General features: G+C 35.0%; 1 protein-coding gene across 1 annotated transcript; it reads left to right on the forward strand.

The window, feature by feature from the left end:
- Positions 1-5,720: 5,720 nt before the first annotated feature.
- Positions 5,721-56,608, forward strand: LOC111507731 (equilibrative nucleoside transporter 3). Its single transcript, XM_074173890.1, has 8 exons — positions 5,721-5,875; positions 20,206-20,369; positions 32,143-32,386; positions 34,402-34,452; positions 38,931-39,368; positions 42,645-42,730; positions 43,994-44,193; positions 56,463-56,608. The coding sequence occupies exons 1-8, from the start codon at positions 5,845-5,847 to the stop codon at positions 56,569-56,571; spliced, it is 1,323 nt and encodes a 440-aa protein (XP_074029991.1). The 5' UTR covers positions 5,721-5,844; the 3' UTR covers positions 56,572-56,608.
- The last annotated feature ends 15,481 nt before the right edge of the window (positions 56,609-72,089 follow it).

The following is a 72,089-nucleotide window of genomic DNA, read 5'->3' on the forward strand; positions in this document are numbered from 1 at the left end:
GATGTTTTTCCACGAAGATTGGCAATTCGTCTTGTTTATTATTGTGTTCAACGTAACCTCAGGATATTCTCGGAACGTCTGTTTTCCCAGCGTGTGTGGGTAAGTATCAAAATTATATATAAATACTCTATCTAATCTTGGGTACCGGTTATCAGAAAATTGAATTTTATACTTCGTGCACACTTTCCTCAGTTTTTATCTTCACATGTTTGAAAATTTTTTTCAAGTACAAAACACAAGCACTACAGCAAAATCCTTAAGGCGCTCTCAGAGCGTTGCCTGTGTGAAAATAGCAATTCACATTGAATTTGAATCGCTGGAGATTGACTCCATTTGGAAAAACTTCTCAGAAAGTTTATTCCACATAAACGCAGTTCTCCAGATGAAAGAAATCGCAAACAATAATAGAAATAGAGTGATAATTAGATGTTGTTCTTCCCGACAATCGAAGTAAGGACATATTCGATGTCAAAAACTTTTCTTAGAACTCTTTCTATAATTTCCAACATTTCTCCATGTTGAGGCATTGTAACCCTTCATCGAAAAGGTATAAGTAAGTAGACCAAAAATAAGCCTAACGCAATGATTCGGTACTACCTGAGTTGTATATTTGGAAGATACAACTAAACAGATTTGAAGAGTTTCAATGCAACTGAAGTTTTACAGCATTTTCAACATTATAAACAAAATCCTCATATTTAATTTGAGTTTATGAATGATGGGAAATTTTGAAAGTATTCATCGTTTATATTGATAAAAAATTTGGAGAAATCGTAGTGATTTCTAGAGAAACACTTTTATTTTTGATGTACAAGAATTAAGATTGAGATTGCGACTATTTGTGATTAGTCTGAGATCAATTTCAATATCTTGATATAGAGAATCTTGCAGTTGACGAATAGCATTAGATGAGAAACTAACCAGTACTAGCCTGTCATCCGCACATCGACTACTAATTTAGATGATATCGGCTATATATGATAAAATCGTAGAACGTGGAATACCTCATTGTGGCACACTGCTGTTTATGATTTGGGTGTTTAGATATTTATATATACCTCTGAATATTTTGCCTTTTTTTCAACAAAACACAACACAAGCACAAACAAAACACAAGCACTATAGAAAAATATTTACGGTTGGATAGAAGAGCAATCTATGTGATCATACGCAGATATTCTATCCTGCCATTTGATTGGTTTTAATTGTATAGAACCATCAATAAAAACCATTAATATTTTTTTCACAGAAGTATGCGCTGGTCAAGTCCTATCCCCCGAAGCCCCGATACATTCGAAAGGGCGCGCCAGCATTATCAACCTTTGACCACTCCCCACACCGTGGAGTAAGTGATCATTGGGTCTGAGAATCATGTGCCCTGAGAAAGCGCAGTGAGCCAAATATGACAGCCTTCTACATATGTGTGCCTAAGATTTCTGCCTTAGTGCGGCAAGCCGGTATGATTTTGAAATTCGAGAGTAGAGAGGGCATCATTTCACCAAGGACTCCAATAATCAGAACAACCATCTTGATAGAGTGGTTTGGATAGAGTCTACGGAGTTCGAAGAGAAAATCTCGATATTTTATCCGTTTTTCCTCCTCTTTTCGGACGATATTCGTCTCTCCAGATGCTGAAAACTTCATGACAAATATCGTTTTGCTCTGGTGGACGAGAGGTACTATCAGGCTTATTAGCTTGGATGAGCCTGAGGGTGGTGAACGAAAAGTTTCAGTAAATTTGGCACTTCTCGTTCCCCACAACGGATTCAATATCCCCGGAGCGTAGGGCAACACCAGTGCCTCGTCAATACCGTAAGAGTGCCGTAGATGGTGATATAGGACTCTTTGGGCCGCGTTATATCGATGCATATAGGCCGAGACCGCATATGCTGGACATGCTGATAGCTAGTGCATTAGGGTTTCGGACGCCTCGCGGCAGGCCCTGCACCTTGTGTCAGGAACCTCTATACCCATCACGCGACTGCGGTAGACTGAGATGTTGACGACACCATCCTGGCAAGTCATGATGAACCCCTCAGTTTCCGACTTCAGCTCACTCGACCTGAGGAAAGCGAAAGTCAGGCGCTTTGATAAGCCAAGGTCTTCAATTTTATTGAAGAAGACCCCATGCATTGGCCCATCCTTGGGTTTCCGCAAAAGTGAGGTGAGCTTTCATATGAGCTGTTTGCTGAACGGCTTCCAACGTTCCAACTCGGCGACGGAATTGTGGTCACCCCATTAAGTGTCGAAAACTAAACCGAGTTCATCAGCTGCTTGGGCAGCTGCCCTGAAGAGAAATGCTCCAATTCCTGCTCTCTCATGGTCACGGACCATGCACAGAAGGGGATCCGAACTCCTGAGGACTTTACAGTTTATATCCAGTACCATTATGTCATGTAGACACAGCAAACTCAAATGTCCCCGGCCTCCCTGTTGTCGGGGGAAGTACAACCGTGGGACGAACGATTTGGGATGCAAACTCCTATAGAGATGCATCATTTTTCGGCTCTTTACGTCGAGTTGATACAGCTCCTCCCGAGTCCACTTCACTACTCCAAACGAGTAGAGTAAGATTGGACCGGCAAGCATATTTGTTGAAGCAACTTTGTTCTTCCCCGACAGTTCAGATGACCAGATCTGTCGAAGTTTGTGCTGATACTGGCCGCAGAGAGAGTTGTTTACTGCTGTTACCTCTTGTGAGTGGCGTTGTTCCACCCCGAAGTTGTATACGTCTTTCCGGCATCCAGATGGTGTAGGATGCTTCCATCTACGAGCTGCACATCCTCTCCGTAGTCTCCGCATCATCCTCTTTTGAGATGGACCATTGCACATTTGTCTATCCCGAATTTCATACCGATAGTATACGTGTACTCTTCAGCGAATTGGCTGTCCTTGCTCATCTTTCACTGCCTGAACCACTGTGCATGCTGTTTTCGGCATGCTTGGGATGTGGGGGTTGAGCAAACCGGCCATCGGATGTCTGCTTCCACGTAGCCCCGCTGGATACGGAAATGACAGAATCACTTGTGGTTCTGTTATTCCCTAAGGTGTGTGTATCCGTGCCAAGAGGATGAATGACACTGAGCCTATCAGCTGTCTCTACGGAACCTTCGAGATACCAATCGCATCGTCTTGTCACGGTAATGCGGGGCTCTGCCGTGATTGACCTTCTTTCCCTAGGTACTCGTGGGATCTTTATGGACAGAGTAAACCTAAAAAATTCTTTCTGACGCTAAGTCTATAGAGGAGATGGATGTCGAGCTTACGACTCCAACTGACCTTCCTGTAAACTTAGATCAGAAGCGAGTCTACAGAAGAGATGGATGTCGAGTTTACGACTCCAATTGATCTTCCTGTAAAATTTAATCCAGGAGCGAGTCTACAGAGGATATGGATGTCGAGTTTTCGACTCCAACTGACCTCCCTGTAAATTTAGTTCAGGAGCGAGTCTACAGAGGAGATGGATGTCGAGTTAACGACTCCAACTGACTGACCTCCCTGTAAATTTAATTGAGGAGCGAGTCTCCAGAGGAAATGGATGTCGAGTTTACGACTCCAACGGACCTCCCTGTAAATTTAGTTCAGGAGCGAGTCTACAGGGGAGATGTATGTCTAGTTTATGACTCCAACTGACCTCCCTGTAAATTTAGTTCAGTAGCGAGTTTACAGAGGAGATAGATGTCGAGTTTACGACTCCAACGGACCTCTCTGTGAATCTAGTTCAGGAGCGAGTCTATAGAGGGGATGGATGTCGAGTTTACGACTCCAACTGACCTCCCTGTGAAATCAATCCAGGAGCCAGTCTACAGAGGAGATGGAGGTCGAGTTTACGACTCCAACGCACCTCACTGTAAATTTAGTTCAGAAGCCAGTTTACAGAGGAGATGGATGTCGAGTTTACGACTTCAATTGACCTCCCTGTAAATTTAGTTCAGCAACGAGAACTGCGGCGTACGCTGAATCTGTCTCAGGTGGGGGAACTAACCCCCATGAGCAGGTCAGCAAACGTTTGCGCTCAAGTGAGGTTTCACCAACACCAGAGGCGAAAAAACCCTGCACGGCTGATTGTGAGGCATCGTCAGGTGAAGCTGACGTGCAAAAATCCTCATATGGAAAGGGTGTCGTGGGTATAAAGGTGGGAATCTTGCAACTTGACTATCCGACTACCTCATTAACAGAGCATATACTTTGTGCCTGCCCCGCTGGGTACCAAATCAGCTCTTCAGAGTTCGGCAGAGCCGTATTCTTGCCACCTGACCTGAAAGACCACTCACCATATAAACTAATCGGCTTCGTCAAGAAGCTTGGTTTGTTTGGCCGAGTGAGAATATGTGTGAGCCATAATAAACCCTTGCGGGTTGCGGTGGAGTGTCGAATAGACTCACTCACTTTGGACCTAACCTAACCTAACTCTTCCACCACCCTCAAGGACTGATGTAGATCCTTCTCTCGAGAGGTATAAAGTTTAAGATCATCCATATAAAACAAATGGTTGATCTTGTGCCTCCGGTTTCCGGGATGTTTTGTTGAAGCGAGTTCGCCAGAGTGGTATCAGTTGTACAATGCATCTCACTATTTTGTCGGGTACCGCAAGGCATCTGAGCAAATGCAAGATGAGCTCATGCGATATTGTATCAAATGCCTTACGGTAATCGATCCAGGCCATAGAGAGATTACACTTATATTGTATCGAGTCCTGCGTTACACATCTATCGATGAGTAGGTTCTCTTTATATCCAGCGACTATTCGCCGCACTGCGGCGTGAAAGGCCTGTTGGCCACCTTGTAATCCATCACACATTGGATACGAGACGCGTGTTGTTTCGCCGACGTGACTTTAGCCCTCATCTTGTGTACACGCCGTTCAATCTTCCGAACCGGAAGGCCAGGATTTCGTACTTTCGATTCGGAAACCGATTGGACGACGCTATACACGGCGGTGTTGATTTTCCAGATATATATATATATATATATATATATACACACACACATATATATATATATATATATATATATATATATATATATATATATATATATACATATATATATATATATATAAATATATATATATATATATATATATATATATATATATATATATATATATATATATATATAATATATATATATATTATATATATATATATATATATATATATATATATATATATATATATATATATATATATATATATATATATATATATATAATATATATATATATATATATATATATATATATATATATATATATATATATATATATATATATATATACACACATATATATATATATATATATATATATATTGATATTGAATTTCACAAAAAGGATTTGGAGCTTTATATCTTCTATTAATTATCTGCGAGCGCTTTCGACAGCTGGTCGTACTGTCATCTTCTAGGCACTCCTCAAACTGAACTTGTCATCCTCTCGTATGCCTCTTTATACGGTCCGAACGTCTCAACTCAGGTATTTCAGGTACTTTTGGTAAATTTGCCTGTATTTGTACTGCATCAGGTACTATTCATTGTGTTAGATCTTCTGTTAAATTGTGACTGTTAAATTTATGGATGTTCAAGTTTTTCCAAATGTCCATGTGGTTTCCCTTGTTGACTTGGTTTATGAGTTTTATGTTCTCTGGTGGGGGGAAATTATGTTTGTTTTGTATGGCGTTTATTTGACTTAACGATAAGTTAACTGATATCTATATTATCTTTTACGATGAGAAGAATAAAAGGAGATAAAATATGATTGGTCATTCATATTTCTGTCGATAATTTATATCAAATGAAGGTTTTTCAGTAACTTGTGAAACCCTCAACCAACATTATTTAATCATGACGAAAAACGTCGATATTTTGAGGAAAGGTAAGAAAAAATGTTTAACGTTTAATTTTGAATATAGAGCAGTTTCTATGGAATTGATATCAAGGATTATTATTTCCAAGCTCTTTCATCGATTTTCATGAAGATTCTTGGTTGATATTTTCATGGTAAGATTTATTCAACCCTCGAATATTATTGTCATTTTAGCAGAATCGCAGTCTCAGAAAAAAAGCAATTCTTCATAAATGGTAGTGGCAATTAGTGTTGGTACTTTGCGAGATCGTATATTCAATTAGAGAACGAATTTCTCAAAAATGACAAGGAATTGTATACAATCAATCTAGATTGTATTGAAAACTCTAGGTTGATCGAATTGGTGAACCAAAATATGTTTAATGAATTCTATAGTCTATTTCAAAAGAGTGTAGAGTAATAAATCATGAAGTGTCATAAAATTTGCCTGAATTTCGTTGTCGTCCATGGGCGTAGGCAAATCTTAGGATTATTAAACTTAATAATTAAAGTAAATTAAAAATTACAGACATAGATAATAATAAAAGGCCATTTTTGGGAAGTAATTTGGTCTAAAACTAAGTACCTACATGTATTTAGGTAAGTAAAATTTCTTAAAAAAAGATTAAGATTAATTTTAGTGGTTCTTGTAAACTTATTTAATATGCAATTTGGGTTCATATACTTGAGCATGATTTCTCAAAAAAGGGTTAACACTTAGTTCCGAGGTGCCATGTCATTATAATAATCCCTTTTTGACCCTGCCCACCAATCATGCAATACCTATTAAACCCAGGTAATTAAGAAAAAGGGTTTAAATATATTGTAATGGTGTCTTAAACATTCGAGTTATAATAGTAATTGTTACTACACCAATTAAACGTACAGTGATATTGTGATATAGAAATAGTGAAAAAGTTATAAAATGGGGACATTTACTCCAAAGAAAAGAAGTGTAAAAAATTCTCCGCTATCTGTTTGCGAAAAAGTTATAATTTTAAATGTATATGATTGCATAAAACACGATCACCCTAATTTGTCTGTGCAAGAAAGTGTTGAGCGATGTGCCCGAATGACTGGAATTGGACAGTCCACGATTTTTAAATTATTGCGAGAAAGAAAGATATCAGGCCAGGTAAGTCCATGCAAGAGAAAATCAGGAAGACCAATAAAAATCTTAGATGAAGACACCAAATGTGACATTCGAAGAAAAGTTCATTCGTTTTATTTTAAAAAGGAAATACCCACTCTTGAAAAAATATTTATCGAGATAAGCCAAGATAACGATATTCCTTTGATATCCAGAAAACTTTTATGGAAAACTTTAAAAAGTATGAATTTTGCCTGGGAAAAGCACAATCGAAAGACACTATTACTGGAAAGTGATGAAATTGTTTGCTGGAGACGAAAATATTTGACAACTATAAAGCAGTACCGCAGAGAGCAAAAGAAAATTTTTTATCTTGATGAGACGTGGATAAACGAAGGTTATATAGTCAAAAAAATGTGGCAAGATAAAAATATAACAAGTTCTCGCCAAGCTTTCATAGAAGGCCTTTCGACGGGTATTAAAGTGCCTTCGGGCACTTCGGGCATATTGGAAGCTAAGACGGATTTTTAAAAGAAGGTTTGTTAAGCTTTGAGTCGTGCCGGACGGGAGATTATCATGAGGACATGAATTCGGATGTCTTCGAAGACTACTTCGGGGAAATGTTAAAAATTTCTTTCAGCTGATTCGGTCGTGGTTATGGATAATGCAAGCTACCATTCAAGGCGCTTAGAGAAGGTACCAACTTCAGCTTGGAGAAAGCAAGAAATTATTAACTGGCTGTCAAAAAAAGGTATTCAGTTTGAGACGAATTCAGTAAAGAAGGAACTACTAGCCATAGTAAAACAACATAAATCTCGCTTCATGAAATATGCCGTAGAAGATGTAGCAGAAAAGTATAAAGTAACTGTGCTGCGCCTACCGCCATATCATTGCGAATTAAATCCTATAGAACTTATATGGGCACGAGTTAAAGGATATGTTGCAAGGCACAATACCACATTTAAAATGAAAGATGTCAAGGTATTGTTTGATCAAGCCATTATGGAAATCACATCAGAAAACTGGCAAAAAGCAATCCAGCATGTTTTAAAAGAGGAAGATAAAATGTGGGAACTGGACAACTTGGTCGATCAGGTGGTTGACCCTATAATTATAACACCAGGGGATGATGACAGTTCTTCGGATGAAGACTATACTGATGTAGAATAATTTAATTGAATTGTAAATATACTGTAGCGGGATAAGCAATCTGGACAGAGACCAGTATCAGTGACAGTGACACTTTTGCTTAGGTTAGGGTTTAGAATTAAGGGTAGTCTGAATAATTATTTTCTCGGAAGGTTCTCGAAAATTGTACCTAGTAATCTCTAGAACATTCAATTAGGGTATAAATAGAGTGTTGTTAAACGTTAAGGGAAGTTCACAGTTTTAGTATTGTTCAAGTGTCAAATTGTAATAACGTATCCAGTAAAGTTCTTGTCGTTTTTGTGAATAAATTGATTTAAAGTCCCCACAAGTGTTTCAATACGTAAAGTTCGTTCGTGTGTGTTTGTGAGTATTTCCCGATTTCGGTTCGTATATATTTTATTGTTACATTTTATATTTTTTTAATAACACTGTTCTGCTGTATTAAATTTTTATTTCCTTTAATATAATTTTTATGAATGCATATTCTTTTGGCAATTATCCCACTAGCGCGCCTCTGGCTCAGTATTTATCCGTCGATAACAATGGACAAATCCCTTAAAACAGGGTGATACCTACCTGCTCTTTATGAAACGACATAATTTTGCAATGCGGACTAGGGAAGTGACAGAATTTATTGACGGATCACCCTGTAGCGCTTTTGAATACTTAATGAGATTTTATTACTCTACACTCTTTTGAAATAGACTATAGAATGGATCATGTTGTCATCGGCTTCTAGATACTTCTTTTACGATGTAGTTTGAAGTGCAGTACCAAGTAATGCAATGAAGCGATATATATTTGAGTATTAGCCTGAACTTTTAGTTAAAGCGTTTGTGTTGTATTGTCAGTGTAGCATTAGAATGAAGTTGAGTTCATTTGTACAGTGTGGTCAATTATTTTCAAACTCACGGGAAAAACGTAACAATATCTATACATCTGGTGTGATCAACATGTCATGATGTGCAATACATTTGAAAACTGGAGCTACCACCTCGAAATCAAATAAACAGGGGTTGCACATGTATGCACATGTGCACATGGTCGGGTTATCGATGACTCCTCGTTTTATATTGAGCCGTTTTCTCTTAATTGACACTTATATTGTTAACTGATATCCTAACAGTCTTCCCAGCCTCTGAAAAATGATATGAGTTCATTAAACGCTTTTGTGAGTTTTGAGTAATCCGTATGTATGTTGAGCTTTATCGCTGACCACCAGTAGTAATACTCTTATGTGAGATCTGGGAGTGAAATTTCATGATTATAGATTTTGTTTCCTCTTAGTGCTTAATATTTGGCTCTTTCTAGGTTTCTATGTAGTCAAACAAACTCCACCGTTGGACAAGTTTGTATACACAAATATATTGTTTTTAGGGAAAGGAAGGACATGGCTTTCTACTTCTCCGTCTTCATACAAAAAGTGTAGGAACCCTCCAAAGAAAGGACGAAAACAATAGTTTTTGAGATAAACTTTTCACAAATATATGTAGGTCATGTGGAAAATAAATTTTCAGACACAAACTGAAAAAAAAAGACTCTTTGATTAATGACTCAATTCCATGATGAATGTTTGCAGTACAAACTGAATAGGAAAAAGTATTTTCACATGAAAGTGGTTGTTTCCAAATTCTTCATTCTGAAATCAATTGCTTTCTTTCTTTTTTGAAAGATTCTCTTTCAAAAAGTAACCCCTCTGAAAATATACCGTTTTCAATTCATCTTATTGTGAAATAGAACTTCGATCAAAGTTCTGTCAACTGGCTATATGATGTTTTGGAGCCATATTCAAATCCACCAATAGGTATTTTCGGGATTCTTTCCTGGCGGGAAGGTGAAAATGGGGCTAGTTCAGGTTGATGCTTGCTAAAAAATAGTTAGGAGTAACTGACTCAAAAACTGTTCTATAATTATCAAGTTTGAAATATCTAGGTGTTTTTTTTGTACCTTGGGAGCTTTCTGACTTGTCCATTTAGTCCAAGTCTCCAGCAAACATTCCAGTCTCTTGGGCTTATTGCGTTTATTCAACCATTTTCTCATGACACCCATTCCATCAATCTCGTTCCTTGTACTAGTTTGTACAGGTTCCGTGTTGGATGTTCGTCATATTCTTCTGGACGTAATTTCGTACGTCTATACAGTGTGATGGTAGGTTAGACGTTTCTGGAAAACGCAAAGCATGATTTTTCTGAAAATTTCACCTCTCACATTTCCTTGCCTGTTCTATCGATCTGAAATATTTTCAGCATTGCGGCGTTGCCACTTCTATCAAAAATTCCTAGCAATTATATTTTTTTAAATGGAACACCCCGTATATTAATACATTTTTGGATCGCTCTAGTATTTTATTACTTTTTTATTGATAATGTCCTATACCTATCTCTATCTGTTTTCGAGATAAAAAATAAATTGTGCTAAATATGGTCCAAAACATAGCCTTAATTGAAATTAAGTACATCAGTGCTCTCAATTCAAGAAAAGTTGATATTTTGATGATAGTTTGGACAAACTCAAAATATTCAAATAACATCAAGAAATCGACTCCATATCATACAGGGCGTGCTAAAATTACTATTATTTCCATTGTGCATAAAAGTAGTCGAAAGTTCATTTTTTCAAATGAAACCCCCTGTATATTAATCGATAAATTGAAAGATGGTGAAAAATGCTTCAAGATGATTTACATGTCCCCACACCTAAATCGTCAAGTTTTCTTAATAAAGCCGTTTTTGTGGAAAAATAGTTATTCACGTTTTACCTACAAGTTTTGAAAGTGGCATTTTATTTTGTGAGTGGGGATTATTGCAAAACGAGCGTCAGCAAGTGGAGCAAACTCACGAGAAAAACAAAATCACTTTTAACAAATGTATCATACAAATTTTTTTGTATATCGTTACTGCTGATAATAAAAAAAAATATAGGATCCATGAGATTTGAACACACGATCTTTGGATTACAAGGCATATGTTAAACTACATACGCCAACTCACATTATTTTAAGGAAGATTATTGGTTAGTCATGAAGGACTTTCTGCAGTTGGACTGAATACTACTTCGTCATCGTCAGGGATTTAATATTACCAATAGCACGAACTGCATGTGTGAACTTTTCTAAATGATTTTTTGGTAGGTGTTCTGATTGAAGTGTTTCTATCAAAGGGATTTTCAATAACAGTTGTACAAAAAATGACTTTTAAAGAATTTGATTTCTAGGTAGCCGTGGAAATATCAAGCTTATGACAGTTTGGTGACTTTTATAAGTAATTGATGAATGGTTATGGACGGTGTTTCAAAAAATCGCCAAAAATGAATACAAATATTGATTATTCAAACGAAGTTCTTATGAAATTATTTATTATACACGGACAGTGTGATCAAATCATTGCCAGAACTTGTAAAAAATTCAAAAAATGTATCCTGAATTAACACCAATGAACGAGAGGAATTTTGTAAGATTACAAAATAATTTTCTTAACTATGGCTCCATGTTAAAAGCGCCTTCAACATTACCAAAACCGGTTACTTCAAATGAGGACAATGCTGTTAACGTTTTGGCATATTTTTATGCATATCCAGAAGCTTCCATTCACAGTGCAGAAAAAGATTTAGGTGTATCACATGCTTCAGTACAACGAATTTTGAAAAATCACGGAATGCATCCGTAAAAATTTACCAAAGTTCAAGCTCTAACAGCAGAAGACTTCGAACGTAGAATGCATTTTTGTGAATTCCTTTTGATTCGTACACAGGAAGATCGGGAATTTTTGTCAAAAATAATTTGGAGCGACGAATCTAAATTTACGAGGGATGGTAATTTCAATAGAAGGAATAAACATTATTGGGCTGATCATAATCCTCATGTTACAAAAGAAATGGGTTATCAAGAAAAATTTGACCTGAATGTTTTCTGTATTCTGAAGAACAATAAAATTAGCTTTTTTATTTATGAGGATACACTGAATTTTCTTGAAAATTTGCCTTTAGAGAAATATAGGAATTCGTGGTTTCGACTGGACGGAGCGCCAGCTCATTCCACCCAAGAAGTTTCCAGAAAACTTGACGAACTCTTCGACGATCGTTGGTTTAGGCGTTTAGGGCCGTGGGTTTGGCCACCGAGATCACCCGATCTCATGCCACTTGACTTTTTTTCATGGGGTGTTTCAAAAGAAAGGGTATACAGTACTCCAGTGCCTACCAAAGAAGAATCGCGACGGCGAATAGTGCGGAGTATTGAAGATCTGGATCCCCAGGAAATTGAAAAAGCAAACACAAGTCGCGAAATGTAATGTAATGGACAACATTTTTCAGCATTAATTGTGGAAATGTGATATTTTGTTTACGATTTTGTTATTTTGAATCATCCTATTCTGTTATTGTCTGTACTTTCACATATTTCAGCTTACAAAATCTTATTTTTTCATAGAAATGACTGATTTTTGGTACAGTTGTTCCCTGGAAACTTTGAGCCATAGTTAAGGAAATTATTTTGTAACCTCACAAACTTTCTCTCGTTCATTGGTGTTAAATCAGGATACATTTTTTGAATTTTTTACACGTTCTGACAATGATTTGATCACTTTGTTCATGTGTATAATAAATAATTTCATAAGAACTTCGTTTGAATAATCGATATTTGCATTCATTTTGGAAGATGATTCGAAACACCGTCGATAACTCTTTGTAAATTACTTATAGAAGTAACCGAACTGCTTTAAGCTTGATAATTCCACTGCTACCTAAATCCAAATTCTAAAAAAAATAATGTTACTTGAAGAAGCGACTTTATTGAGAAAACTTGACGATTTAGGTATAGGGACATGATATATCATCTTGAAGCATTTTTCACCATCTTCCAATTTACCGAGTAATATACAGGGGGTTTTATTCGAAAAAATAAATTTTTGACTACTTTTATGCACAATGGAAATAATAGTAATTTTAGCACGCCTTGTATGATATGGAGTCGATTTCTTGGTGTTATTTGAATATTTCGAGTTTGTCCAAACTATCATCAAAATATCAATTTTTCATGAATTAAGAGTACTGATGTACTTAATTTCAATTAAGGCTTTGTTTTGGACCATATTTAGCACAATTTATTTTTTATCTCGAAAACAGATAGAGATAGGTATAGGACAATATTAACAAAAAAGTATTAAAATACGAAAGCAATTTCAAAAATGTATTAATATATGGGGTGTTCCATTTGAAAAAATAAAGTTGTTAGGACTTTTTGATGGAAGTGGCAACGCCGCGATACTGAAAATATTTTAGATCGATAGAACAGGTAAGGAAATGTGAGAGGTGAAATTTTCAGAAAAATCATGCTTTGCGTTTTCCAAAAACGTCTAACCTACCATCTACCGTGAGTCACGCTTTATATGCCTGCCTTACAGTGCCTCACATTCGCTATGATGTGTAGAGCTGTTTCTATCCCTTCGTTACATAATCTGCAGCTGAGGTCTCCGTTATACAGCCCCATTTTATTCAGGTGTCCTCTAAGCGGACAATGACCGTTAGTAACCCTGTTATTATTCTGAGCCGATTCCTACTATATAGAAGTAGTTCTTCGGTTCTTTTTTCGGACGGTTCCCTAATGAAGGTTCTACTGTGTTTGTTGCCAGGTACTTTTGTCCAGTACTCTGTGTGCTTTTTATTGGTCCATGTCCCAATCTGGTTTCGTATAAATGATTTTGGTACCCCCAAAGCTGGTTCAGGACCTATATATGAAGCTGATGATCTGCGTCTAGCTCATTCATTAGCCTTATCATTACCTGTGATTCCTGAATGCCCTGGCATCCAGTACAAAGTTAATTTGTTGCCAGACCAATTTTGATGCCACCTTCGTGTTTGTCAGAGCCCCTAGTGCGCTCTTGCTGTCTGTAAAAATATTGATCCACTCATTTCTTTGAGGTCTCAATTCAATAATCCTTGCATACTGCAAGATAGCATACACTTCCTCCTGAAAGACGGATGTGTATAGACCTAGCGAATAGCTGTAGTTTAAATTTCTATCCGCTCGGTATATTCCAGCTCCCGTTTCATGTTTGGTCTTCGATCCATCTGCATACCAGGTGTTTTTTCCAAACATGTTTTCGGGATGACTAATGGTCTTCCACTCTGCACGGCTCATGATTATGGCCGTGAAGTTTGTGTTAAAGGTGTACTTCGGTATCATGTGGTCCGTGCACATATTCAATATGTGCTCCTCAACTTGTTCCGAAATTTCTGTTCGGTCCGATCTTTTGTACCTAGTTCGGTGAGTTTTACAGTCTGAATTGGCCCATCCTGGCCTCCCCCATTATCACAAAATGTAAAGGAGGTAGATTCAGGAGTGTCTCCAATGCAGCTGTTGGGGTAGTTCTCATTGCTCCCGTCATTCCCAAACATGCAAGTCTCTGCACCTTGCCTAGTTTGTTGATGGCGGTCGCCTGCTTCATCTTTGGCCACCAGACCAGAGATGCGTTTTTTATCATGGGTTTAACCACCAATATACCATGTTTGGTTTCAGCCCCCATGTTTTTCCATAGGTGCGTCTGGCGAGCATCAGTACTACCTCCACTTTCCTCTTTATCCTGTCCAAGTATTGATTCCAGGTCAGTTTGGAATCTAGAATTACTCCCAGATATTTAAACCTCCCCTGACGCTTGTATTTCTTCATCTCGAAGTTTTAGAGGTCCGGGACCCTCCGTTTTAGTCCTCTTGGTGAATGCTACTACGGTCGATTTGGATGGGCTTATGTTAAGCCCTTCTTCTTCGGTCCATCTTGTTATACGCTATCTTGAATACGCTAGAAATTTTTTCATACACATTCTTCAATAAAAAACTAGTACTGACGATATTTCAAAATAGGAAGGATGCTTTAAAGAGCATTTATTTTAAGTTTTATAATCTTGAAACTCTTACACAAATAATGGAAACAACTTCATATCTGAGTAAACATTTGGAATTACGTTTTTATCTATTGATAAAACGACTTCTACAAAAAAATCTATACACACTATACCGAATATGTCAAAAATGAACTCGAACTGGATAGATCTCAGTTGGAGAAGTAGTGAAAGATAAAGTCACAAAAGCATATCACAAAAGCATATCACAAAAGAATTTCTAAAAACATTTCGAAACAAGGCTGGATAATATCAAATGACTGCAAATAATTTCAAAATAATAGAACTTGAGCATACATGATTCTATCAAGTTGAAGGAAAGAAAAGGATCAGCATATAATGATATATTTTAGGAAAAACTTTGGTATATGATTTCACTACATCACTTATGCCAGGCCACTTACATTCTTCGAGTGATAGGTTGTTCTACAATTGAACTGTAAAGTAAATATGAATTTTCCCAGTTCTGTTTGAAAAACAAGCAAAATGTGATAGATTTGTGAGTCATTATCAGGGCAATGATTACAGAGAACAAATACGAGGGAACATTTTTCCCTCACCAGAACAAAAATTCTGTCTCTCGACGCGCGTTCCGCTAATCGAGTTACCGTCATCAGGTGATGATTGGGACTACGTTGAATATGTTGAATATTTTCATATGAATCTATACATGATGTGTGTCATTCAATCAATTCCTGATATCTAGTGTTAGTGATAAAAATGTTGGTCAAATTAAACGGACTGTGATAGCTCGCTACAAAGAACATGTTCCACATATTCGCCTTCATAAACCATGCCGTACAGAATGTAACATAACATAAACACACACCGGGAGCTCTACCATAGGCAACTTTGCCAAACACTAGAAAAAACTTGATATTGGGGAATCTTCTGAAAATTGAAACAGCAGAGTTCAAAAAATGTATAATATTCACACTGAAAATCTAAAACAGATCAAAGAAGAATAAGAACAAGTCAAACAAGAGAATTGAGAGGTTAAACGAAAACTGATATATGACAGAACATCTGGAAAAAATAACGTCTTGATTTTTGGTGTTGCGGAAGAAACAGACGAGAATACTAAAGACATACTGATCTTGGTTTGTAATTTCAAAGAAATCATTGCAATATCAAATAACCTGAAAGGAATAAAAAATAAAATCATTAAGGGCCTAATCTCTGGAGACAGAATAACCCAAAAAGTTCTGAAAAATCATTTCAAATTGACAAAAGGGAAAAACTTTGAATCAAAAATACATAAAGGACATCTTCATATTGGTGGAGATATGTACCCAGCAGAACAGTTAGAGAGACGTATAGAAAGTATCTCTGAAACACCAAAAATAACACAAAATAGTCCTCTATCAAATAATACACGATAAATTCCTTCGAACAAAAATAGTCATATTATCCATACACCACAAAAAAGAGTTGGTTCGAACAACACAGGAGAAAAATAAGAAAATCCTCGGAAACAAAAAATAAATAAACAAGCAAATTTTCGCACTAGAAAGAAAGCAAGCACTCAACTGGAAAGAACGTCTTGTTCCATTTAGTTTTCATTAAAATAGACATTGACACCTAATTTCAACATTCCTTGTTAAAAATGCATCATTCCTCACTTGAAATTCATCAACACACTTGCCCATAAAAACTGAGTATTTCTGTGCAATAAATGATCATAACGCATACTGGTAAAAAAATCATAAACAGTATTTTGAATTGTTTCACCAGTATATCCGTAGTATTATCAAAAACGTAGATGACTTAATATTTTTTCTCGAACAATTTGATTTTGATTATGACTGCATATAGTGCTAACTGAAACATTCAATATTGACGACTGTAGTGTTTTCAAGTCACAAACTATAAAATGTTCCATTCCAAAGAAAACCTAAACAAAAACGGTGGTGTTGCAGTCTACCTCAAAAAACATTTAGTTGTACTGAGAAAACAATTATCATGACATAAAAATAAAGCTCAATGAACACCAAACGCACTTCTGACAGCTATATACAACAGCTACATAGATCACCATCTACAGAAGAGGAAAATTTTGTTGATACATTTCGGAAATTATCTAGAACAAACGAAAAATACATTAGTAAATAGTCAGACAATTGTCGGAGATATTTATGAACATGAATATACTGAGTGAGTATACTCATACTAACATATGAGGATTATATTTCAAACCACAGAGTGATAAATCCTAGGCATACCAACTCCACATTGGGAAAGAAAAAAATGTTATAAGGAACCAAAAATAAAATAAATAACGAACTTCAATAAATTAAGAACATATTTGAAGACCCACGATTGGAATAATTACTTGGGGGAGAAAGACACTGAAATACTCCTGACCAAAAAATTGACAAAAATAAAATGAAACGTAATGATTGGGTCACTTCTGGTCATATCGATTCAGCGAAAAAAATAATTAATTATATGATGACTACAGAAATGATCCCATTAATTCTGACAAAAGGTATACTTATCACGAATATAAAAAAATGAATAGATTGATCAAACTATAAAACAAAAATAGGTTATAATAGGAATTCACCAAAAAAATTGTTTCAAATAGTCAACTGAAAAAATATCAGAAAATAAAATTGGGGAAGTCAAGAACGAAAACAATGAACCATTGACTTCTGACAAATCAAAAGCAAATGCTTTCAAGAATATTTTTGCGGAGTTGGAGAATCGCTCGTCAATAAAATACCAAAAATCTCATGAAGACAAAATCGAACAAACCATTACCAATCCTTTTTTCTTTATACTGTAGACGAAAAGAAATTATTAGCCATAATAAAATTACTACATTCCAAGAAAACTCCAGGAATAGATGAAGTAAGCACAAAACAGATCTGAAAAGTCTCAAATGAAATTGGGTCACTTCTGCAAGCAGCAAATATTATCTAATTACAAGCTCATATATCAGTTATTACATGTTTTGCAAAAATATTCAAGAAAGCACTCGAGAATACAATAAATAACTGAAGTTTTCATGTCCTTAGATAAGGCCAAGGATTTTGGCACGGTTAGCCATAAACAATTGTTACAAACTTTGATCTATAGAGAATTACGAAGAGAACCGAACAAGTAGTGAAAAAAATTAACAATGTTTCAAGTCAAGAAGAGGTAATCCACTACAGCACACCCTAAGGTATAGTTTCAGGACCAATCCTCTTCTCAAAGTATATAAATGACTTATTAGTGTTGAACCTTTCAACAAAAAATATTATTATCTTCGCCGACGACACTGCTATCCTGAATACAGATCACACATGGGATATATTGCAAAAACAAAGTAGAAACGGATCCGAAAATTATTTTTAGATCCGCTTCTACTTTATTTTTGAAATTTAGTCAAAAAGTATCAACTGCTACTTTCGAAAAAGAAAAATTCCATCCCATTCGCCAATAACAATACCAACAATACCAACACTACCTGATTTTGATACTTTGAACGTAGAAAATGCGGAAATATGAAAGTAATACTAGTTAACGGAAAACATGTTTTAAATATATATATAAATATATATTCCGGAGAGGTGCATTATAACATGCTCAAGGTTGCACTCTCATGCCGACCTACAAATGTGTAGGTGCACGTCTTCGACTCGGCAGATTTGTCTCAAATTATTTCCTACTATGAAAAGCAGAAATTAATTTCGTTTGGTCGATCCGACCAGCCGATAGACCGATTTCGGAGTGATTGCCCCATCATCAGTGCCGGGCATAGTCCCCTCAGAACGGTGTGAACCGTTAGAGTATCACGACCAAACACCTGCACGTCGTCTTGATTTCTTCAAACAGGTTTGAGCCTGGCTCGCTTACCCTTTGGACTGATGTTTGCCAGAAGGACAAACGGGTCATAACTGATGGTGGGAGTTGATGGTATGGCGGCATGAATGTCCTTAGACATCAGTACCGCCCTTCACGGTGTACCCCTACCTGGCTGGGGTGGGTTGGATGAAAAAATTGTTCATCTTTTAACGGAGGACATAGGGGCCTCATTCGACAGAGTGTCGGGGCCTTCTATATCGGAAGGGGTCGTATACAGTATAATCCATAGCTTTCCTGACTAATTCACGACCAAACAAACCAAACATAATTACTCCAGCTAGTTTCAATTTCAATTATTCACCCGTAACATTTCAAACACCTCTTACTTTGAACTATTCGCTGAATATGATTAAAAAAATATTTAAAAATTTCAGTTTTCAACTTGGAAGAGACACCGTACATTTTGTAATCGAAAGTTAACAAAAGCAGTCAATAATAAACTTTCCTACCCATTTCGAATAAATAACGAATGAATAACCTACCATGTCAAATCTATAGTTCTAAAATGTTCCAACCTAGTAATACGGTTTTATTCATTTTTATCGTATTCATAATTTGTGATATACTGTTTGGAACCTTTGGTGTAGTAAATGAATATTACTGGAGTTTTTTCCCAACACCAAATGGTTATTTTTACACCTCGACACGTGTTTCGATCACCAAGTGATCATCTTCCTCTTGAAGTTGATCACTTGGTGATCGAAACACGTGTCGAGGTGTAAAAATAACGATTTGGTGTTGGGAAAAAACTCCAGTAATATTCGTATTCATAATGTTTAAAACTTTATGAGCTATAAGCTTTCACTAATAAATTTATGATGATTATAAATTAGTTTTTATTGTTTTTGTAGAATATTCAATTTCTCAATTTTTGTAAACGGAATCGGTTTCGATTTTTATTATTTTACCATTATTTTTGATTTTCATATCGAGTTGTGGATTGTCCTTGAAATATCTTTCTGAAACCCCCAAACAAGGGCAGATTCAGATCTAAATTTTGAGGAATCTGGGATAAACCTGAATTTCAAAAGATCAAGATCTTCAGATGATGTGGTGCTGTAGGTTTTTTCGGGTTTTCCTGCAGCTGAAAAAGCAAATGCGCAACTGGAATCAATACAGGCGCCCTGGAGCGCCAATTGATATTTGTTGTTGTTTTATATTTTTTTACACATGTCAAATCATCGAAAGGAACAATTTGTACAGGCCAGTCTTCCTACACTGTAGGTTAATGGACCATTAACCTACAAGATTAATATCAAGAGTGGCCAAATATTCGGCAACTCTTGATGTTAATCCTATAAAGGCGGTTAGTTGTTTTTAATAAATAATAATTTTATTCAGTTATGTATTGAAATCACATGATGGACTTTGTTTTTCAGAATCTATCATTTCTGCTTTATCAAAAAAGAACTTTTACGACAAAAGATTTGACGAGAAAATGAAGAACGCACCAAAGGATACTTTTTATTTATGTAGCTTTTACTTCTTCTTCATGGGATTCATGACAATGATGCCATTGGTGTTCATCGGAACAGCATTTAATGTGAGTACAAATATAATTATTGTATCAAGTGAAATACCGTCTTTAAAGAAGTCGTTACCCATAGTTTATGAAAACGCAAGGTAACGAGGTAAGGTAAGGTAAGAAAGTTGAAGCATTGAGAAAAGACACTTGCGTTCTAGATAAAAAGTAAGGTAAGGTAACGTCGGTAAGGCAAGGTAACGCAAGGTAACAAGTTGGCTATTTTCAACTTTCTACGTTGCGTTCTTACCTCCGATCAATCAGAAAGCGCCATACTACGAACGGATATATCCGAATGGTGTAAAGGTAATGTCACCAGATAAATTTAAACGTCAAATTGTGAAATTTGATTTTTCTTTTGATGAATATAAATACAAAACTTACCGCGATCGTGTCAATAGTAAGTGTGTATTTTTGAGAAAGAAAGTTTTTGGTTTTCTACTACTCCATTTCGATACAAGAAAAAATGTGGGAATCTTCCAAAGAAAGGAAGAAAGTAATCAATTTTAAAATAAGTAACTCTGTACATGGATGTGTAGATCATGCAAAGAAGCAACTTTCAGACACAAACTGGAAGAAAGCCCTCCTGAAACAGCTACTTTCATATAAACATTGAATTACACGAAAGAAAAAATCTTTCGAAACAAATACTTTTATATGAACACTGAATTATACAGAGGATACTTATCTCTACTCAGTTTGTATTCCAAATGTTCGTTATGGAATAAAATCAGATATCATTCACATGAGTTCTACTTTAAATGAATGGTAACAAATTGCACTCACATGGAACACTGTCACCTCACTGGTAGACACCGATGTTTCGCCGTAAGACACTTACCTTAGGGCTCTTCAGTACCAATCTGGACAATATTATAGAAAATACACACAATTTATTCATGAATTACGATTTTCAATGTCACGGAATCAGTTTGATCTACTTATGTCATCGATGACATCGTAATGACAGTCATTCACCTATTTGATTGAATCCCAGTTAAGAGGAATATTATTTGAATTGAAGGGGTTATATTTTTAGGAGTGATTGATTTTTGGGAAAGAAAGTTTTTGGGTTTCTACTACTCAATCTTGATACAAAAAACAAATGTGGGAATCTTCCAAAAATAGGAAGGAAGTAATCAATTTCAAAATGAGTAACTCTATACATGGATGTGTGAATCATGCAAAAAAGCAACTTGCAGACAGAAACAGGAAGGATTTCTTCCAGTTTGTGTCTGTGTCACAAAAATACTATTATTTTTCGTTCGTTATTGTTTTGAGCTTATTTAAAAAAATATTTTTAACTTTTTAGTTCTATGTTCTTCAAAAGCGTGTTTTTTTTAGCGAGATACACTTTTTACTAATCTAAGTATTACAAAACATAATGAAATGTAGAACAATCATGGCATACAAATCAATTCAGAGAACTAACATTATAAAAAAAGGAAAGAAAAAAAGTCACCTCAAAGGTGCTGCTTCGTTCCCTCCTGTTCATAAAAGTGGACATATGCCTCATCGCTCACAAGTGATTTTGGCGAAATTGGGAACACGTGTGAATCGTTGTATTCATGCCACTATATGGATGTCTGCAATATGCTGTGTAATGCCCATTGTAAGAAGTCCCACTGTGATTTGAAAGGGCATATAGATTATAACGACAAGGAGCCACATTATCTGCTGTATAATGGCTCATATCTAATTCATCTGAAGGAAAGTCAATGGAAACATTCAATTTGCCACTAAATTTTACCGTTGTAGAGAATCTTTTCAAATGAATTACTTATAAACTGATGAGGACTTTCTGCATTTTCTTCTTTGCTCACACCTCGAACACATTGGTTTTTCATCTCCATCCAGAGTTTTCTCTCTTGTGAAGGAATCCAAGCAATGTGACAAATTCAATTGGTCAGTTATTTGTGGTATGGGAAGAGACAAATCCTAGAGAGGATCAAAGGTTACTGATAAGTGTCCACAGTGTGTGCACTTCATAGTGGATTTTAATTGACCAACGAAATAGTCTACAATCTCAGAGTTGTTCATATTCAAATATCTCAGCCAGGACTCTTGTGCTTTTCTGCTGTGGCTCAATTGTTCGTCAATCTCCGTTAAGATCGGTTCAGGTTTCTCAGTAATTCTGTTGATAACTTGATAACTTTTGCGAACGCTTTGGTTGGTCCACCTTTCATACTAGAAATACTGGTATTGATATTTTTTGGGAAAGAAAGTTTTTGGCTTTCCACTACTCCATATTGATACAAAAAATTTATCACTCTTAAAAATATAACTAGTATTGATATCTTCCATGTATGTATCCTTTTTGAAGTATTCCAACAACCATCCCGTGTTTGGTAAACATTGGATTACACTGTTCATGAAACAGGTGTTACCAAGATTTTTTAACCTATTGAACCCAATAGTTTTTACTGAAGGATGTATCACCAATCTATTGTTGTAACAGTTGATACTTTGTTTGCCACTACTATCTTCTTCAAAGCAGAACTGCTCAAAACTCAATTGGATATTAGTTCTTTAGGGGACTGTGAGGGCTCAGCCAGAGGACTAAACCCAGCCTCATTTAGAGTTCCCACTTTCTTTTCTGTCAAAGCATGACCGTTTTGCTGCGAGTCTTCCACCACACTGCACAACTGCACAGTCTGTACATATATATTTTTTATTTTTTAGTTTCGTAGGCTATAAAAGCGTGTTTTTAGTGTTTTCAAACTATATTTATTTTATTTGAATTGAAGGGGTTATATTTTTAGGATTGATTAATTTTTGGGAAAGAAAGTTTTTGGCTTTCTACTACTCCCTCTTGATACAAAAGAAAATGTGGGAATCTTCCAGAGAAAGGAAGGAAGTAATCAATTTTAAAATAAGTAACTCCATATATGGATGTGTAGATCATGCAAAGAATAAACTTTCAGACACAAACTGGAAAAAAGCCCTCCTGAAACAGTTACTTTCTTACTTTATTTCATGTAAACTTTGGGATCAATCAGACGTATATTGTTTAGAAAAATGACCATTGATATTTTCCGATTCCGGAGAGGAAGCCTGAAAATCAGCTACTAAGCCCAAGGCAGCAGGTGCGCAAAGGAGGGTTACAAATAAGGCAGCAGGCGCGTGTGTTAATGAAAAAAAATACTTTTTTCAAATAAAGAAATACATGTAAAATGAGTTCGAATTATATCAAGAACGTTATGTACAGCTCCATCTGTCCGCGAATATATCAAGCAATAATGTCAATATATCGAGGAGGTAACGTACATCTCCATCTGTTTTGTTAGTTTATGACAAATTTAAAATTGAAAGAGAAGAAGAACGCTGAGCTTGTCGCTCGCATAGCCCGGTATCTGAAAACGACAACTTCGCATTGTTATCGTCGGCATGAAGCATAAATTCACACAACTCATACCACTTGTATAGCGTATGATTAAATGAGTTCTATGTTCAATCACATACCTTCTGTGTTCTGTGGTTCAGTTCATAATTTAAATGCTAACATCGCTAACTGAATCTAACCTATTTTCTTTTGAACCTTCATAAATTATAAAAAGTATCAGAATGCAAAATAAGGAAAATAAATTGAAGACGATGACATCTATGGATGATGATAAGTTTTAAGGTGTTATTTGTGAAGGACAAGTCTAGCTAACGAATTGATGATGTATTTTTTGTAGAAGTTGTTCATTCTCCCGTTGATACAGATTCATCAGAAACAAATACAAATACAATCCCTAATGATATTGAAACAAAAGAGTGGAATTCTTCACTCTGAAAGAGTTATATTGAAAAATGAGAAATACTGTTACAACTTTGAAATTTCTGGTAGTACACTAAGGGAATATGACCATAAAATGTATGAATCAAAATAATAGTAGTGATAGTTTATGATCAAGACATACTTGGGCATTGATTTTGTGTTTGTTTTTGTTCAAATATTTATTTATGAGAGAGTTCTGTTTATTTTTTTATTTATTGTGTAAGAATGAATATTTATTTCAATATATTTTCTGTTTCAAACTTTGTATTTAGTTTTGGTCACAATTTCCTATTAATTTTTTGTTCAATAGGCAGAATTTCTGAAATCTGGTGATATTTTTTCAAATCTGGTGATTTTTGCTTCATAGATTTGGTGATTTTAAATTTTTTCCCGACGGCAACACTGGCACTGTGCGAGTGGTAAAGTTTGACAACTTTGACATTTGTTTTGTACTTTTGGGTTTATACAAAAAAAAAGAGTTCATAGGGTTGTACAGATTGCTGGAGTGACATTTCCGAAAAACTCGTTTTTTTCCACTAAAAAGAACATATTTCAAAGTTATATTTTCCGCACAAAAATTTCGCTTGCTACAGTGTTTGTTTTTCATGTTTTGAATCATCTGTGCAAGTTTCACGAAGATCCTGAAGGTTACCATATTCGCTACCTTTACCGCTCGAATCACTATTGAAAATGCTTTCGGAATTCTGGTTGCTCTTTAGCAAATATCAAAAAGAATTATACCGAATGAACTAGATAATAGTGTCGTTATAGTCAAGGCTTGTGTAGTTCTCAATAATTTTTTGAAAAAAAAACAGAAATACTGACAGGAAACAAACTGTATGCACTGCGTGAATTTACAGATACATAAAATTCAGAAGGTATTTTACTGCCTGGGAACTGGAGGGGTATATGAGATGAATTAAAATCATTAGGCCGTCTATCTACAAACAATTCAGCAAAATACGCCCAAGAAATGAGAAATCAATTAACAGATTACTTTCTTACTGAGACAGGAGAGCTGCCTAGACAATATACCCATATCCTAAGAGGTACGATTCGGACTCGTCACTGATGCCATTTACAAATTTTGTTTCCTTCACTATGTAAAGGAATAATTCATTTTCAAGTGAAACTTCTATTACTTTGTCGAGAGACTACTTTACTTTGATCTTTAAATGAAGATTTTTATTCTCCCAATTGTTTTTTTACATTCCCATGAACAAAAAATATTATATCTACTTTCTAGGTTATGGTAAGTTGATAAATGATACATGAAGAACTCAAATTCTAATTGTCACAAAATAATCAAAACAAAACTGCAGTACCTATCACAAAAAAAACAAGAAAAAACTTAAAAATCATTTAAAAATTTCAAACATATTATATATCAGGAAAACTTAATAATTTATCTATCATAAAAACTTGAAATATTCCATATCAGGAAAAAAATAAAACAGCATAAGAAATCAAAAATTACTTGGCATAGAAAATTTGCAACAAAAATTATTAGTTGAAAACCTAGTCAAAGTCATTACATAAGGACTCATTTATAAGTTGTGTAATTTTTGTTTCCAGTTTCGCCTTTATTTTTCTAGCTTTCGAAGCTAAACCTACATAATCCCCAAAGGCTAGGTCTGAATCTTGTTTATTTGGATGGGTAGTAATTGAATCAGTAATTTTTGTAACAGCTTCCACAGCTGTTCAATATTTGAATACATGTTTTTGAAAGATTTGCGTGGTTTTACACCTTCGGAATTTTCTATCACTTCAACTTCTAACCAAGAGCCTTAATTTTCTTGTGCTTCACTAGCATGGGAATCAACAATAATGGGGAGTGGATCCCGAGTTGTTCCGTCGTTTTTAATTAAACTTCTGCTACTCGATGCACAGCTTATCTGCGAACTACTGCCTGTATTGGGTACATTACTTTCGGTCCTACAAAAAAATAAGCTTCATCAGTATTCTATATGCATATACATTCTTTTGGGTTATATGTGGTCATCCAAAAATTACATTGCCCTGAATAAAGGCCATTCTCTTCTATCAGTTTCTTCGGTACCAGACTTTCCGCACTGAGCCACTTCTTTTATTTCTTTGGTCTCTTAAAACTTTATATTGCCTTTGACATTGCTCCTCTGGTAGTCCTACTATTTTGGCAATCACTTGCCATGCCTTCTCCTTCATTGATTTATTTTTAAAATTTTAATCTTTTTTCATCATAAATTATTGGGTATTGTTCTATTGATGATATAAATATGAGTCTTCCATAATATTAGAAATGAAAGTTATTATTTATTTCATATGAATGATTGCTGCTTTCAAGATTATGGAAATGGATGTCAATATTTTTTTATGCATTCCTGCCAACCCAAAAATTACCAAAACCTATAATCACTATGGCAATTCTTCATACTTTACTTTTTCTTGAACGTCAAAAACGGATACCTTACCTCTCTGCATTACCTTACCTTAGCTCACCTTGCATTATTAAAAACTAGGGTTAACCGACTAGTGAAAAAATTATCACTTGACATGTTTAACTGGTATGTTTTTATGACCTCAATTGCAATACTTCCTAAGTGTACTGTCTAGGGTGGTCATGCTAAAAGGAAATAGAACCTGATGAAAATAACCTCAATATTTTGAAAAAACTCGGTGTGAAGTGCCTGATTTGGTCGACATTGCTCAGGCCAACATTTTCCATGGATATGAATTGGCAGAACAACACATCATTTAATAGCTTTCTTTGTCACTGTCAAAAATCTACGGTTCCCAATATTTTTTGAATACTGATGCAGTTCCTGATAGATAAGCTATGTTTTTAGTTTTGCACCCTGTATGAAACGGCATCGACATGGTATGAGTCATTTTTCTATCCTAAATGAAGCAATCACTGGGCACGGTTATTGAATGAATTGGTGAATAGTACTTCGATGGACATTTTATATTCACCAATATCGGGTGTAGTCAGAAACTAGGAAATATGAAAAATGAAACCATAAACGGCAAAATATCCCAGAAGAAATGACTCCCAACAAATTGAATATATTTGAAAATGCGAAGCAATTACTATCTTTGCACAACTACCACTTGATTAATACATGTCTCTACTATCAGTTGCCAATATACTGTAACTTTCTAACTGGGATCACACTTACGAGATTGAATCTAATAACTAACATCTCAGCTATGAAGGGGGAGACTGGGTTTCTCGATGCCGTGTCTTGATGCTTTCCGTAGAAACAATTGTGGAACTGGAAGCAATCCTCTTCCATGCAGAGTTTTGTTAATTGTATGTAGTCATCGATTACACAGGTCTGCAAAAAAAACTTTTGAAAAAATTGTTTTGATTTCGTTAAGTGATCTTTATGTAGTTTTTTGCGCTGATTTATAAAATGACATTTGCTTTTATCTATCATGTAAGGTTTGCCCACAAAATTAGGATGACACAATTAAAAAAGTACAAAAAACAAGAAATTAAGGATTTATTTTTATTATTTTAACAGGAAGTAAAAGCAAAGAAAACAATGCTACATAGCTGAGCTAAGCAGAATAGTGCAAAGTAATTATAAGTCTTTGTAAAAACGTTTTCTTTTTCCGTCAAAGCTTCTTTTGGTACATTTTTGGCTGTATTCTTGTGAATTTTCACTTTTTAACATCCAATAGTAGTCTGCCATCATGTTAACATTTTACCGACCTTGGTATCTGCGTTCCATTTCTTTTATGCTTTGATGGAACTGTTCTCCTTGTTCCTCACTTACATCCCCTAGATTTTCGGGAAAGTAGTCCAGATGTGAGTGAAGGAAATGGACTTTGACACTCATGTTGCAGCCCATCATTTTGTAGTTTTGTATCAATTCAGCAACCAAAGTTTTGTAGTTTGGGTCTTTTTTGTTTCCAAGAAAGCCTGTTATGACAAGTTTGAATGAATTCAAGGCAGTTTTTTCTTTCATTTCCATTTTATCGACAAAGCTTTCATCTTTTAAAAGTTTTCTTATGTCAGGCCCAACGAATACTCCTTCTTTCAGTTTAGCATCGGATAGACCAGGAAACTTTTCAGAAAGATACTTGAAACAATCTCCTTCTTTGTCTAATGCTTTCACAAACTGTTTCATTAGCCCCAATTTGATATGGAGTGGTGGAAGTAAGATTTTTTTAGGATCCACTAAACTTTGTTTTTCAACATTTTCAACTCCAGGAATAAGACCCTTTTTATTGACCATACCTGCTTGACATAGTGTTGTTTTCTGTCAGGGTTATCCCATTCACATAGGAAACATGAAAACTTAGGGTAACCACTTTGTTGACCTAGTAACATTGAAATAACTTTCAAGTCTCCATTTCAAGTCTTCATCGTAGATCTGTGTCATTTCTCTACTGAGACCATTGACATGCCCAAAGAAGCTATTGTTTAGCGAAACACGTGTTGCGTTTTTGTGAAACTGTTTAATGAAAATCTCACAATAAAGTGTTTCTTGAATGTATAAAATCTCTTCATCACGCATATTTACATACTTGACCTACTATATGAAATCATGTGAATTAACAACACCAAAACTCAATTGTGAGAATTGTGAGAGATTTTACCCACTGTCCAAGAACTGAGATTGTAATTGTTTTTCGAATTATAGTTATCTCATCAGCCTTTAACTAATTTAGTGAGGTAACAACAACTATTGTATGTAAGAATTGTAGACCAGTATGTCTACTATTACTATCGATAAAGCTACGGTGTTGCGAAACAAGTCTAGAATAAAAATTTTATTTGTGGAAATTGATTAATTATGGTGGACAGTTAGCCATTCAACAATTTCATGAGCAGGGGAATTTATGGCGGAGACAATTGGTCGCACATACTTTCCAGGCTTGAGAATATTTGGTAGACCATATATTTAAGGAATTCGAAACCTGTAGATTCCTGTTCAAAGCCGGTGGGATCAAGTTTTGACTTCTGAAACCATCTTACAAATTCAGTATATTGGGGCTTTATTTTCATATTAGTTCAATTTTGATTGTATACCTTTTTCTAGACCTACGTATTATACGTGATCAAATATAATATATATTCGAATGGGTAGGGTGAAAATAATACTTCATCATTCATACTAACGTTTAATGCTAACAGTTGTTGCACAAAATGTGTCATTTTCTGAGCGAGTTATAAACTAACCTATTTCAATTTTTTTCAATTCAATTCAATCCAATTCAATTCGATTCGATTCGATTCGATTCGACTCGATTCGATTCGATTCGATTCGATTCGATTCGATTCGATTCGATTCGATTCGATTCGATTCGATTCGATTCGATTCGATTCGATTCGATTCGATTCGATTCGATTCGATTCGATTCGATTCGATTCGATTCGATTCGATTCGATTCGATTAATTTCAATTCAATTCAATTCAATTCAATTCAATTCAATTCAATTCAATTCAATTCAATTCAATTCAATTCAATTCAATTCAATTCAATTCAATTCAATTCAATTCAATTCAATTCAATTCAATTCAATTCAATTCAATTCAATTCAATTCAATTCAATTCAATTCAATTCAATTCAATTCAATTCAATTCAATTCAATTCAATTCAATTCAATTCAATTCAATTCAATTCAATTCAATTCAATTCAATTCAATTCAATTCAATTCAATTCAATTCAATTCAATTCAATTCAATTCAATTCAATTCAATTCAATTCAATTCAATTCAATTCAATTCAATTCAATTCAATTCAATTCAATTCAGATAAATGGAAATACATTTTTACATTTTGTTCAATATGATTCCTCCAGTGATAGTTTCAGTCAGGCAACTCAATGCCTGTCTTTTGAAAGTTATCTTTGAAGGATAATATTCCTATTCTAACATAGATTAGTTATACATAGAATGTGTCAGATTTACTTGTTTTGTACACATCTTAGGCTTTCATAATGCTTGGGTATGAGAGGAGTGGAATAATTGATAGAATAGTGTTTCTGTTTAAAACTGGCGTACAGTTTATAACCTATGGGTGTTTTTGTGAGGGTTAGCAAATGGGGGATCATTGTTTACTCAGAATATATTGAAAATATTGTAATTTTCCATAAAAATTTTTTTTACTTCTTTTTTGAATCTTATGGCTCTTTTTACTTTTATATTATTTGGGAGAAGGTTATATAATTTGGGTTCATAAAAATATACTGATTTTTGAGTCGAAGTTTTATGCATTAAGGGAATTGTAAATTGTGTATTTGTAACACCTCTTGTTGTTCAGGAATTTTGTAGTACAAATTTCTGACAATTTGTTTGGGACCACATTAAGCAACGATAAATGTAAAGAGATCTTACATTCAATATTTTTGTTTTCTTATACAAAAGATTGGTGGAGTAGTTTCTGTTTTTCTTCAGAACTATTTTTAAAATTGTGTTTTGTGCACTTTGTAAAGTTTTTATTGTTGAAATAAAAATGCCTCCCCAAGAGAGAATGCAGTATCTTATAACCGATTCTACCATAGAAGTATAAAGGTTTATAACATTTTTTTGTTCAATATATCTCGAAGAGTGTAGAATCTATTCATGAGTGATCTTACCCTTTTTGTGACGTAAGTAATGTGTTCGTGCCATATAAGGTGTTTGTCAACAATGACTCCAAGGTATTTGTTAGATTCAGTTCTCTCTAGAGATGGGCATGTGCAAACTAGTGGTTTCATACATACGTGATGATGTAACTTCAGAACCCCTGTAGTTGGATGACCAAGGTCGGTTGGAGAGAATGCCATATATTTAGTTTTTTTTATGTATCATCAGCATAGCAAACAATATGTCCTTGAAAATCTTGAATCTCAGCTAAGTTGTTGATGTACACTAGGAACAGTATTGGACCCAGTACTGTCCCCTGTGGAACACCAACAGTGATATAGAGTGATTCACTTACTGCATCTCCTACTTTAACTTTCTGCGATCTGTTGGAGAGATAGTTCACTATTAGATCCAGTGCCTGTCCTCTTATACCGTAGTTCTGGAGTTTCTCTGTTAGTACATTATGTGATATCGTGTCAAAGGCCTTCGCCTTTGGAATTTTTAATAAATCCAAATATTCTATCGTTAATAATGTTATTTTTCTCAAAAAATGAAATAAGTCTTTTTTTTGAGAAATTGTTCAAATAGTTTTGCAAAATTATCAATTTGAGATATTATTTTGTAATTATGTAGTAAACTAGGGTAACCTGATTTGAAACAGTATAGTTTCCTTCGTTTGAGTGTATTTCACAAAGGGTTTGATATATGTAAATGCATGGTAGTGCCATTATTTTCATGTCAGTAAACATTATCAATGTTTGGATAATTATAAATTTCTATCTGATTATTCAGAACAATATTGTTTTTATTAGCATGATGTTTTTTGATTTCTATGGTTTTCATTATGTTCAATTTCAGACTCTTCATTTCCGAATTTTGTGTGAAATTTCGAGTGTTTTCTGTGAGATCATTGGAGAAGTTGGAATCTTATTTATCCAGAAGAAAGATGTCCTGGGTAACAGCATGAATTTTTTCTTGAACAACAATTGTTTTCTTGTCGACTTTTCGAATTTGATCAAATTTTTCTCCAGGGCTCGAAAAGTAGTTTTATCGTGTTAGTAATATTACTATTTCAAAAACCATAAAACATATTAGATACATATTGACAAAAAAAAAATGGAACAAACAAATGTCCGAAACAACACCAACAAAAAACGACATGAAATAAACGAAGTTATCGAATCTCTGGTCGACACTGCAGTCGTCGTACTTTGTTTGTAGACCCCAGATCTTTTGAATTTGTCTCGTGCTGACTTGAGATTTATTTTCACCCTACTTATTCCAGAAGTGCCTGAAGTGACATATTTGAAATGTTTAACCCTCACCTTCTGCCAGGTCGCTTCTCTTAGGATTTTTCAGCTTTCTGGAGACTTCTGAAAGTTGTTTCTGGAAGGATGGCTCTATAGTATTCAAAATAACGTTTTGAAACGATATTACACTGGATATAATCATTTCATTGTTATTTTCAGTATTGGATGTTTAAGTTCAGGAATACAACTGCACCAGCACATGACCCAAGCAGAACGTCATTGCAATCTCTTTACGAGTCATCATCAAGGATTGCCTCTTCAGTACCATCTGTAGTGTTCACCATCTTAGCCTCAATTTACGCGGGAAAGTTTGACCCACGAAAATGTATTTTGTCCGCATTGACTGTCATCCTTTCAGTTTTCGTGACTCTTTCATTGTTCACTCAAATTGACACAGACTCATGTAAGTAAGACATTCAACTTAAATTAAAGTCTATTATATAATATTCCCAATGATGATTTTATCAATTAGGAATCGTAATAAGTAAAACACAAAATAAGAATATGAACTTCGGGATGTTTAAAGAATCAAAACAAGTTTCGTTATAAGATAGGATCATGCATAATATTGAAAAATCATATTTTTACGATGCATGACGAAATGATTGATGGGATTCCCACTAGACTAGTGAATACAGATTAATTTTGAAAGACTAATGAATATGTAAATATATATCTAAGCATTTCACGAGATTTGATTTAAATGAATGCACTTTGCTCAACGTTTGTAGATAGTTCATTATGTTAGACTATACCTTAATGGAACAAGGTTAGTTGTTTCGAGTTCAATGGAGATTAGTATTACTACGAGTGTGGTATGTATGTAGATGATTATCCTTTGTGATAAATCGATTGATATAAGAAGGAAGTTCCTTTCTCACTCTTTTGTAAATTAAAATATTTGCAAAATAGCACAGTCTTGATTTAGAATGTAACCAGTCAAATACATAAAGTATTTTGTTGATAGGTTTTTATACTTCAGTTTGGTTCTTCAATTTTTGTAAATCATCAGCGATTTTGAGTTCCAGCAATGAGAGCATACACGCACATAATTCGAAGTGCGGATTAACACTCGTTATACCTATAGACTGTAACTGAAGTTAAATGAGATAACTGAGAGCGAAATCTTGAGAAAAAAACTATAATAAAATTTATTCTGTTAGTATTCATCTGTGAAATTGTTTCAGTAAATTTTCTGATTTTTGAGGATATTTTTTGCTTGACTGTGAATCGAATGAATGATACCCCAATCATAAATTTCGATGAAGAACTGAAGATCATTAGTTGATTAAGTATAATACGTAATGCGAAATGCATTTCTCATTGATACATGAAAGAGCAACAGTAATATAGACAATTATACCGGGTGTGAAGTCAATTTAGACGACACCATTCAGGTGTTTATGAGGTACGGAATTTGAAATTCGAAATGACGGCATCGAAGACAGTAATAAATAACATTTGTAGCCATTTCCATTCAAGATGTTGGCGTGGGACCCATTTTGTTCAAATTCAATATGGTGGCACTATGGCGCAATCTATAGAAATATTGTCAAACAACTCGACGTAGAGAAAAAGGAATGATGGAATTTGCTCAGTTTTTGGATAAAAATTCAAAAACTCAAATAATTCACCAATCCACTTATTTTTTCTTGATTCTCAAATGCCATTCATTTATCTAGAAAATCTCTTATTAGATGTGATATTTTTCAAGCTTTGACTTCGGAGTCGCCATAAGAAAATGTCGATGACACTATGCTGTTCATTTTTTCTGTCAGTGAAGAAGTGAAAGTGTCAAAGCTGCTCTATGTGAGTTTATTAGCTACTCACCTACTTACTTCTTCACAATTTTAAATTTTTGTTATTCATTAGAAATCTGATGGGCAAATACGTCCTTTGTTTATTCCTTCCTGTAGTTGCTGTGAAATATTTCTATGAATGATGTCATAGTGCCGCCATATTAAATTTGGGGGAAATGACTCCTTCGCAGCTATTTTAAAAAGAAGTAGTCACCAATCGGACGGTCAAAAAAATTTACTGTGTTTCATTTAAATTCTTGACTTGGGTTCATTTCCGTTTAACCCTGCATAAGTTTTTTAGTAGTTTAGCATTAAAAATATCAAATTCATTGAACTCCATGTTGATTCCGCATTTCAAATTTCTTACCTCATAAACAACTGAATAGCGCTGTATACAATGATTTCGATGTCACTCGACACAGTGTTTTTCAGAAATGATGATAACTAACAGTCGTACTTCCTGTTAGAAACTGTTGATACAATTTTTCGATTCTAAGTCATTATATACAGTCAATTTTCTCTTATTTGAAAACTTTAGATGTGATACCGATCGATCCTTATTGCGTGTATCAAAAATTAAAAATCTGTAATTCTACTCACAATTTTCCTTACCTTTTAGGGCAGACGGATTTTTTTGTCTTGGCGATGATAATTACGGGTGTAAATAGTGGTGAGTATTTTAAATGTCATTTTATTTTATTCATTCAATCACAATATGGCATATCGAACAAGGAACTATTCGTAGACATAAAAATTGTAACATAACAATCATGATTGAATATACCATGGAAAAAGGTGTTTATCAACAGTCTCATATCTTTGGAACGGCAGGGAGTATCTAAAATTTCATATTACCATATGGAGAGTTACAAGAGTTACATATATTTTAAACGAAAAATAAATAAAAAGCATAATAATGATGTGGAATGAATCTCACCAAATATATGAAAAACAACTCAAAATACTCAATATTTCATAAGTTGAGGAAGAATTTGAGAAAACTGCTTCAGAATTTATGTATACAATTCAAAATGTCAATAATTACTAAGAAAAGTCAATGACGGAGGCAATATCGAAAAAAAAAGATAAATACTACATAATGCCTATCTGGGAGAGAGTAGACTACCGGAAATTTATTAAATTACAATTTTATTGATGAACACAATGAATTGTACAAAGATCTGGGAATGAACGCAGCTTAGGAAAATAATATTTTGTTGAAAGTGATGACTGATATACCCGGGAAGGCGATATTAACTTTTCTCAAATAAAAAGATCACTCTTCGTTTGATGGGTCTTTCATAATTCTATCCAATACTGGTTACCTACATTCTTGAGTGATCAGCAGTTTTCTATTCGTTTCAAAATTCCGCAAGCAAGTGATGAATATGATTTCAATGAAAATTGTTTCCACACTTATTTCAGTTTGGAACGCGAAAAATTAAAATTTTGTTGTTTAGAAATATGAAAGTAACCAACATGCAACTAATGCTAGTTGCTCGATTGGTATTGTACAGAAAAACAAAGTTTGAGTTTAAAAAAATTGATATTCAGTCAAGTGGTATTCATAAGGATTGTTTTCTGATATATTCTCAGCTGACTAAATTCGTAATTTTCAAATAATTTCATTGTTGCTTTGATAGGAGACTGCAAAGCCAGCACCCGAGTGACGGAGCTGAATGCATTAACTGTATGTCAAGTATTCCTTTCGACTTTAAGGAGATTGCTTCTATCCAGGATGATGTTTTGATTCGAATTGGAAATACGTTTCGATTGGGATATTAAGAATTCTGAATATCATTTACAAATGTTTGATATTCGAGGTGGTGTCTGAATTGTTGTTTTATTTTCGTGAGGTTATGTGAATCAGTGGAGTGTAGCAATTCGATTTCATCACGGTCTTTTGTATCTGTTCAATGTATTGGTGAGTTTTATTTGATTTTCATATCCATTTGAGATGTCCTAGTGGAGTTAAGATCTAGTCACTGTCATAATCATGATATCAAATAAAACCTTTTCAGTCACAATGTAATTTGAATATTTGATTCCATTACTTCAATTTGGTTAGGATAGTGATTTGGAATTGTGAGAATGATACCCTGAGAGTCACGTATGATTCAAGAATAATGACACCTAGATGTTAGTTTTATTTATGTCAGATTTATCGCTATTAGAAGAAGTGTTTTATCGCTGAAACATTCTGTTTTGGTGGTCTAGCCGTCAAATTCTTTTTCGTTTTATGGGTCTGAAGAAAAAAATAGCTGAAAAACTCTGTTTTGGCAGGCGGTCCTACAAATTCTTCATAATTTCATCGCAATGGAGGAAACAATCACAATGAAGGTTCCAATTTTTTCCTGTACACTTCCTGATAATGATGAAGTTTGTTTACAAATCCATTCCTAACATCATGGAATAGGGTCTGGTTTTCATGAAAAACGGTTCGAAAGTATGTTAAATTGGAGAGAGTTGTCAACAAAATTTTCTGAACGATATTTATCGTTAGTTAACAGATTGTGAAAAGAATTTAAAAATTACCCTCATTTTCATTTTACGGTGACAAGTGACCATACTTTTATTTTGCACCAAAATTTTTGGAAATGATACATTATAAATTAATTTTTTTTCGACTTCGATGATCAAGTCTTGTTCAAAAGCTGGGAGGTTGCACATTTTACGTCCGCAGCAGATCTATCTCCTGAATGATTGAAATTGAGTGATTTCATTCAACATCAAACTATAATTCCATTTTAATTGAGAAAAAAATTTTGTTCTGCCTTCTGAAACATAGAAATTCCAACACTTTCGGGACAAATGTAAATGATCTAGGATATATTTGTTGACCTCAACGACTACCAAGACGTCACCACTAGCATCGATGGAAACCTCTAGTTGAAAAGACAGTTTTTTTCTCTTCAGCTTCCACTGCGAAAACAAGTAGTTGATTGGATTGTGAAAGAAATCTCTGAATGAAAAAGGGGAATTGTCTTGCTCACTTCTCAACTAAAAACTGTTCTTAGTCAGATCAGCTAAATTAAACTCAACCTTTTACTCTTGTGAAATAGGAAGTACAAAAAGTTGAAATTTGAAATGGGTTTAACAAATTGATTGAGATCGGTAATGAATGCTACTATTTCAATATCTGGTTTCTAATCTCTACAAACCTCCTTACATTTGACTTGTTATTGGTACCGATAATAAAATTCTCATTCGAATGATTTTATTTTGTGTTGTTATATGGATACCGGTATTTTGCCTGTCTGCTAAAAAATTGTTTCTGGTAAATGATTTTCAATTTCACTGTGAATAGTAGGTTTGTTTTTAGACCAAACCATTTCTAAGTACAGGGTGGGGCACCGAAAACGAAACAGATCAAATATCTTCAAAACACATACTTTTTGAAAAAAATGCAAAAATACGTCGATTTGTAATCTAAGGGGGACATCTTTCTATCATAACCCCAACTGCCGTACCTCTTTCCCCACCTCTCGGTCACTATTACCCAAACAATTTGAATAGGGAAAGTAGTGAGTGTGACATATCATTAAAGAGGATAATTCCATAAGGAATTCTGTCATGTCAATATTTGCCACCTAGTTTTCTATTTTGGCGCCCTCTTGCGTGAAAAAATTGTTCGGTATCCCAAATTATGAGACTTCATTTGCAAGTTAATTGGACATGAATTAGGTAACAATGCATTATGGAATTTTTCTTAGGGAAAAACAGAATGGCGGCTCCACAATGGCGGACCAGATTTTCAATTATGGTCCGATTTGATTCAAAATTGATAAGTGGTGTTTTTCAGGGTCGGAAATTATGGTTTATTTGTCAATCAAAATTAGTATGAGGGGATTTTTAGGGTAGGACGGTATTCGTAATTGAGGTTCGATTCGATTCAAAACTGGCAAATGGGGGTTTTATTTGGTTCCCAGTATGACTAAAAAGAATTCATTGAATTGGCGAAAAAAAGCTTTTATACAAACGCGATAAAAATAAAAATATATATATTTTTTGATGTGTGACGTAGGTTATTCTGTGCGTAACAGAATCTGAATTCCTTATGGAATTACCTTCTCAATGCTGTATCACACTTAGTAATTTTCCTATTCAAATTGTATGAGTGACCAAGGGGTGGGGAGAGAGGTATAACAGTTGAGGTTATGACAGGAAGATGTTCCCCTTGGATTTGAAATCGAAAAATTTTTGCATTGTTGTCACAACAAATGTGTTTTGAAGAATTCGTTTTGGGTGCCGGGTCGAATCGAACCATAATTACAAATTTCGCCCGCCATCTTGTTTTTACATTGACAAAAAAATTATAATTTTAGACCCTGAAAATCACCACTTATCAATTTTGAATCAAATCAGACTATAATTGCAAATCTTGTCCGCCATTGTGGAGCCGCCATTTTGATTTTTCATTTAGAAAAATTCCATAATGCATTTTCACCGAATTTATGTCAAATTATCGTGCAAATGAAGTATAATAATTTGGAATACAGGACAGTTTTTTTTCAAGCAACAAGCAACATGAAATTACCTTTTCAATGATATGTCACACTTACCACTTTCCCTATTCAAATTGTTTGGGTATTAGTGACCGAGGGGATGGTGGAAGAGGTAGGACATTTGGGGTTATAATAGAAAGATGTCCCCCTTGGATTACCAATCGACGTGTTTTTGCATTTTTTTCAAAAAATATGTGGTTTGAAGATATTTGATATGTTTCCTTTTCGATGCTCCATCTATGTTTGAAAAAGTTGAAAAAAAATATAAGTTATTATGATTGCGTAACCTAACTTTGTTTAATAATAACTCTGGTGTGGTTTCACTCCACCTTTCCACACTTTCTCAGTTCAGGAATCGAATAAACTTTCCAAAAATGGGGAGATAGCAAAAATGTTGATGGTTTGTTATTTCATCATGGCCAGTACTAAACTTTTTGGGATTATTCAGTATACAATACTGTAAAGAAGATACAGTTGAAGAGAACTTATAAAAATATCGAATGATATTGCGAAATACGTTCCATAGAAAAATATGTGCATTATATTTGAATGAACATGTTTAGGAAAATGGCCTCTTTCACATATCAGAACACTTCCGATGTAACTCGAACAATCATTTCAGAATTATTTTATTCATTTTCAGGTACAGTTGCCGTCTACCAAATGTTTTCGATGATGTTACTGGCGAGGTTTCCCATTAGTTTCCTGAATTGGTTTCTGTTGGGAACAGGTGGAGGAATTCTGACAGACTTCATCCAGATTATTTCTATATCCGTCACCGACTCAGACATAGATGGAGCACTTATTTATTTTTTAACAGGAACTCTTCTGATAGTGGCACAAATTTCCTTGACTTTGGGAATGAAATACACGAAATTATATGTCTATTATTCGGAAGACACCGCAGCAGATGAAAGAAGTAAAGATAACAAATTTTCTTGGTCAGAAGTGAAAGACGTTGCGAAGGATGTATGGCCTCCTGGTCTTATTATAGCTATGATACTGTTTACAATGACTTGTGTTCATCCTTCAATCACAAGCTTGGTGATGTCTCAACATTATTTGGAGAGCACTTGGGGAAGTGAGTACTTTATTTCCATTGGTCACTATAATTCTATCCACCAATCACTAGAGTGAGGAAATCTTTCATATTTAGGTGTGGGTAACTACTTTCAGAATTGTTGATTCAGATAATGCTTGATATATTTTTGACCATTGTGATGTGAAATTATTTTGATATAAATATTAATCTAAATCGGTTACTTCATATTTCAATCCAGTTAGTGGTGGTTTATATTTGAGAGAAGTCTTATTATTTTCACTTCCTTTTATGCAACCGTTCCTTTCCCATGAAAATCTTACATTTTTTATCGATTTATCATAAAGTAATCACATTTAATATTTATGCTACATCTTTTTGCCGTATTATTTCCTATACTTCTTCAGAGCAGTTGTCTGATCATTTATTCCAAATCTCTGAAAAACACTGTTGGCTCATAATCTTGCTTTTACCCTTCCATTTTATCATAACATCCAATCCATTTTTTCCTATACGGGTTTCTAGTTGGATGATTGCCATTTTTCTGGATATAATCTGAACTATCTCTAGATTACATGCGTTCTGTATTCCAGGTTATGAAATTCATACGAAACATGTCTCTAACCCTTTGTTGCGACAGTGGAGGTATCTGCTTCAGCAGAGATATATATGAAATCGGGAAAAAATCATCAAGAAAATAGCTGAAAGTAACTAACGAGTAACTAATAAGAAAGATGAGAAATTGGGACACCGAAATTTAGAAATTTTCTTTTTGAATCCTCGAGTTCTCAGAAGGATGAAGATTTAAAATTCATAATTGTTTCTCATGAACTGAAATACACCAACGTATTCTGTTGAAAAATATGTTGAAATCTGTTTTCCGTATTAACCAGCTGTTGCTTCCCTATGAACGACAACTCGCAAAAGTCGAAACTTGTGCGAGCTGAAGACTAACGAGGTCTTACCTTTCAACGTGTGATTCCTAACACGGGTTGAACAATAAGAAGTGGAAATTGATCGTCTGGCCATGCGTTTTGAACAACCAGTTCACACAGCGGCCGATTGACGAGTGAAGCAAATGACCCACGTCAACCCACCAGGATATCGTACCACCAGGCTACCGTCCTGATTTTTGGAAAATTTAACAAAAAAGTGGCTTCTCGTATGTTTGTGTTGTGTTGGACAACCTGAAAGACGGGACGACTGAATAGAAAAACCTGGCATTTACCGAATAAACTGAGGATTACGATGAAAAGTATGTTGGTCTAGAATAGCTCGCTATAAGGAGAATTTTTCACATGTTCAGTTTCATAGACCAGAGGAATCTGTGCATCAGAAAACACTACATGATACGTGAGGAATGCTTGAAATTTTTTATCCTGGTAAATGGTAACAAACGGTTTACTGGTGCCTCTAATAGTTTAGAAATAAAAAACTGTAGAATGAGATTTGTTAAATCGATGTCCCATTTCATGTAATTATTACAAGAAGAAGCCAAGTGAATATCAATTATCATAATCAGGTGATCAATAATATACAAACAGAATAAAATACAAAAACATCAAAAATTAATACTAAGTGTTCAAGAGATTACCGCCATTTGATTTCCCTAATTTTTGATGGAAATTATTTGGTTGGATACATATAAAAGCCCAAATTAGTTGTTATCCTTCTGTCTTGGACTAACTCAGTCCAGTACTTCTTGAATGAATATATTATGGTTAGAAGCCGTATCTCTTCCATTGACAGGTTCAACAACAACAAAGAGAAAATCCTTCCGACCTGCCACTTCTGTTTTCTTGATAACAATACTTGCATCTTCTCTCGTTTATTTCTCTTGCCTTCGAAATCTCAATAACATCCATTCGTCCACACTATCCAAGAAAACCTATTTCTGGTGCTCATCTCACCACATCTTCAGCAATAGTGGATATTCTTCTAGACCTCCTCTGCATATCTTTCTGGACACAAAATGAATGAAAAGCATATAGAATTTTGTATATTGCCAATTGCACAAAACAGGATCATGCGAAACGTAAAATTTTTTACACTTGATGTCCTTAACTCTCAACACTATGAAATTTCAAATGAAGTGGACCTGATCTTTCGGGAGTAAAAAATATAAAGGTGAAAACACGTTCAGGTTCCGCAGTAGGAGTATAAAGTCGCAGGCCTAGAACAGAGATAACGACCTGCCTAGAGGCAGGTCGTTATTGACCGTATTCCAAGCGGAAATCTATGTAATCGATTTGGATGTGGAGAGATTGACAGAAACCAACCTCTCACATAAATCAATGCAAATAATCTTGAGCAGCGGTGTTAGAAGCTCTTAACTCTAACCGAGCAATATCTAAGTTGGTAGTGAACTGACAAAAATCTTTTCAATAGGAAAACTACAAATTATCTCTGACATAAATTCCTCACCACATCAGTCCAGGAAGTAACGGAACTGCTGACTTCTTTGCAATGCAGGACTCTGCAAACGGTTTCATCAATGAGGCAAGAATAGTTTTAGACTTCTGGCAAAATCTATCAAGATAGAATTCATTTCTTCATTTATACACCCTTGGGAATACCTTTGTTGTCCATCAGGCTCACTTAGAGGACACTGCCATTTTGAATCATCATATGTAGGTAGTAGAGGTGTCGATATCTCTCCCTACGAAGACGCCTTTGATGAGATTGTCAGAGGACTCAATTCTGAAGGTGACCAGTTGCAAATTAGAAACCCACCGCCTAACGAAATTTATTCTGTCTTTTACTACTGGACGACTAGATGAATTTCACCAGACAGCGCTGTTTCGACCCATCAAGATCTCATCAGTGCTACTAGACTGAGTCACTCAACAGATACTTGAACGCCCACTCACTTTGGAATCTGATCTGACCTAATCTGTCCCAAAATATTGATAGAGTGACTTATAGTCGTAGATATGGCGTCAAAAATGGTCAAGATACTTCAAAATGCTGATGCTTTTCAAATAAGATCACGTTTTATTGATGGAAAGTTATGAGTAAGTACTTTTAGTATCGAGATAATCGCCGCTGAGACGCTCGCGAATGTATAACAATTGAGATCTCTGTTTTCTGATAGCTGAAAATGTGTATGTCGGCGATGCTTTATACGCGTCAATAAAACTGCACGGTAACCAGATAATTTCCAAATGAGATTAGATAATTTTCAAATAGAATTCAAGTTGAAAATAAAATGATAGATAATATTTCAAATATAATTCTTTTTCTCAAGGTTAAAAAATTCATATAACTTCATTATCACTTGAATTATTTTTCATATATTTTTTTATATTCAAATTTCAGAAAAATATTTCACTCCAGTCATCACCTTTTTGCTATCCGATATTACCAGCATGGTAGGAAGAATACTTTCCTTGGGAAAAGTGACGGTAAGAGACTTGACGTAATGAAAAGAGATGAACAGGTAGTTAGAGAATTGAATGGATGAATGTTGAAAAATATTCCCTAGTGCCGAATTCGGTATTGAAATTTGTTTTGCTGAACATAATATGATGATGACGCAAACATTGTTTCAGGGCATCAACACATTTTAATAGCATCAAAAGTGAATATGGTGGAATATAAAGAGATTTTTAATGTCCCTATTGATAACAAAACATTTCTGGAACAAAAACCGCCCAGTTTGTCTCAGTTTAACTGAATTTCTTTCTTCCAAGACGGTTTTTGACCAAACTGGCCAATCATCTGTACTTAGTTTGTTGATTGAAAAACACCAGTAAAGAAAACAAGACAGAAATGAATCAAAAACTCTGTTTCTACTCTACTGAAAACAACAAATGTGTAGTCTTTAGCTATTTTTTTTTCACATTCGAATTCTATGTTTAGTAAAATTTCTTTATTATTGCTTTTGATCGGTATTCAATTCGTTCGAAGAAAATAAGCATTGCAAATCAAGATGAAATCTCTTTTATCTGATGTTTTTGAACCAATAAAAATTTTGACAAATTCGAAATTACAAAATATGTTTCATGATTTTGTAAGACTGTCATGTAGCGAATTAGAAAACCTTATAAATCTAGTCAATAGGAACATATCCAAGCGGAATACTATCTATATAAAGTTGATATTTTTATTGATGGAAAATAAACTTGCTAGTTTCTTCAGTTGCTTAATTTTCATGATGTCAATTTTTTTACATAAAGTCGCTAGATACAAATACCCAATAACGAGTTTTCAGTTGAACGTACGGAAACAGATACCCTTTTATGTTCCCAAGTTCAGATTGGATTCTTAAATCACAATCGAAACAATCGCAATACTGCTCGTATCCATAAAATGCTTCAAAACTGTCAGTGAAATGTTGCAATTATGATAAGAACGTCAGAGTTTCTGATTTGTTTTTGTTTTGTCCGTTTGGAGAAAAAACCCTCTTTACTGTACCACGTTTATGAGTTTTCCACTCACCAGCCAGAGAAGAAAATATTAGTAATGAATGTGATAATATTATTACCTTGGAATTATTTTATTAGAAAAGTACCTGTAGTACTTATAACATTTACGTAAACTATTTCATTGAACTTCTATTTCGAAAATTACGATTGAATTTTCATTTCAATCATTATTATTTTGATATTCTGCATAAAAAAATATGTCTGATGGTTAAATATTAACAATCAACACTTATTTTTCAGAAATCCAATTATCCCATCTGGATAGGTGTAACGATGATTAGAATGATACTTTCTGTGTCATTTATTATTTTTTGCAATGCCCAACCAAGAAGTCATTTATCGGTGGTTTTTGATAAAGATTGGCAATTTATCCTATTTATTATTATATTCAATTTTAGCGGTGGTTTAATCATGAACGTGTCGTGCCTCAGTGTACCTGGGTGAGTATGAATAATTTTGTCAGAACACTTCTTAATATTTTGTGAAAGAAAGTTTTTGGATTTCTACCACTCCATCTTAATACAGAAAAATGTGGGAAACTTCCAAAGAAAGGAAGGAAGTGATCTATTTTGAAAGAAGAAACAAATACTTTTATATGTACACTAAATTATACAGAAAACAATTTTCCTTACTCAGTTTGTATTCCAAATATTCTTTATGGAATTGAATCAGATGTCATTAACAGGATTTTTACACAATATAATATATGCAGTGTTCAAATGAAAGTATTTGTTTTGAAATAATTATCAATATTTCAACAATATTGTTAGCTGAACTAATTGTACAGTAATGCTTGTCATATTCTTCTGTACAAAATATGGTTTTCTCATAAATTATTCGCCTTCTGTGTCCAGTGCCTCATACTCACATAAAACATGACGAGCTGTCTCTATCCCTCCGTTACATCGACTACACTATTTCGTTCAGGTGCTCTGTGAATGGACATTGTTCAATGGTTAACCCTGAAACGATTATAAGCTGATCCCTGTTGAGTTAAAGTAGTTATTCAGTTCACTTTCATAAAGGTATTTCAGTATATGTTCCTCGCTATATTTTTGCCAGTACCCTTCATGTTTTTTTTTCAACAATTTTGCTACTCCCACATCTGATTCAAAGCCTATCCATCGAGTAAGTCGATGATCCGTATCTGACACACTCATCAGCTTTTTTGTTGTAGTGATACCTGAGCCTATGGGATAAATGTGTATTGTTTGAGTGGGTAATAATACTTTTCTAATGTTGGTTGAGGACTTCCCTCCTGATGTTTCTCCCGATGCCACCACACTGACTTCAACCATGAACCCCTTTTCCAATCTCCTCCTATGACTTAGTTTTGGGATGCGATGGACATCACATGACCATGAGTTGTTACATCATTACTATGAACCCTCTTTTAACTTTCCGCCTTTGAGTTTACTTCGAAAGCCGCAACGATTCGATAACCTCGGGTCGCACGTCACATGACTTTACACCCGATTTTGGACCTCCTTCTACGACTAGTGACGTCGCATGTCATAAGACCTTGAATGTATGTGCAGTTTCAGCTTGCGCATGCTGGTAACATAGTAAAAATCAACCACTCCGACTACTTTCATTCATTAATTCACAAAGCCGTACGCTCATATAAAAACGAAATTTAGGGTTATTATAGAATATTTTGTGGTAAATTACTTATAACTAACTACAAAAACTAAAAACAATAATAATAACAGCGAATAAACTGAACACAATATCAATTTCCAACCGTTTATTATAACTAATCCGATGTTCGTGGTACCGTCAAATCCTTCGATACTACAGCACTGAGAATCTCATCAAGAGCGGTTGAAGGTCACGTGGTGAGAGAGCCTACTACTGTACTGGTAACTTGAACACAGTAGCATGCTAAAAGACGTTTTCTGGCGCTCATGTATTCAAAACGTATAAAGTATTCATCAGTGATTCAAATAAATTCATTCTGGCGTTGAAACGTATTCATGACGATTCAAAACTAGCGTGAGGTTGGTTTTGAAACGGAATGTGACGTTACGTTACGTCAGTTGTCAGTTTCTGTTTTATTTTGTTGTTGTTGGTCCATATTTTGAATAAGAAAAAGAATTCTGGTAAACCGGTTTCAAAAATGCAGCTACATTTGTAATATTCATGCAAAAAATTGTATGCACCAATTCTGATTGAGATTAAAGAAAATTGAACAGTTTGTAAAAATTCTGGCGAATTTTATCATTAATGACGTCACTATGAATCGTTTTTGAATACATGCTCGAATACGATTAAACGCCAGAAAACACACTAGAGACCAAGTAGTGTCACTATCCCCACTTTTTGGTAATGAATCACAGTGCGTATGAAGGAATCATGAAGGGAAGTTTTGGCATATTAGACTGACTACGTTTGGCTTGTAGTATCATGATAAAGAGAAGTTTTGTTGGGGCTAATATTACCACTTCGCCAGGAATATTCCAAGTTCTGATTTAATTCATATTCTATTCGTATTTTGAAAGATATGAGAATAATGTTCAGAAATAATTGAAAGTTAAAAAAAACAACGAAGATGTTACCAATAGGATGAAGTTTGCGAAATGATAGCAAATAGCGATTCCAGCATTTCTAGGTGTGTGGCCAATTTGAAAAAAATGAAGGATTGTATGAGTTGAGAATGTGATATTTTGTAGTTATATTTCTTATTAGCAGATATAAATTTTCATCCAGGGCTTAATGAATGAATAAATGAGTGATTCAATTGAATTGTTTTGTTTTCATTTGTAGCACATTTTTTGGATGTCATTAACCAAACAAAAAATGTTCCAACAATACTCAGATTATCAGAAGATTTTTATCAGTTTATTTTTTTGATATATAGTCATTGAATTATATTTTAAACATCATGAAAGATTTATTTGAAAACCATATATAGAATGATCTTGCATTATGATATTGATATTCAGTGACTACAATTCTATGACTACATGAGCGCTAGAAAACGCCTCAAGATTAGGATGCGCCACGACGATACGCAATCTTTCCCGCCAATGGTCACTTACAATGGAAAATGTTCCTCAATTTGGGTTATTACAGCAAATGCAAGTTTGAACAAAATAAAGTTGAGTTTAATTCATGAGTTTTTCAAATTCACTTCGAAAAGTATTCAAATTGATATTTAGAATGTTGGGTTTTAATTTTTAAAGGGATTTGTTTCTAATTCACATATTGGCAACAGCGCCTATATCAAGTTGGAATAATTTATAAGTACCTAGATATTCTACTTTAAAAAAGGAAAATTATCTTCAATAATCAACAATTAAGGCAAAATACACATTATAGTTCAATACCACCTCCACAAGCCACATAAACAACAGTTTTGTTATTTATTTATATAGAGGAAGATAGGTTAGGTGCACAAAATGTCATATGTCACAGAATGTCTCGGAACTCGGAACATAAGTAAACAGAACAGCACGCCTCTGAAATATGTCATCTTTGTTTGTCTCATACAGGTAACAGATTCATTGTCCTTCATTAGCTATAACCGATGTAGCCAAATGGTTAAATAGAAACGAATCCCTTTAAAAGTTGAATGCATTATTTCATCCCTTTTTTTTAAGCATTTAAATAATTTTTTAAAGAAAAAGGTTGAAATGGTAAGTTTAAAATGCGTTGTTTTAGAGCTCTTTTATGAAAACTACTTGATTTTCGTCAAGAGGAACATTCTCCGTTCTGATTGTTTACTATTCTGTGCCGCTAGCTACTATGCAATCAAACACGACGCTAAGGCCGGCCGCAATTTGAGACGCAGGTCCGTGAGGTGACGCAGGGTAAGTCACGTTGAATTTCTGCGAACCATACAAATGATAGGAACCCCGCAAGATCCGACGCAGGGTGACGTGACGCAGTTTTCACGGCCCGTGACCCTGCGTTACGCAGTCCTCCTTTCGCAGATTTCTCGGCGTGTCAAGTAAAATGGAGAAAAAATTAATAGAGGCAGTTAGAAATCGTCGCGTTTTGTACGACACTAGCCATGAGGACTATTTGCGAACGAAATTAATAAGTTCAATATGGGAGGAAGTGGCAAAGGAAAGCGATATGAAGCTAGCAGAAATAATCGATTCAACCTCCTCATCATTTTCTGACTCAGATTCGGAGCTGATATCAATTGAAAGCTCATAAACCAAATCCATTTGAAAATCGAAAGGCAAGAGACACGTCACCTAAGATCTGTAGGCTCAAACTGCGTTTCAACTTGCGGGGGTCTACCCACCCGCAGTTTTTTCTCACCGTGACTCACAATGCGTCACCTCACGTCGTCACAGTGACGTCGTGACGACGTCACTGTGACGTCGTCACTGCGTCGTCTGCAGTGACGCGTTCAGTCTGTGAAAAGACCCAGTGGTAAAAGGACGCACTGTATGTGTCAGTATGCTCTCGACCCTCTGCTATAGCGGTATAGTCGAAGTAAACGATATTGTATAATCTTGAAGTTGGCGGCGCTCTCAAAGGCCAAAAAACCAATACAATTTTTACTAACCGAGTTTTATGATTGGCTGAAGACTCATAAAATTGAATTTGAAGTCATTTCACGGTGACAAATAGAAATCGGGAAATGCGAGGATGATTATCGCCGTCGTGTTCAGTTCAGGAACTGATCGCGATTTGAGTGTTGAAATCCAATATTGGTGCAGTTATAATTACTTGAAATTTTTGTTATCTGTTTAAAATGTGGCGTCCTTGGACAAGTACTAATAGTAATAACGAGTGTGATAACAACGCAGATTTTTTTCAAGGGTAGTGATTGCAATAGCGATGGTGAACAATGCGAAAAAGAGATAACAGTGAATAAGTTTGGTATGCATTTGAATATTGAAACACAGAGAGTATGTTTCAATGTATATAAGAATCTACATCTCAAGTGTGGTTTCGAGAGAAACAAACTATTACAAGCTACATCAGATTTGACCGAAATTCCTTTCTCAACTGTACATAAAATAGCTAAAAACAAACCTTATGAACGCAAGACGCGATGTGATACGGGATTATCAAAACCTTCAGATGTTCATCTAATAAAGTCATTGAAGAAAACAATACGCGACTGTTACAAAAGCAATGCGATTCCTACAACTGAAATCATAAGAAATAAATTGAATACTTCCGGCCATAATGTGAGCTGCTGTGACAAAACTCTTCAGAATTGGATAAAGAAACTAGGATTTAGATTCAAAATAATAAACAAAGCGTCAAGCAGTTATGGAGCCACAATTTAAGAGCCACCGGTAGACAGCTGTTTCAGCCTATTGGGCATCGTCAGTACCGGGTAGGCGGTCCTCGATTGAAGACAAAATGAGAAAAACCAATGAAGTACTTGATGAAAATAGCTGCATAAACGCAAGCGAAACATAAGTGGAACCACCTATTGGTGTGACAACCAAGTCAACTTGCCAAGCTTTTTTCTACCGGTGGCTCTTAAATTGAAATCAGTATGAAAATAATCAAAAAGTACTTATCTATTTATTTTTTGAATTTCATGGAATTATTTTCCAGCAGCTTGACTGCATTAACCGATTATCGAGTGTGCATGATACAAATCAAAAATGAAACAATTCGTGGACACAACACTCCAAAAAAGGGGGGCAAACCGTGGACACGTGTTTCTGGCTATTGGCCTCATCAGCATGGCATTTGAATGTCATTTGAAATCATTTACCTGTTGTATAATTATCATGCTGGGAGATGATTACAAAAAAGGGATTTAAAGGGTTAAATAGGAAGATATATCATCATTTTGTAGCTCAATCATAAATATGCCACATTTTTACATCAAAGTGCTTTTTTTGAATCCACATAAAGAGTTAGAAGGATTCAGAAAATGAAATAATGAAAGACAATAGTTTTCGTGAGGAATATATGAATGGAATGGATAAAAAGACAACTTGGTATTTCAATATAGAAAATTAGGTAACTGTGCAGATATACTTGTGGAAATGGTTTGATGAACATATCAAATATCAAATCAGTAACGACTGCTGTGAATCCGGGAGTGAAAAAAACATTGAAGTTTTAAGGAAGGATTTTGCAGTAACAAGCCAAAAATCGATCAAATCATCTAATGTAACACATGATATTCTGATAGAGATCTGAATATATCATTGGGCTTTCACTTCGGATTTCATATACGTGAATATGTTACAGTTGTTTAGAGTGTATAACATAAACATTGTGGAAATACAAAAATATAAGAAAGATATGACTTCAAGAGGATACGAACCCAGTTGAAATTATATTTTGAGACACCTCAAATGAAATTGAAGTGATTTCATCCAGAAATAATAACCATGACACTTAAATATTGAGGAAAAAAGTGTAGAACAGGTGATTATGTACAGGTTAAAGGTAATATAGATAATAATTTACTGAAATTCCATAATAGTAGGCACTAAATTCTCAGAAATATTATTGCATTGAAACGAAAACATTGTTGTCATGTTGTGATTCTATATTTTTCATCACCTTCTATCTAAATCATACACATGCAGCTAAATGACCATTGAAGAAACTTTCTCCTAAAGTATTCAACTGCATCAATGTTCATTAAATGAATATAAAAACATTTAATTATATTCTGCGATGAAAATTTATAAATGGCAACATTGCCTACTCAGAGATGTTTGTGGGGAGGAAAAAAGAACAGCAGATTAAATTTGCCGTGAGATAGATATAGATATGAATATTGGCCCATCAGCTGAGTGCCATTAGGTCAACATTTATGAGCGTAACATTCGTTGAATAATACGTAGAGTGAATATTAATTTTTTTTATCTGTTATTATAATTCAGTTATGGAGATTTAAGTCTGTTTCAACACTAATGACAGTTGTGAAATTTTTGTTATAAAAACTCTGAAATTGGAAATACCTTTTTGAATAACATAATAATATAATACATAATGAATAAATAATGTTTGATACCTAGCCTAGATGAACATGAAAGAGAAATAATATCCATTCTATAGATTCAATCCATTCCTAAAAGTTATAATGTAGTCGACGTCACAATATTAGATACCTTCATTTCTAGGGAAAGGATTAACAGTACCTATATAAAAAATATATCAGGTAAAAACCAAGGGATTTGTTTAAGTACTGAAAGAATATAAATATCATTATACATCAGTTTTACTCTGCGAGCAATATGGAAAGTGAAAGCAGTCATAGAAAAAGTTCCATCGGAGATAAGTCCGGTGATCTAGGTGGCCAATAATCTTTCCAATCACGTCCTATCACTTTGCCCCTAAACATCTGACTGAGACACTTTTCCACTTCTACCGATTGGTGGATCGGTGCCCCGTCAAGCTGATACTACAAATTTTGTCTAACACTTAGAGGCAGGTAATCCAAAACTTCAGACAACTGCTTCATAATGAAATTTCTGTACATATCTGCGTTCGAATTTTGTTTTAAAAAATATGGTCCAATTATTTGGTTATGTAATAACCCACACCATACATTTGTTTTGAATGAATATTGGTCACGGTATTCTATTTCAAAATTTAGACTATTGTTGGACCACCAGCGACAATTTTGGAAACTAACTGTTCCGTTCGACGTGAAAGTTGCCTCGTTGTTCCATAAAATCCTGTAGAGAAATGCGATATCATTTTCTCTCTCACTTTGGAACCAAAATGAAAACCCTGCTCGTATATCGAAATCTCTCCCTTTAGGAGTGTGTATGAACTTTGTGTTAGAAATGAAATTTATTTTTGTGCAAAATTCATCTCACAGTTTCTCTGCCAATCCCGTATCTTCACTAATGCTCCTAATATTAGTTTTTTCGTTTTCAACAACGCTCAAACAAACATTGAGTTGTTCTTCTTCATTATCGATTATGTGGTTTCTTGAAACGATTGTCCACAGAACTAGTTTTACTTAATGTTTTCAATATCCTTTCCATGGTACTAAAGTGAATATTTCTTCGTGGATGCCGGTGATTGAAACATTTCGATATGATAAATTCTGACCACATAAAAGAACGATCTCCAGTTTGTCTTGTGTGGATAACATTGTACATAAAACTTATTCGTTAATTATGAATGTACGAAAATCTGTACACAAAACAACTCGATTCATGAAACGCAATAATTTGACATTAACCAAAACCAAAAATTTGTTTCAAATGCCTACTAAGGGAAATTTTGATCGATACCTATTATTTTTTTTCCGATATGTTGCATTGGTCTTGTTATGTTTAAAATCAAAAAAAAATCATATCATGTTTAGTACAAATCGCTAGAACGTAAGTCTTTTGAATAGTTATTAACCTGTAGGTCAATGTTTAGTTAACAGAAAAATATGATATTTCGGGTTAGTTTGTAAATGAATGATTGATAGAAAAATTTGCAAACTGAATAAAAATCTAGCAACAAAGACGAATGTCTGGAAGTGTATTTACTACTTTTTTCGATAGCAGGCCAATGCGGATATTTTCTGACATTGAAGTCTCGTATTCATAAAAAATATGGAATTTGAATCATGTTTTGTTCGAATCGATAGAGCGAAAGATTTTGAAAATTGAAAAAATTGGAAAAACATCGAAGTGACAGTAGAGAGTCCAATTTCGAGCATGGGTATAAAATTGAAAATTCAGCAACTTTTCTCTTTGTCATTTTCCAAAATTTACAAAAAACTGATTTTTTAAGGATTTTTGAAAATAATGTCAAATTTGACAGGTTTCGAGTAGAACGCGGCAAAAGGAAAGAAACTGTTTTTCACTAATTTTTTAAGCACAAATTAAATGCGAAGTTAAATTTTTCTTATATTTATTAATAAAAAAACTTCCATATGTCGCGAACTCAATGTGTGACACTGTATATAAGGGTTCGTATTCCAAAAACTATTGAACCTGATCATTTCAATGAATTTCTTTCACTGACCGAGATCCAACGATAATACGCTACAGTGTGAATTCGAAAGAGATAAATTACAAATTTGTTTTTTTCTACTGTAGAATGGTAGCTTGTTCGAAACGTAAACTAATTAAATAGATAAGTCTGATTTACCTGTAATATTGTTAAAGTTCGTAACTGAATTACTTCAGTTAATGATATGGTTTCATTTGGGAACAAAACACAAGCACTACAGAAAAATCACTAAGGAGCTCTAGGAGCGGTGTCTGTGCGAAAGTAGCGATTCACATTGGATTCGGATCGCTGGAGATTAAAACAATGAGCTGCCACAGTCCATCGCTCATTTTTGATATGTATCGCTATTGGTGGAATCGAATGTGCCAAGTTACTTGAACACTTCCCGAGAAAGTATCTATAGAAAAGAGAAAGATCAGGGGATTGGCTTTTTTCTAGATGAAATTCAGCAACTTCAGGGTAGGCTTAGGGGTGGAGCTTCATACATGATAACAATACTCCAAAGAAGGTCTGATCTGAGCTTTATGAAGCGTAAAAAATTGCTGAGGTGTGTACAGTTTTCTGTTTCGAAATAGTGTTCCGAGGTTTTGAGAAGCAGCCTTTGCAATTCCAGCGACATGATTGTGCCGAGACATACTGGCCTTCAAGAAACTTATCGAGGCAGAAAGCGCAATTGTTTGTCCTGTCATTATTATATCCGGTTCGGAAGCATTTTATCTTTTTGGAGAAAACCGATGCCTGGGTTTTTGTTGTATCGAATTGAATCTGGTTACTTTCACCCCAATTCGAAATCACTTCTAGATCCTCATTAAGATATGCAACCTCCTGCTGCCGGTGAAGATGTGCATCCGCAACTGATGGAATACAAATTGAATGACAAGTATGCTGCCGTCAGCAAAACAATTTATTGAATTCTTGTTTTTCCAATAAGTCGTTGATATACAATAAAAAATGGGTTGGAGACAATACGGATCCCTGGGGAATACCAGCGTTGATGGTTAAAGTATTTGAGAGATATCCATCGACGGCAACTAGCAGGAAACGTTCTTTCAGGAAGCTGGAGAGCCATGTACGAAAATTATTGCATTTGGCCGTAATTTTCAAAGGCCTTAGAAATATCAAGCGCAACAGTTCTTCACTCTTCATGTTTGTCGATTGCGTTATTCCAAATATGGGTGAAATTCGATAGAAGGTCGCCTGTTGATCTTTGTTTCCGAAAGCCATATTAATGATCGCTCAAGATGTTGAAGCCTTCCAAATATTAGGTGGTTTACGACTTTCTCCATGATTTTTGGTTTCACTGATGGCAAATCAACTGGTCTATAGTTATATGGAAGATTTTTCTTGCAATCATCCTACAAGAAGGAAAAATCCTTCTTTGTAAGAGAGTTTGAAAAGTCTGAAAAATACTAGTACGAGTGGGTGGTGTCTTTCCCAGAAAATCGACTGTGAAGTGGGAAGTGAATTGTTCAGCTAGTAGATTTGCTTTTTCTATAGCTGTTGTTGCAATTGAACCATCTGCTTGTGTTAGTGGTGGAATTGTGGATTTTGTATAGTTTTGATTTACACCTTTAGCTACCGAGCAGAAGTATCTAGACCCTTTGGGATTGGTGAGCAGTTCAGCTCTTATTCTCTGATTCTCAAGTTCTTTGCTTTAATTTCTCAGCTTTTGCGATCATTAATGAACCTAGTTCGGTTTTCGAGCTTGATGTAATAATTAGTGCCAAACCATATTCAGATTTGAAGTCTCATTGAACAGAATTTGTGATATCTGTGGACAGAGTGAATGTGAATGTGTAAGACATTGTGTAACTACGAGCAACTCCTGCCGCACCCCTACTTGGTGCTCTTAAGGCACTCAGATCAGTGAATAGTGGTCCAGATTTACTTTCAAATGGTATTATCTAGGCATTTTCACTCAATGTTTTTCCCTCATATTCTTGATAATCATTTTTGCATTCCTCAATGCATTCGATGCTCCTTTTCTGGTTCCGCTTATATCAGAACGGTATAATCGAGATTGATTTTGTCTGATATTCCATGTTTGAATTATTTGACTGCCCCCACCCATTTATATTCAAAATATTTCGCATTTCCTTTTGGTTTTCATTCCTGTTGTTACTAATTGAGCAGCAGCCTTTTCACTTTAATTCAAGCTGCATTTCCGAGCACGTAATCAGCCTTATGCCTTTATGCCTTTCTTCAATTACGTAGTATATATTATACGGATGTTGAAAATTTTATCGAAGTAATAAAAGAGGGTTATTGTTTTGAGCTTGAGGAACCGGACACCTGACTTCTATTGTTTTTGACAAGCTCATTGATGTCAGGTTTTAGTAAACATCGATTGTTGACCTTGAAGTTTAGATTTTAAAGATGACAATGTGTCCATTCTTATTTTTTCAGTGTAACGTCAATGATTCATATCATAACGTCTTATATACATACATACATAACTCCTTACAAAGAGGCAAACCACACAGTGGTTTGCCTTTCCATCCTATGAAAAAACATGCAATTTTCCATTCAGACTGAAAAACTCCACACTCACTCACTCACTCACTATCAACTTCACATTTTTTTGACATTATGCTGAAATCGTAACAATTATGGAACTCGACACAACAATTATGGATATCACACGCCCACGACCGTATCGCTTCGTTTACTCGACTCAACAGACTCACGTCGCGCCGACGCACTCCTTTTATATCGATAAGGAAGGTTCTAGTCTAAACTCGAAGCGCGTGGAAGATTCTATTGTTCTCAACAAAAATAATATGGTATTTTCGCTTGTTGCTAAGAGACGGCGTTACTGTCTATGATTAAATTCATTACTAGAACTAGGTACCAAACTAACACTCTCTCGCTTGTTTAAGCACGCATGTTTTTCTGTGATACATTGAGATCGCGAACCATAGTGATACATCCCGGGGGCCGGATGCGACCCGCGGGCCGTATCTTTGACACGACTGATCTTAATGAACTTCATAGGACTGCCATGGCAAAGAGTTGAGAGCGTATTGAGGCATGCAGTGCGTCTTCTCACCAGTGGTTTTTTTTACGGATTGAACGCGGCAATGCAGAATCATCTCACTGTCGCGTTCGACTGCATAGTAATGATCGTTGTCAGTGAGCGTTCGAAAACATGAAATTAAAGATGCCAGCATGCGCAAGCTGAAACTGCATACACTTCCAAGGCCATATGTCATGCGACGTCACTAGTGGTGAGGGGAGGTCCACAATCGGCTGTAATTTCCGACGTCATGAGACGTGCTACCCAATGTTATCGAATCGTTTCGGCTTTCGATGTCACATCTTAGGCGTAGAGTTGAAAAGGGGTGATGACGTTTTTAAGTAACCAACATGCGCAAGCTGAAACTGCACACACACATTTAAGGCATATGCCATGCGATGATGCTAGTGGTAGTGGAAGGACCTGAATCGGGTGTAATTTCTGAAATTTTGTAACGGGCTACCCAAGATTGTCGAATCATTGAGGCTTTTGTCAAGCCAAATCATATGCGGAGAGTTAAAGCGTTAACTGTTTGAGATCGTATACTTCAATTTCATCATTGTAACTCAAAATACATAGGAAGATGCATTTTCAAACTTATTCAATATAACTTATTAGTATACTCTAATGAGGAGACACATACTTACAATACTGATAATTTGTATCCTTTCTGAACTATTCTCTTCCGAAGTTGAAAAGTGAGGAGAAAATAATAGATATGAAAAAAGTCTCAATTCCAGTCTCATTATCGATTTGTTTTTTTTTTCAACTGTCAATTATGTTTTTCAGGTTCACAGAAAGAAATATAGAAACCGCTATGAAGTTACTGTCCCTCTCCATGACAGTTATAATGGCAGCATTTTCCGCAAATGGTGTGTTAATGGTGAAATTATTATGATACATGGAATATTTCCATTAAAAATGCAGATAACCCATTCGTTTCAATGTCATTATATGAATTGGTTGCTCTTTGTTATTCGAACTGTCAAACTCTCAAATTTTGTAACTTAGAGAGTGGAACTTTGAAATTCTAATCAACTATGGACATGTATTAGTAATGAATATTTCCACAAGATCTTATAGAATTGTCTGAATAGCAGACATTTTTATTTTCAATGATGAGAATAAAGCAATATCTGAAAACTAATTTGACTATGAAAACATTTGCATATACGAAATGATATTCAGGATCCTATATTTGGGTATAGAAAACTTCATAACTCAGTCAAAAAATACACTCTAATGTGAGATTTCCATTTCATTAGTTCGGACTCACACTGTCTAATATGATATAAATTGATTTGAAATCCCTGAAAGAATCTGTAAAAAAATTAAAAAGGTTAGCTGCAAAATAGCAATTATATTAAGCAAAAAAAAACTGAAATTACAATGAAATAAAATACAAGCAACAACCAAAAAATAAAAAGAATTGAACTATGAACACGAGATGAAAATCAAAAAATCAAAAAATGAAGATTCAAAGATTTTTTTCAATTATAAACTATTTATTATCAATATTGATGTCACATTATTGCAAATGATTGAAACAGGTGGTCTCTTTAATATGTCTGCCACGATCACAGTAAATAACTTTGCATGCCTACTATTCAGTTGAAGTATAATAAATAGAATTTTTGCTGGCAACTTATATTATTATGTAGTATATTATGAAGGAACGTTATTGTTGAAATGATACGTCTAGTATTCAGTGAGATGAAATTGATCTCATTGAGAAGTATAGGGTAATCAATGTTGCAGTCTGGGTAAAAACATTATATTTTTTCAAAAATGAATATTTCAAAAATGTTCTTTGAATACGTTCCATGGAAGGGTAGCATAATATGGTTAACATATTAATACCCCATATTCTAATTTGTTCCGTACATAACAGTTGAATAGTAGTGTAAGGGTTGATGAATCTGAAAATTCCCCACCATTCCTTATTATGAAGCCCAACATTTCATTAGCTGAAAATAGGGTACTTTATATACCGAGTCTGAATGACATCTTTTGGTCAAATAGAAAGCCAAGGTCGCGTATTTGAGTCAAACGATTCAAGATTGTATTATAGATATTGTATGAAAATAAGTATCAATGCATGTTCTTTCCTTGAGAAGATAACAGATGAATATTGGTTGATACTCAACTTAAGGTGGTTTGTAGTACGCTATACATACAGGGTGTCAATTTGAAAACTTCCCACACTTTAATATCTTCTTTCCAGTGAATAATAATATGAGAAATCGAAGAAACAGGTTAATTATATAGTCAAGGGGGACACCTTCAAGGAATATTTGTAGTCCAAAGAGGGGAAGATGTTACCCTTAAAATCTTAAATAAAAAGGGGTTTCAAGTGGAACATTATTTTGATTGGCGTTCAATTCGGCTTCCATTGATACCCTGAAGTTTTTTTCATGAGTAGTTTTCGAAAGAAAGGGTTCTAAACTTACATAATATGTAATTAGAATTAGCCTGTTCTGAAATGGATTATTGTATTGACTCATTTCAATGAAAATGGTCAGAACAGTTAGAATAAATGTATTACTCATGGAATTTTTTATTCGTTGGTTATTATCCTTTTACAAAATAAAATTTTATTTGCGAGAGAGATATTTAAAACATGAAATCTACTCACGCCTATCTTATGAACTGTTAAAATGTCATCCATTTTGCTCTAAACTAGTAATTTACTGGCATGCTGCTGTAATTGGTCTTTTAAATTCTTAAATATCAAAAGGTTGTGTTTTATAAACAACAGATTTGAGATGCCTCCAAAGAAAGAAATCTAAGGGTGTTAAATCCGGTGATCTCTGAGGCCATTCAACTGCTCCCCTTCTGATAATCCATCTATCCGGAAATCTCTCGTTCAACTACTGTCGAAAATGATGAGGTGGGAGCACCGTCCTGCTGGAAATGTAACAGATCCTCCTTCAAAAGTGTATCACCTTCTGCATCCTTTTGAGTTTCTAGCTCGTGAGTTATAAGAGGATTGATAGTCACTTCAAGCATTTCAGAGTACAGACTGCCAGTCAAGTTTTCTTCCAGAAATGATGAACCAATAATAGCATTTTCAAGAATAGGTACCAGCTCAAACATTAACTTTTTGTGGGTATTGTGTATGCCCTTCCTGAAAACTATGTGGATTTTTGTCACTCCAATAGCGACAATTTTGTCTATCAACATTGCCATTCAGAAACAATGATCACTCATCGCTGAAACAGATGTTTAACAGAAGATTAGGAATGGTATTGACTGGATGAGGCATGATTTCACTAAACTCTATTCTTCTATTTTGATCATTCTCGTGGAGCTCTTGAATAATCTGCATTCCATAAGGATGAAATATACGCATTTTCAATGCTTTTTTTATAGTTTCGCGTGACATCCCAGTCTGTTCCTGATACTGATCGTAAGGAGCTCGTGCGCTCTGCAGCAAATGTTTCCAAAACTTCAATATGAGCTGCTTAATTCAGTACTCTGGGGTTATTTCTTTTTTTATTTGTTACTGAATCAGTTTTTCAAAACTCATTCATCAAATTGAGTACATACCGGTGATTTATAATACAATTTGGATGTTTTTTGGGAAAGAAAGTTTTTGGCTTTCTACTACTCCATCGTGATAAAAAAAAAGGGATGAGGGAATCTTTCGAAGAAAGGAAGGAAGTAATCAATTTGAAACTGAGTAACTCTCTCCCAGAAATTAGTCACTCCTAAAAATATAACCCCTTCAATTCAATTTGGATGTCTTTCGTTAAAAAGACATGCTGACCTTCGTGTGCACTTTCCAACTTCTCCATAAATTACACTTATCAAAGTAATCACTAAACAGCCCAACAGGTAGGTACAACTGTATGCACAATACTATCACATATTTCAAATTTGCAAACCATTTTTTTTGCCTAAAAACAGAAACTTTCCACAGCAGAAGTAGCAAAAAAGGGCGGATATCTGTACACTTTCTGCGATGAGAATCAAAAAGTCGGCATTTACTAAACACAACATTACTGCCATCTACGTTTTACTATTAGACTACTTTTTGATGTAAATTATTTGGAGCTAATAGTTGAAGTTACCCCTAATGAAGGGTTGGAACGGTACCACCGGTACCAGTTCTGGTCAAACCATGCATCTCAGTATAGGCGTACTAGTAATTGCTTCTGTAGTTCAGAACGCTATTTTTCGGAAAACAATGAGTCAGGGTAACAGAAGCAGAATTGATCGCCAATGAAAATGATGTGCCACTTAACCCTCCTTCCCATTTAAAATTCTAAGGGTAACATCTTCTAGGGTTTGAATCACAGGGCTACAAATAGTACTTGAAAGTGTCCCCCTTGACAATGTAATTGACCTCTCTTTTCGATTCCTCATATTGTTTACTGGAAGAAAGATTTTGAGTGTGGGAAGTTTTCAAATAGACACCCTGTATACTGTGTTGATGTCATACTATAATGAAGTACAATCTTAAGTTGTAAGATACTTTGATGAATTTTCAAGTCAGCTGCATATAATAGGGTGGAGAATTAAAAATCTAGGGTGAGGTCATTGATGAACAAAAGGTAAGAATCCTGTAGTATTCCTGAAGTTGGTGTTATGATAAGTGAGTGGAAATCTTGGTAGTTTAGAAGAGAATCCTGATAAACTAAGCTTTCGTAATGAAATTTCTAGGTCAATTCTGTCGAAGGCTTTTTGTATATCCAAGATTTCGCAGATATATTGAATTATACAAAAGAGATTTGTCACACAGGACTTTTCATTAACGAAATCATGCTGTTTAATAGATAACATACCCTTTGTAGTATTGAATATGTCTTCGTAGTGAAACATTCCGAAAATTTTCGCAAAATGTTTTATTTATTTATATCGAATTGCCATTTTTGAGTATTGGTGAAATCCTTGCAAGTTTCCACGTGTTAGGAAATGTGTTTGTTTCGATTATAAAAATGGAAATATATTCCAAAGGTTATGACAATGTGATAATACAATCCTCAACTAGAAAGCACGGTATTTGATCTGGGCCTACGAATAATTTATTCTTGAGTTGTTTGGATGACTCAATAACATTATTTTCTGTAATGCCATTAAAACTAAAACTGATAGTGGGCAAATTGGCTTAATCGAAATCAGCCAAAGTATATACACTGAAGAAATATTTCCCAAAAGCATTTACAACATCTTGCGTGTTTGTTAATATCAAGTCACCGTCCTTCATTACTACAGGAATTCTACTGGTTACCTTTTCCTTACGTACAACTGATTCGGATATTTTCTTAAATTACTTTCAGCCTCTGAGATGAATTCACAATAATTATTGTACGTGGTTAGAAGTGGAGTTTCCATCATATATCTAGGATTAAATGCTGGCGTAACACAATGTCAATTCTCGAATTAACTATATTTTTGGTTATATAAATGATCTCTTCCATACGACGACCTGAAAATCCAGAACTTTGTCAATGATGATGCTACAACATAGTCACTGTGAAAAACCATTCTTTCCAATCAAATTGGTTCTTCCAAATGTATAATCAATTTCGTCACATATCACTGTACATGGTTTATATTCAAGTAGGTTTTTTTTATTCGACAGTGTTCGACAGTGAGTCAGGTGATACAAAATAAAACTTTATTCTTATAACTAGGTACAGATGAATAATGAAGATCATATGCGCAAAAATGATAAAATCTATTCACAGGTATTGCACTCGAACATCAAAATAAATATAGTTTAAAAAAACTAAAAAACACGCCTTTAAAGAACATTGAACTACAGAGTTAAATTTTTTTTTATCAAACTAAAAACAATAACGATCGAGAAATACTAGTATTATTGTGAAAAAAGCGTGGGCGCTAGATATACAAGAAATATGGCACAAAGCGTCCACGCTTTTTTCATAATAATAGAAGTATTTTTCGATCGTTATTGTTTTAAGCTTATTTGAAGCTTATTTAGTTTGATGGTCTTCAAAAGCGTGTTTTTCACTTTTTGAAACTATATCTATTTTTAACGTTTTAGTTCGATGTTCTTTGAAAGCGTGTTTTTTAAACTATATTTATTATTTTGATTTTTTTTTAACAACCTATCAAGGAGGTTACCTGAAGCGTCATCTGCCTGCGAATAGAACAAGCAATAATGTCGATAGTTACGTACAGCGCCATCTGCCCGCGAATATATCAAGCAATAATGTCGATAATTCTGTCAATACTGATCCCGAGCTTGAGAGTTACAAACGGAGAGACAAACATACATACATACATACAGGTAGATTTGGCGAGGTAGACATTTTAACGGGGATATCTATAGTCATATTGAACACCTAAGTTCAATGAAAAAAGCTGCCCTATATCTTTACAATCAAAATGATCTGAAGATCTGTTATAGAATTGTCAAAAATTAATATCTTTCAGAATTTCGTTATTTCAAAATCCAACAGGGATACGTTAGAACATAATGTTAGTCAGTCCGATAGAAAATCAGACGAAAAAACTACATTCCATATTGCTTCTCTTCCTCTCGATTACTTCAGTTACAATAAACCTATTGAAAATTTTCAAACAGAGCATTCAGTGAGTGACCTTAATTTCAAAGACAACATTATCACGTCCACACCGCACTCAGTTGATGAACAACTTGATTTTATTTCAAAACTGAAGATTTCATATGTTCGTAGTAACTCCGATAATTCTCTATCCGAATTCGTTTCTGTTTCAAATAAATCATCAGACATTTCTACTAGTTATGAACATATATCTCAACAATTTTTGAAACTACATAATAACACAAATAAATATACAACATTACTTCCTATAAATTTGGTGAATACGAAAACTAAAAACTTGAGAAAACCTTCTTATATAGATTGTTAATTTTTTGAAGGATTGTTTTCAATAAGTCATGATGAGTTCTCAGCAATTTTTTCAGAAAATTAATTATCTGTAGGATATACTCATTCGTTAGCGAGGAAATTATCCCAAAATATTAATAATATTTGCGTCATAAATTTCAAGAATAATAGATACAGTAAAAGAAAATATTATTTCACAATATACGCATATTGTGCTCACAACTGCGAAAAATGTATCATTTTTATTCTATCTGTTGGTTCAGACAAATATCACACAGTAGCCCAACTAGCAATTTCGTATTTTATAATAGTTGCGAAAACGTTTCGGAGGAACAAATTATAAAACTGCATTTCTCCCAGAAATGTTTTCAATATGTTAATAAAATTGCTATAAATAGGAAATTGGCACCGTTTTATAAAACATTATAGTTATTATCAATATTTTGTAAGGCCTTTTACAAACACTACGAAACAGTTTTATAAACATTTTGGCAGTTACTATAAAATTTGTCTAACGCTCTTAAAAAGTAGTTTTTTAAAGACTTCCCTTACTGCACTTTTGCAACATATTTAAGCGATACTTATAAAATAATCAGAAGACAATTTTATAAGAGTTTTTTAGTAGTTCCAAGTAGGCGTTATAAAATATAATACAGCCGAAAACGATAACAATAAAATAAAAAAGTGTTAAAAATGTTTTTTTGAAGACGCAAGAAGTAATTTTGTATTGGACACTAGGAAAATATAATAGATATGTCACCAACTGAAAACTAACGAATAGAAAGGTTGAAGCCATTTTAAAATTTCACTTCTGCACTCATAAAACTGTTAAAGACATTGTTTATGTTTCGAAGATTGATATTTTTACTGAAAATGAAATTTTATTGACAAATATATAGCCTATTATTAGCAAAATTTAAGCGCGCCACTCATTTATAAATGTTTTCGCTAAAATTATTAATTATACAAAAATTCACTCTGTCGACGTATTAATTTTTTAGTCGCAAACTTAACTCACTTTATTCTAAATAATATAATGTTATAATATTTATGTACTTTTCAGCTGTAAATATCACTATATGTGCGGTATTTCATATTTTCAACTCATCTAATTTCAGTATCCCGGATCGCTATCATTACAAATGGCGTCGTTCTATAAAATGAATTGATATCAGTAGCAAGCATTTCAACCTATTTTAGCTACTATGTTACCCCTGTAAAACTGTTAAGAAACACTTAGTTCTGGGAGTGATGGTATTGCGACAGAGTCGGACTACTTTTAAAGCTTTAGGTTTCTAGAAAAGTGCTAGTATGAATAAAGGATTTCTCACATATAGTTTGGATAAATATTACCTGTCTTTGATGTTTTGGCTAAAAAGTTTCTTTCATCGATTATAAAGGCTAAACGACAGGTTTTAACCATTATCATAACCTTTTCTTGATTTTCGCAAGAAAAAATTGAAGCACTAGGTTAGGTGGGATGATTTAAAGTGTTTTTTAGTATTTTCAATACACAGGGCGACTCAAAAAGCTTCCAGAAAGTTTTTTTATGGAACACCAAGTCAATTCTTCGTCTATTTGAAGCACCTTGAAATGAATCTAAAACTATTATATACCCCCCAATAAATGTTCAAAATGGCCGCCATTGAGTTATTATTTATTTTTATTCATATATTCGGGATACAAACTGAAAAATCCACTATAGTATCCACACAATGGAATTATTATCAAATTGAAAGTATAAATTAATACACTGTTATATGCATATCATAGTGTCTGAAATTAAGGATGAATTAGAATTGAATACAGTAACAATAGAAACTGATTATTAGTTATTGACAAAATGTATCAATTAATTATAATTTATAAAAATGAGTTTTCAATATTTTTTTCGCCGTAAGCTACAATGTATTAAAAATATGGAAGTATTTTGCAAGAGTGTTACCTCATATTACTGGAGTTTTCTCCCAACACCAAACCGGTCTAGACCCACTATTGAGATTTCCGACCGTATATTTTTTAATAGATGGATTTTCTGAAATAACTGAAACAAAACCAAACTAACCCAAACCAAACTAACCCAAACTAACCATTGTCCCTTCTTTCACTGAACAAAAAATTATAAAAAAAATATTTGTTACAAATAGAGTATTCGAACCCACCACAAAAATTAATCATACGTCAATTAGTCAACATCCCAACATCAAAGCCATTTACACTAACGAATACCTATGGATACGAACACGAATTGATTATAGAAAGCGGGTAGCGAACCTATACAATTAAATTCGAACGCGAACGCATACGCTCAAATCACAAAATTATCGGAAACCTAGATACTCCGAAATGAATTAAATTTCGTGAATCACCTTGTATGGTTTAGCTGCTAGAACTGAACTCCCATCCAACCCTAACAACTCATCTCTATATGAAATATTTTTTCGAAACACAACTAAGCATCTCGTTATTTTGATGGTTTTTTTACACAGAATACTGAGAATACGCCCCTAATAATATTTGTTTGCCTTTCCGCTCCGCTGTGGCTCTGCTGTCGGTACACAACTATTGTGATTGTTTATAAGTTAGTTGGCAACATTTTTGCTAATAAACGACACTTTGGTGACTCTTATAATATAAATTACTTATATTCATCACATATTACCTTTTTTATGATGAATATTCGTTGTCTAATGCTAAATACATGTTATATTAGACATAACTTATATGAACGCGGATTAAATATTGTTGATATTCAATTTGTCGTGCATTTAGTGGAAATGACGGGTAAGTTTTTGATGTCAGAATATATCTTTCAATTAGCTTCAATAATTGACCAGATATTTGATAATTCAGGCCTTTATTTTCAGTTGATAGTTTTGTCTTTTTGAAGCTGGATGTGACTCATTTCATCTAAGTTTTAGGTATATATGTTCATCATAGTTCCGTCGTCATGGGTAAATAATAACCAACCCTCATGGCCAAAAATTGATGCTGATAAGCTAATACGAAACCACAATTCTATGTCCGAAGCCAGTTGGTTTACAATGATGTATAAACTAAAACAAAGTCATTTGATGACCTACCAAATTGCTGAAGAAGAACTATTAGAACGAATGCTGCAGAATGACGATACAGAACAAGAAAAAATTATCAATTCTATGCAACCCAAAAAGCAAGCAGGGTTATTTTCATCCAAACAAGTTGTCACGAAAATTGTGAAAAAGCCAGAGTTATGTATTTTTTTTTATGGGACACCGTCTATATGACAGTAGTTATTAGTTATTCGAGGAGTTACTTCTGAATACTGTCTGTGAAGCATACCTTGCTGTACCTGAATTTGTCATCATTTAAAGAGTTGTAACACGAAACTGCTTCACTCAGAACAAAATATCCAGGTTTCCTAAATAGATAACTAAAAACTGAAACTTGAAAGTGTAAACCCTTTGTATTTTGCAGTCTTCCAAATTGTGAATAATAAGGTTGAGTTACTAAACCCAATGCCTTGAAAATATTGAATTTACTTATGGGGTACCTATATTTAATAAAAATCAAATATTTAGAAGTTGCTAAAGAAATAATTTCCACCACGACATCGATGGTGCTCCACTTGAATAACTTAACAAAAATATTCTTACTAAATACAACTAAAATTTTGAAAAATTTTCCAAAGCTGTGATTAGGAATCGATGTCAGCTGGTTGTTCTTAAATGCTGCATTTTATTCTTGGTGGCAACAAATATATATTAGCAAAAGCAATTTGATTTTATAACAGTTATATCAGTGTTTTTGAATTGTAGTAAATATACCATGCTATAAAATAGTTGGGAAATTATCATTGAAGTGACAATATGGTAATGAAAATAAAATTGTGTCTGAAAGCATTTTAATAAAATAATTTCATTAAAGCTACAGGAAACAGTTATAAAATGAGCTTGAAATAGTTTTATAACTATCATAAAAATCTCGCAGAAAAGTGTTATAAAACTGCTATATAACAATATACTTTTATAGGAGAATAAGTTTTATAAGTTAGTTGTAAAAACGTTTCTGTGATAATTTCCTGACTATTTTATAATGATTTTTTAATTTTATTTCATAAACGTTTCTATGACAAATTTATAAAACACTTCTATTGCCTACAATTGTATTGTGTTCACCGATCATCTAATACAATCAATTAGCATTCTGGAAGTAATTATAAAATACTAATAAAATAAAACTGTTGCAACACCATGGAATTATAAAACAACTTTGCTGGTTGGGAGATTTGGCTTCAAACTCACCATGATGTTGAGGGCACCCCCAAACGGCAGCAATCGCTAACTCAGAGGCAACTTGGTGATAAGTCCTCCAGAAAACCATTTTCAAAATGATGATAATGAAAATGATAATTACAATAATAATAATAATGAAGCGATGTCAACTAACAACCTTGGCCTTTGGTGAGTTGCGCCACCACTTACCCGAGCAACTGGTGCTAAACCGAACCGGCAGCCCAGGCACATCTGGGAAGGAGAACACTATTCTCGGCCGTGGGTCCACAGGGCTAACCACCTGGTGGACCCATCACTAGGTTCCTAGTAATTTAGGAAGGGGCCCACACAATCGACCCGCTCGGAGGGGTCAGAGGCAAGGTGGTGGGGCCCAAAATGATGGTTTGCCTACCGATGACAACCCTGGCAATGACAACGGACGCTTTGCGTGGACGCATGAGCTAAGAGATTGCCTTATGTGTTGCTACGAGAGTAGCGAGCCCGCGCGAAGATGACAACCCTGGCAATGACAACGGACGCTTTGCGTGGACGCATGAGCTAAGAGATAGCCTTATGTGTTGCTACGAGAGTAGTGAGCCCGCGCGAAGAGGGTACATGGCAAGATTGCATGCTCTGTGGTGAGAAACACATCCGGAGCATGCCGCCTTTCCCGCCCAAAATCCCAGGGATTACGTATCCTATCTTCGGCGGCAGGGCTATATAGCTCCTTTCCAGCCTGCTAACGAAGTGGTGAAAGTGACAGTTCTACCACCCGTTGGCGCGGCTGGAGAGGAGATTCGCATCATGCCACCAATGGAGTCAATCAAAACACTCAGGGCGCTACACAGAAATAAGGCCCCTGAAGCCATAAGAACTGGCTTATTTGGATGCGGATGTTCAAAGTGTTCTAACAGAAGAAGCTGACATCTGGCAAACCAACACCGCCGTGTTTAGCGCGGTCCAATCGCTTTCCGAATCGGAAGGACGAAATCCCGGCCTTGCGAGACAACACGCGTCTCATATCCAATGTGTGATGGATTACAGGGCGGCCAACAGGCTTTTCACGCCCGCAGTGCGGTGAATAGCCGCCAAACTACGACGTACCCATCACACTTTGAGTCAAGGCGTGCTGCTGACCACCAAACAGCACTGCCTTTATAGGATAGGAATGCTGGTGGCTGCTAAGAAGTCACTAATGAGGCGAGCAAGAAGTATCGCGGAAAACCTTAGGATCCGCGAGAAACCGTCTCGCTTATTCCAAGAGCCTTCACGTGTTGTGGATAATCCGCCGACCGCTGATCAGGTGGAATCCTTCTGGAAGGATATCTATGAATACTCGCAGGCACTCAACTTAGTCACTCCAGCCCTTTCGCAGTTCGAAGCTTCCAACAAAGAGCTTCGACAGCCTGAGATGAATGAACTGCGCAACTCGATAACCCCGGATGACGTTCGAAGAGCCCTTGCGGGTTCCAAGAACTTTGCTGCTCCAGGCCTAGATGGGCTGAATACTTATTGGTGGAAAAAACTACCAAGCACCCACCGCCATCTGGCCAGAGTTTTCAACTCATGGCTGAACGGAGAGCAGCCAATTCCGGATTGGTTTGTCGAGTGGCGGACCGTTCTCATCCCCAAAAGCGGAGATTTGTCGATTCCTGAGAATCACAGATCGATAACATGCTTGAATTCGTGTTATAAGTTGTTTACAAGCATCTTATACACACGAATACTCACCGCGGTCGACCGAGTGTCCGAACGGGTATATGAGCAGAGAGGGTTGAAGAGAGGAGTCGCTGGAAGTGAAGAGAACCTGCTAATCAATCGATGTGTAACGCGGGACTCGATACAATATAAGCGCAACCTCTCTATGCCCTGGATCGATTACCGTAAAGTATTTGATACAATATCGCATGAGCTCATCTTGCATTTGCTTGGATTCCTTGCGGTACCCGACAATATAGTGAGATGCATTGAACAACTGATACCACTCTAGCGAAGTCGCTTCACCATAACAACTGGTCAAGCCAGAGTCCAAACAGGGTGGGTCACTTTCAGAAGGGGTGTATTTCAGGACGATTCCTTCAGTCCCCTTCTCTTCTGCATGTCACTATTGCCATTATTCGTTGCGCTCAGAAATACTCGAGGGTATAACTGTGGCATCCTCGGAAACCGGAGGCACAAGGTCACCCATTTGTTTTATATGAATAATTTTAAACTTTATGCCTATGGAAAGAAGGATCTCAATCATTTCTTGAGGGTGGTGGAAGAGTACACGCATGCTATCGATATGGAATTCGGAATAGACAAATGCGCAATAGTCCATCCCAAAAGAGGTCGATGCGGGGACTACGGAGAGGATATGCAGCTCTTAGATGGAAGCATCCTACACCATTTGGATGCCGGAGAGACGTATACTTACCTTGGGGTGAAACAACGCCACTCACAAGTGGTAACAGCAGAACTCTCTCCGCGGCAAGTATCAGCACAAATTTCGACAGATCTGATCATCGGAACTGTCGAGGAAGAACAAAGTTGTTGCAAAAAATACGCTTGCCATTCCAATCTTACTCTACTCGTTTGGAGTAGTAAAATCGTCCGTTTCACGGTTGTACTTCCCCCGACAACAGGGAGGCCGTGGACTTTTGAGTTTGGAGTGTCTACATGACAGCATGGTACTGGATATGGCTCCCTGCCCCCTTCTCTGCATGGTCCGTGACCATGAGAGAGCAGGAATTGGAGCATTTCTCTTTAGGGCAGCTGCCCAAGCAGCTGATGAACTCGGTTTAATTTTCAACCCTGTCACCGAGTTGGAACCCGTTTAGCAAAAAGCTTAGATAAAAGCCGCAGAGATCACCTCACTTCTGTGGAAACACAAGAATGAGCTAATGCATGGGGTCATCCCCAATAACATTGGAGACATTGGCTTATCAAAGCGCCTGACGTTCGCTTTTCTCAGGTCGAGTGAGCTAGAGTCAGAAACTGAGGGGTTCATCATGGCCTGCCAGGATGGTGTCTTCAACACCTCAGTCTACCACAATCGCGTGGTGGGTATAGAGGTTCCTGACACAAGGTGTAGGGCCTGCCGTGAGGCGCCCGATACCCTAATGCAATTGCTATCAGCATGTCCCGCATATGTGGTCTTGGCCTATATCCATTGACATAATGCGGCCCTAAGAGTGCTACATTACCATCTACGGCACTCATACGGTATGGACGGGACACCGTTGTTGCCCTACGCTCCGGGGGATATTGAATCCGTTGTGGGGAACGAGAAGTGCCGAATGTATTGCAACAATTCGTTTCCCACCCTCAGGCTCATACAATCTAATAAGCATAATGTCCACCAGAACAAAACGATATTTGTCGTGGAGTTTTCAGCTCCTGGCGAGACGAATATCGTCAGAAAAGAGGAGGAAAAATGGATAAAATATCGAGATTTTCTCTTTGAACTCCGCAGACTCTATCTAGATCACTCTGTCAAGATGGTTGAATGATGCCCTTTCTACTCTCGAATCTTAAAATCATACCGGCTTGCCGCACTGGGGCAGAAATCTTAGCCGAACAGATGCAGAAGGCTGTCATTCTTGTCACACTGCGCTTGCTCAGGGCACATGATTCTCGAACCCAATTATCACTCACCCCACTGTATGGGGAGTGGTCGTTGGTTAGTAATGCTGGCGTGAATGTATCGGGGCTTCGGGGGATTGGGCCTGACCAGCGCATACTCCGGTAAAAAAAATTATAATTTTATTGCAAAAACGATCGTCACATGACACAGCAAACATAAGGTTCAGGTTTAAAAACAAGTTGAAATGTATTGACAAAATCTATTGATTATGGAGGATGAAAATTTTAAAACATTGAAGTACAGTACAAAATCAAAATATAAAAACAGTATTGGAATACAAAGACAAAGATTTAAAATACAGCTGGATTTGACAGTCTGAAGACTAATTACAACGTACATACATGTTCATTAAATCCAACAATTGAAAGAATAATAGCCTTTCATCTTCAAGTAACTTATGACGGCATTTCTGAACTTCTTCATGCCTGTAAAATGTTTCAGTGCTCGAGTTAGCGAGGTATATGCTTTGATCGCTTGGTAGTGTGAACCTTTCTCATAATATGTTGGTAAGGGACAGAAAGCTCATTCGATGCCTAATGTTGAGGTTCATATTCACAGAATATTGATCAGCGTTTGTAGGAAACAGGTAGAGATATTTTTTTATAAAGTTGACAAAGCCCGTGAAATACAATAAAGGCACTGTCAAGATGTCAAGTTCAGAAAAGTATGTCCTACATGAATTATTACGATTCAATCAATATATATATATATATATATATATATATATATATATATATATACAGGGTGTAACATAATTACGTTAATATATTCGAGACGTATTCCTGAGACAATTTGTAGAAAAAAGTCTATATGAACTTCGTTTCGGAGATACGGGGTGTTGAAATGGAATTTTTTTGTTCGCTTTTTGAAAATAACTCTTGCAGAAAATAAGTTATTTGCACGTGCACGTAATTTTGTACACGAGGTTTTTTTGATGTGAGAAATCATAATTTCCTATTGATTTTCATGTAATATCTAGAGGACGCTGCGTTTTTTTGACAGTGAACTTTTGGTACATTTCATAAAAAAACCTAATTCCCACATCTTTTCCAAGTAAAAAAGGTACATTTTCTCAACAACGCTGGAGGTGATCGTTTCGGGATATTTACAATTTTCTATATCGATGCATATTACTTCATAATCAAATTTTTGTCACTCTCCGCTTGCAAATTGAGTTAATTAAATCGAGTAGGCTATGAAAGTTTGTTGATAAAAATATTTTCCGAGACGAAGCATTTTCGGACAAAAGTTAATGAAGACTTTTTTTCTCAAAATTGTCTCAGGAATACGTCACTAGTTATACTTATGTATACACACATATATATATATATATATATATATATATATATATATATATATATATATATATATATATATATATATATATATATAAAAAATCTAGAAAGGTTGTCAACTTGGCAAGTTGACTTGGGTGTCACACCAATAGGTGGTTCCAGTTATGTTTCGCTTGCATTTACGCAGCTATTTTTATCAAGTACTTTCTTGGTTTTTTCTCATGTTGTCTTCAATCGAGGACCGCCTGCCCGGTACTGACGATGCCCAATAGGCTGAAACAGCTGTATACCGGTGGCTCTTAAATTGAAATCAATATGGGAATGATCAAGGAGTACTTATCTATTCATTTTATATATATATATATATATATATATATATATATATATATATATATATATAT

This window comes from Leptinotarsa decemlineata, unplaced genomic scaffold (assembly GCF_025532065.1).
Source record: "Leptinotarsa decemlineata unplaced genomic scaffold, Ldec_3_MD MMD2_tig00000505_RagTag_RagTag, whole genome shotgun sequence".
Lineage (NCBI taxonomy): Eukaryota > Metazoa > Arthropoda > Insecta > Coleoptera > Chrysomelidae > Leptinotarsa > Leptinotarsa decemlineata.

Coding starts and splice junctions, on each gene's coding strand:
- LOC111507731 (XM_074173890.1), top strand. CDS start 5,845: ATGACGAAAAACGTCGATATTTTGAGGAAAG. Junction 5,876..20,205: donor CGTCGATATTTTGAGGAAAG/GTAAGAAAAAAT, acceptor TTTGTTTTTCAG/AATCTATCATTTCTGCTTTA. Junction 39,369..42,644: donor TTTGGAGAGCACTTGGGGAA/GTGAGTACTTTA, acceptor TTCAAATTTCAG/AAAAATATTTCACTCCAGTC.